The 72,089-nt window shown below is 36.6% G+C and overlaps 1 protein-coding gene across 1 annotated transcript; it reads left to right on the forward strand.

Moving 5' to 3' along the window:
* The first annotated feature begins 5,375 nt into the window (after nt 1-5,375).
* Nucleotides 5,376-52,201, forward strand: LOC117098186. The gene is made up of 3 exons (XM_033236591.1): nt 5,376-5,550; nt 14,138-14,534; nt 51,898-52,201. Exons 1-3 carry the CDS (start codon nt 5,376-5,378, stop codon nt 52,046-52,048), a joined length of 723 nt encoding a protein of 240 aa, XP_033092482.1. The 3' UTR covers nt 52,049-52,201.
* Nucleotides 52,202-72,089: the final 19,888 nt, after the last annotated feature.

The following is a 72,089-nucleotide window of genomic DNA, read 5'->3' on the forward strand; positions in this document are numbered from 1 at the left end:
CACGTTCCCCAAAGAAGTCGCAATATCTATAGAACCATAACTCTTTTAAAACAATCGCACAGCAATTTGAATTTCCTCCACAGCTGGATTTTTGGATTAAAGTATCTGCAATCAGGATATTCTAGTTTCTCTCAAGATAATGGGTCGTATTTGCTTCACATATATATAAAGAAACGATTGATTTTTGCACTTTTCACAAAATGAAGGAATGCTATTTCTTACATTTGAATTTGTGTCCACTTCTTGCTAAACTGAAATAATATATGGTTGTTAAATAGTTCTTTCTGCTCCGGGTGCCACTACACATGGTTCAAAAATTTCAAGGTTGTTAGAGCCGGGACACTCTTTGCTATTTACAAAATAAATTCTGAATTCTAACGGTGAGGAGGCAAAACTGATGAGCATTTTAAAAATTGAGTTCTATGTGGCAATACATTAAGTTACCAAGTACGACTCTGAACTGTAGATTTTTAAGGTACTGTTTGCATTTACAGTCTTTGCATATTTACGGTGGAAGAAATATAAATAAAAATATTAGCTTAGATCGTTCATTCTTTACATGTTTTTATTTAGATACTGCAGATAGAAAGATGAATAAGATATTCTTAAGAGTTGATGGGTGCAGAGTCATGTAAATAAAGAAGTATAGCTGAAAGATGTCTATAGAGTGGGAATGGTGGCTAATAGCAGCATTTTACTCATCAACTACAGAGGTTATGCTGAGTGTAGCCAGGTGACAGCTGATCATTTAACCTGGAACCAAAGGTTAAAGGTCATAATAAATTAATTGACGAAATGTTTTTAAGTGAAATATAAATTTTTAAATACGACTGAGTCCTTTTACAATTATCAACAGTTTTGGTTTTCACTGAACATTAAGTGCCTCTTTGGCACACTCTTTCTTAATTCTCCACTGACTTTTCCTGTCACCTGTTACGCATTACAGTTCCCCCAACTACCAACCTTTCTTATAAAATGAAACTCATCTTAATTTTAGCATGAATAAAACATAATAAGCAGAATGAATCAGACACCAGAAGCTCACATAATATATTCCAGGAACAAATTAAAGTGACATTTGTTTAATAAACTCCTTTTATATCCATGCACTGGCTTGTCTTCATTGAAAGTAAATATTCAAAGCCACTGTGATTGAACTAAATAGTCAGAGTAATGCTTTCGGACTCTCCCAATTTACTCTTGATTAATGACTGAGGTATTAGGTTTCATTTCTTCTCAATTCTAGTAAAAATTAACTTTTTAGTTTCTGCTAATGCCTTTTCATAAAATGTAAAATACTGATTACTAATGATTTTCTTCTGTGTTGTGTAATTTTTAAAAAATAAGATTTAATTTTCCCAGTAATAAGCACAGTTTTAAAACTTTTTTCCACATAAGCTTATCATTCAGAATTTCAGAACTTGCTATAATTACCACAAAAAAAGTCTCGATGTCACCTCCTCTGAAAACTATTTTAGGCAGAATAGATGGGCCAAACTGAGTCACAAACAGTAACTGTGTCTTGTAACTCTACGTACTGTTATCCAGAGTTTCTGTTGTGCCACAGTGGTGTCTAGAAGAGGAGAAATTTTCCTTCCTCTCTTGTTCCGTTTATTGGGAGGGCTCCATGTTGCAGATGAACTCCTAATGTTAAGTGAGTCAAATTCTTTGAATTCACTTGCTATGAATTCATATGATATTGCTATGTCATATTTTTTGCTATTTCCGCAGTACACACCCTGCCAGTAGGATGCATGGACTAGAAGGGATTGTGGTGTCAGTTGTTTTGCATATATCGAACTAAAATTTCTTCTCCATCCAGCTTTTGTGGCAGAGAATTCATTAACAAATTTATTCTTTTCCAATTCCTACAGTCGGTTCCCTAAGACACCTTATTGTCCTTTGCTCCTATTTGGACCTGGTCAAGTATCATAGCCTATGTCATCAGGTAAGTTATAATACCTGTAACCCATAGAGACATAACAGGTCGTGAGCCCAGTGACTATCTCCTCCCTGTGTAAATTTGTGGGCACAAACAGAAATGTGCTTTTACTGAATACATCATAATCCTGTGTGTTCTACAAATGTTTTTACTTATTCAGGAAATTATTGAAGTTTTTGTGGCCTAACACAGCAGTAATTTTCATAATTATGCTATGAATACTTAGGAAATACAGATCTATAAAGTATAGATTTTACTATAGAGCTGCTTGATCTTTCTTCCTGATGTTATTATTACAGGATCATTTCTACTTTATTTACAGGACTTTTTACTTTGTCAGAGGGTGATTTCAAGTCTCTCTATACGATCATGCTTATTTCACTTTGTATTTCTTGAATTTGTCCAAATTTTATGTATTTCTACAGTATCTTATTCGAGACGTAAAGATTTCTAAATATTATATATTTATTATAAGTTATATCTTTCAATATTAAGATGTCCTAACTAACTTTGATACTACAATTTTTTTTTTTTTTTTTTTTTTTTTGAGACGGAGTCTCGCTCTGTCACCCAGGCTAGAGTGCAGTGGCCGGATCTCAGCTCACTGCAAGCTCCGCCTACTTTCTTCTCCTGTTTCTTTCCCAGGTTGTATTTTTTTCTATCATCTTACTTTCTGTTTTAGGTACTCTTACTGGGTCTATAGTATATACTTTCTGTGTGTTGTGTGTGCTTTTGTGTTTTCATAACACACTTTAATGATCTGTTTTTCATGTTTTCCCCCAGTTTTTGGTTGTAATAGGTATTTTTTCAATTTCTGACATATGAAGGTTTTTTCCCCTATTTTTAATAGTTTCTATTTTATTTGACCCCATATTTATCATAGTTTTATTGCTATGTCATATTTTTTGCTATTTCCCAGTAATTTTAAAGGATTCTATGATTTTAAATATAATTTTAAATAGTTTTACACTTTTCAATCATATGTTTAAATGCACATTTCTCAATTTCATCATACAAATGGTCATTATTTGTAAAGTGAAGAAAGCTTATATATATACCTCTTCTTTGCCCCTTGATTGGGAGTAAATATACACTGAAGTCTTGACCACAGATTATTGAGCCTGTCAACTTATATCCTGTTTTATACCTCTAAGTATAATTTTTATTTTAAAAAAGGACTTAATTCTATTTACCAATACAATATTAACATCAATACTTTCATATTAACACAATTGTTGTGAGTTATTTATTTTGTTCTATCAAAATAAAGTCATCTTCTAGTGGACACTTTGAGGGAGAGGGATACATGGGTAATAGACTTCCTGATTTTTATGTTTATTAAAAAATGTTTTTCCAGGATCTGGGAATATATAAATGTCAACTGCACTTGGCATAGAATATTTTGTTCTCACATTAAGACTTTGTCAACATCTTTTCATTTGTCTTTTGACATCAAGTATTCTGAAATGAAGCCTAATAAACAATTACTCTGACAAATTTTAAGAAATTTATTAAGCATCGAAGTTTAAGAGAGAATCTTAAAAGCATCTAGGGAGAAGCATGAGGTCACTAACAAAGGTTTCCACGTCCAACTTTTGCTTTCTCATGTCTCCAGGTGAATAGTATTTGGTCATTATTTTTGGATTTATATGAGGTTATCTTATTTCTTTGTTTCTTCATAAAGTTGTTTCTTGATTTGGTGAATATTTAGTGCTGCCACTCAGGGGAAGATAATCTGTAAATAGGAAATACCACCACATTCTCAAGAATTGTATTTTCTCCTTTAATCATGGATTGCTAGTTACAAATACAATAAAATAATCAAAAAGAGATAACAACTTAATTAACCTAATTACAGACAAAATAGATCTGCCTGCATCAAGAGTCTTAAAAATAGTACTTCATTGGATTAAAATTCAGCTAATCTGAGCATTTTAGTTTTTTAGATGGGCCCATGGTCTAAAGATTTATCTACGTATTACATTTATTACCTAAATATTTAATAGCAACTCCGGAAATATAACAAGGTTTTCCCATTATCGCCCCAGATTTTTATCTATCACTTTATATTGTTCTCAAATATATTTGTGAGCTAATATGGCTGGTAGAAGGAAGCAGTCCCTCTGTTTCAATTATGACTTGAGGACAATTGCAACATGATTACATTGGCCTCCGTGATATATTGTCTTGTACATCCTTTCTGGATGAAGGACTTATTTTCCTAGCTGGTGGGAGAACTGTGGCAGAGAGCCCTTAGCTGTCAGCCTTCTATGGGAAATTTCTTGGTTGTAAGAGACCCGCCCCATTCCCATGGTCATGTTCCTTCCAGGGAAGCCTTTCCACAGTGACTGGCTGATGTGTGCGGTACAGAAGCCCACCCTCCATGTCCCAATCCAGACACCTCTGAAGAACTCTGTAAGTTTGGTGGAAGAATGTGTTGAGATTGCATCACAGCTCATCTTCCTCTGCCCAATACTGCTTCCTTTTAATCCCAAGGGTATTTCTTAATAAACTTTCAGCATATAAATTTGCATTTTAGGTTATTGGAAAACCCAAACCAACATGGGATAAGGAATAAAGAACAACCCCCTTTTGTACTAATATAGCTGGACATATTCTTATTATATAACCTGAATATATTTTCACTTTAAGAATAAGAGTACAAGAGTAAGGGAACATGCCTGCAGTTCCCCAAGGTTTATTTGACGTTATCTTATATGAGGTTCATTATGCAGTCAGTAAGCTGTTGTACTCGATCCTGTGCCAAGTGCTGGGAATTAAGGGATGAGGACAAAGGAGTAGAAACTTGGCCTATTGAGATATTATTCAAAAGGTTCCCCTCAATATAAATTAGTAATCATATAAAGAGATAATATATTGACATATTATAATAAATACCATGAAGAAAAATCAGACTGAGGATTTTTAAAAGAGGTTGAAGATGAAATGAAATAAGGTGGGATCAAGAAAGGCCACTTTGAGGAAATTAAGCTCAGGCCTGAATGAGGAGACAATGACAGGAGAATTGCAGGCAACCAAAAGAGCACATGACAAGGCCTTCTCACAGGAGAATGGTCAGTGTGTATGAGTAATAGAAGGCCATGGTGGCTGGAGCATAATAAAGGAGGGATGTATGACATGAGGTTATAGATACATTTGGAGTTAGGGGGTCAGAATATGGGGTGTGAGCTTTCTTGCACAAGTATTAGGAAGCTTCTGAAAGATTTATCTAGGGCAGTGACCTGCTGTAACTCCTTTCCTGTTTTCTTTTTCTTTTTCTTCTTTTGGTGATTATTCTCTTTGCTTTCTAGAGAACAGATGGTAGAAGGCAGGAAGTGGAAATATGCAGATACATTAGGGACCCATCAAAATATTGAATTTATGGGTTTGACTGTGGTTTGACCTAGAGTGGTTATGACACAGAACGCGTAGAATGGACGCATTGGAGGCATTTCTCCAATTTGAAATGGGTGAGCTACAGACTGGATGGAGAACGCGTAGAATGGACGCATTGGAGGCATTTCTCCAGTTTGAAATGGGTGAGCTACAGACTGGACAGAGAACGCGTAGAATGGACGCATTAGAGATATTTCTCCAGTTTGAAATGGGTGAGCTACAGACTGGATACAGGTAGGAAGATGGCAAAGGAAGGGGTGGCATCAAGTATACTTCGAGCTTGGTGTTGACAAACAGTGTACACGGAAGAGTCGTTTATGAGAAGGCTGCGGGAGAGCAAGGAGACTCTGAAATTATTTGGAAAGGTCAGAGACTGTGTTCTGAATCTTGTGGTAGAAACAGGAAGGATTCTATTGTATACAGTAACAGGAAGAAGAATCCAAATGCAACTTTTTTGACCAGCTTTCCAGAGTTCAGCCAAACAAGCCATACCCAGTTCAACCTCAGGTTAGAGATGAGCAAACTGAACTTCAGAACCCATAAACAACCTGTCAAAATCATCTGACTAGCCAGAAGAATATTTTGCCCATTATGTGATACTTTGTTTATTTAAATAGTTATAATTATTTTATATATTTTATTTTCTTGATTTTATTATCAGTCACAAATAACACTGTATTAAAGTTTATCTCTATTTTTTACTTTTCTTATTTTATCAGTTTTTCAAGTAAAAATCAATCAAAAAATTATATTGAAATGGAAGTACTGAATTTTATACTAAAGACAAGGCATCCAAATGAAAATGGGATTTTCCAGGTGAAAATTTCCAAATCATAAATAAGTAGGGACAAAACATTTTATTTATAAAGAAAGATACAAGATAATTCTAATTAATTGATGACTCAAAGGTTTCCAACTTTAAAAGTAAATATTATCTTTGAAGTAAAGTCCATTTAAATTATTTATGCAGCCGAAGTTTTAGTAATTGTATATGTATATCATGTAAACTTTTTTGAGGAAAATTGAATTGGAAATGTTAGAGTATTATATGGAGAAAAAAATTGTCTCCTTATGAAGGATTACTTTAGCCACTTTGACAGATGTCGGTAAAAGAACGTTAAATGCACATCAATTTGATTAGCAGATATGTGCTTAGAAATATCTTATCATTGAAAAGAGAATTGCATTATCACCTTTGCAGGGCCTCTTCTTTCCCTTCGTATTTGTGTAACTTTGTCATCTATAGAAAGATTATGGGAATTTCAAAAGTAGCTGATAGTTAAGAAACATCCCCATAACTTTGCTGAATCCATAATAAAACATTTCCCTTCCCTCTCAAAGCCTTTTAAAATTATGTACCATAATCAGTATAGCTAGAAGAGGGTACTTTCCATGTTCAAGTTCTCCTGTTTCTTGAGGTTGAGAATTCTTTTATAGTCTTCTGAGGATGAGACTGTACTGTGTTTTTAGCCTTACTATTTTCACCTATTCTTTCTGTTCCTTACGTTTGTATATTTACATTTTACATATTGAAATGTTATTTTTTCAAGTATTTTATATGCAAGTTTACAAAGTACAATGACTGTATGTACATTAAAATGACTTATTTGTACCATATGAAAGTTTAAATATAATTTTGCAATATCTAGTATTGATTGCTTAGTTTCTAATCATTGATACTTTACATGATTTTTCCCAGCATACCTCAAAATACTCTTCAAAATTCTACTAATTAATTTCTGTAACACTTCTGAGGTGTATTAATAAGCTAGAGATGTAAATAAGATTTGCAGAGAAAATTAGGTTCCTAAATTAGAAATTTTGTCCCACTATTGACTAGAAAGCTATTGAAATGATAAAAAACAGTAATACATGTCATAGAAGAGAAACAGTAAGCCTGCTGCAGCATGACTGCCTATGTGACCTCAGACAAGTTATGTGGGGTCCGCACTTCATTTTCTTCACTCTGGTAAGAAATATTTGACAAATCTCATTTTCAAAAGGCCTTTAGGCCTTTCCAATTTTTTTTTTTTTTTGAGGTGGAGTTTTGCTCTTGTTACCCAGGCTGGAGTGCAACCGGGTGGTCTTGGCTCATGCAACCTCCGACTCCCGGGTTCAATTGATTCTCCTGCCTCTGCCTCCTGAGTAGCTGGGATTACAGGCACACACCACAATGCCCAGCTAATTTTTTGTATTTTTAGTAGAGATGGGGTTTCACCGTGTTGGCCAGGCTGGTCTCAAACTCACGACCTCAGGTGATCTGCCCGCCTCAGCCTCCCAAACTGCTGAGATTACAGGCATGAGCCACCGCGGCCAATGAGGGCTTTCTACTTTTAAGATTTCAGGATGTATAACCTGGGAGGTAAATGGCAGTGTGTAGGTGTGTGTATATATATGTATATATAATATACATACATACATATATACATATATATACACACACACATATATGAGACAGAGAGAGGAGATAGAGAATTTCATGTGAAAATATAAACTGTTAACATAAAATTTTGCTTCTCTGAGGAATATTTAGCATTGTTCTCAATCTTCTCTGGAGAATTTAAGCGTTTTTCTCAGAAGTCACCAGACAGAGCGAGGGAGGGGCCATGTGACAGGAACCAGAGATGAAGAGAGAGCAATACAAAATGTGCTTTGGGAAAAATCGTACAAGGCTGGGGATACTTCTCTCCAACAAAAAGACCAAGGTCATAGCTATATCTCTTCAGAAGCCAATCTTTCTTTTAAAATGTCAATTTCCATCTAGTTCTTGCTTCACAGACATCCCATTCATTGCTGGATTTAAAATAAAGCCTTTCCATGTTCAATCTTTCTATAGAAAAAGAGAAATATGGGGGACAGTACAGTCTAAGAAGTGATTAAGAATATCTAGTGGACTTTCCTAGACTGTAAATCTTTACACTTCTCTTAGCCTAATGAGGTGATTTATTGTGCTATAATGCACAGTGAATTATACAGACGCTTCTTTTTGATCATACTGCAGAATGGAACTAAATACTAAATACTAAATAGCACTCCCATGATTCTTATAGATGTCATTCATATGGCATATTTATGCATTTTTATATAGCAATTCTTATTCTTAGCTCTTAAGCCATTATGGAATCTTTTTTGTCATTTTAATAATCATGTTCCACTTGAGTTATGCAAGATAGAATTTCTAAGTAGAAAGTCTTGTTTTATTGAATGCTTTTCAGTAAACATTTTGGAAAAGATCTCTGTTTCTTGATGCTACTTCTGCACACTTTCTCAACATGATATTACTTGGTGTTGCCCTTATTAACCTGTAGTACACCGTATTCTGAAAATATTAGGCTTAAAAATCAGTCACGTATAAATAAAGCTAATGAAATAGAAAGGAAACCACATTCAGGAAATGGAAGGTAGAAGCGAATGTATTAATCATAAGTTAGAAAGAGTTTGGTCTTTGGAATGAAGCAGCAAGAGTTTAAAAATCTTGTCTGTGATTCACTAGCTTTGTTACCTTGGAAAATTACTTACGATTTCTGAGTATCAGTTTAGTAGGTGATATCAACTGCAACTTGACAGAATTATACCAAGTATTAAATAAAGGACTTAGTATCTGGGAGAGCATATAAAATTACTAATAGTTACATTTTTGTTAATATCACCATTATTATTATCATCATATGTATAGTATTTTCTTTCACTGACAATGCACTCAGGACATAAGGAGAACTATAAAACGGTGCTTCTCCAACTTAAATGCATAGCATGAATCACCTGGAGTTTTGTCAAAACGCAAATTCTGACTCAGTAGTCCTGCAAACTAAGGAACTCTTGGTAATGTTGGTGCTGCTAGTTCACTGAAAGACCACACGTTTTGCAGCAGCTGTATAGAATGTCCTGTTTCTTTTTCCAATCACAAAACATGGCAAACTCTAAAATAAAGCAGAATAACAGATTTAAATATTAATACTCATGTCCTCACAATTTATAATTTCTCCCTCCCTAACAAAGGCATAATTCTGATTAAAAATTAGCAAAAAAAAAATTGAAATTAATCTTCCTATGTTTATTTCTTTAACAAATTATGGGTGATTACTACTGGGTTACTTGCTGTAGGAAATAGAAAAATTGCTTTGACATAGATCCTTAAGAATTTGTCCTGGCCGGGCGCGGTGGCTCAAGCCTGTAATCCCAGCACTTTGGAAGGCCGAGACGGGCGGATCACGAGGTCAGGAGATCGAGACCATCCTGGCTAACACGGTGAAACCCCGTCTCTACTAAAAATACAAAAAATTAGCCGGGCGAGGTGGCGGCGCCTGTGGTCCCAGCTCCTCGGGAGGCGGAGGCAGGAGAATGGCGGGAACCCGGGAGGCGGAGCTTGCAGGGAGCTGAGATCCGGCCACTGCACTCCAGCCTGGGCGGCAGAGCAAGACTCCGTCTCAAAAAAAAAAAAAAAAAAAAAATTTGTCCCACTACAAGCTTATTTTTGTTGGAAGCTGAAAGATTTATATAAATAACCATAACTAAAGAGACAAACTAAGAAGTGCAATAAAAGACCCAGGCAAAGTGCTGGAGTAGTTCAGGGTAGAGTAAAATTATCCTAAAATAATACCTGTATGTAACGTTACACTAGCTTCCCTAACCAGCACGTGACAAAACTGTCACAGCGAACTTTGGCCCTTTCTTATATCTTGGTTTTGGTTGCCACATCCTTCTATTTTGGGAAGTTCTCGGTTTCCTCGTGTAATAATAACAACACTTAAACAGTGCTTACTAGATAAAAGGAATGATATTGCTTGCTTTATTTAGTTAATTTAATTTGCACAATGAACTATGAAGTAATCAGCATTATTTCCTTCACTTCACATATGAGAAAACGGAGAATCAGCGACATTAAATCATCTCAAGTTTCCAAATTATCTAGTCACCAGGCTGTTTACCCTCTGTTTTTGTCTATGTGCTGCTATAACAAAATGCCACAGATTGGGTAATTTATAAATAACAGAAATGTGTTTCTCACAGTTCTGGGGCTGGGAAGTCCAAATCAAGGCAGCCGAGATTTGGTGGTTGGTCAGGGCTGCTGTCTGCTCCGAAGATGGTACCTTCTTGCTTTGCCTTCACTTGACAAGAGTGGGCAAAAACGGACAATGGAAGGACATGGAGAAGAGACTGAGGAGCCAGGCATTCCTCTAAAGCCTCTTTTATAAGGGCATGTATCTCATTCATGAGGGTGGATCCTTCTTCACTTAATCACGTAACCAAAAGCCCCATCTCTTAATACCATTATCCTGGGATTTTAGTTTCAACATACAACCTTTGGATGGACACATAGGTTCAAATCATAGCACCCTCCAAATTATAATGCCTCTCTCATGCCTGTTCTCCTTGAAGTGCCCTCTAGTTTTGTTCTCTTCATTTCAGCCATCACAGTTAACCCTTCAGTTCCATTTTTTAAATTAATCTCTACATTTTTAAGATAGTTCCATTTTTTTGTGTGTATATAGCAGACTCTCAAACATATTTGTCATATGAACTAAGTAGGTAAATATGTAAATGCCTGCTAAATTTTAGTGAATGATATAATGGCCTAAAGTTTTATCTACCCTTCAGCCAAATATATTTGCTTATAGTAGCAATCTCCTGCCATATACAAAGTCGTGACTCTAGGGTTGAACATTTTAGCCCGTGGGTAAGTGTAAAGCAGTGGTATGTTACAGTGACAGCTCGCAGTCACAGCATTGGGGCACGCTCCTCTATCTGCTTCAAACTGAATCAGCAAAATATATTTGATTTTGTGAGATTTAAATGTATGCCCCTGTTATTAAAATAAAAGTATGGGAAAACTTTAAGGAGCAGATTCAATAGAAACGTTTTCCTGAGTTATCTGCCTTCTTTATTATGTTATGTTTTAAGTCTATGGTCAATGTATAGAGCTATGATTTATGTGCTTTTTTCAATTCTGTTTAGAACAGACAGGTTGATTTCCTTCTTTTAGAATCTTCTTGAATTTTGTCTAATATTTTTGTTCCAGTTTATTAGTAGATTATACTCCCTTCCCTAACACTGCTTTATGATTACTTATACACAAACAATGTTATGACATTTACAAATTGAATTCATTTTAGGAGATGATTTTGGTCATGAACATGAGCAGGTTGTGAAGTGTTTCAGCCATCCCAGGGCATGGCTGTCGGTCCCTTGTCCAATGTTTCAAAAAAATCTTGAGTTTGTGATGATGCTGTGATGGTCCCTCAGATATTCTTACACACGTCTTTGCCCCTTGTTCCCTCTAACTTCCCTTTTAGGATAAAAAAGCAAACACTGCCAAGCTCAAATTGAATTACATTTAGATGCAAGTGTCACTATGTGACGGTTGCCAGTGAAAGTACCAAAGGAATTTTATCATGGTGAATTAAAGGCAAATAGATTTCAGAGAAACGAGCATGAGCATGAAAATGGCGCATGGTACACAGATCTCACTGGAAAGTCATTCAGTTCACAATATTTTCACTAGAAAAACCCATTAGCTTTAGCTAAAAATTGAAATTACTTTACAGGAAATCAGAATAAAATATGTGAAAACATTATATTCTGTGCAAGATTAACACCATGCATGGTGTTGAAAGGCTTGTGGTCTTGCTTTTGACGATGCTAAAAGGTCAGAAACCACAAAGATGCATGTGTGCTGTCATTTGCACAGTTACTAATTTTTCTCATTATTTCCATAATGAGATGCACTGTTTCAACAGAGAAACCCTCTTGAGAGTTGTTTTTAGTGTTTTCAGGCGGGCAGTGCTTTTGCTTTCATGTTTTGGCCTTGGCCAAGGAGTTCAGACAGACTTTTCATTTATTTTCGGTAAGAATGTATGCATTTATTGCTTTAAATAATAATAAATAGATTTTAAAATTACTGCACATTTCTGCACTGTAAACTCCATGAGGTCAAGGACTATATCAAGTTTGCATATAATCTTGCACAAGGTTTAGAAAAGGTGGCATGGACACCTATTTTTTGAATCAATAAATGAATACATAAAAGAAGTTAATAATGTGTTAAAATGAGTAAAATTCATAGACAAAACTACTCTTATTTAGGAGCTTATTCTTTAGTTGGAGAGATAAAATATATGCACGTAAAAGCTTACGGAAAGATAATAAGCGTTTTGAAGTACTTGGCATGTGAAAAAATTAGCATAAACCTTATATCCATGATATTATTATGCCAGGATCAATAAATATTTTAAGTAGGAAGAAAAATATAATTATATATCTTTGTGTTCAATAGGAATAGTAGTATTTATAAAGTAGAAGTTTGTTACACCTTATTCATAGTCTTTTAAAGTTGTTTATAAAGAAAATCTAATCTTAATTAGTTAATTAATGGTTGATATTAATTTAGGTGCTTTAAAATTGCTCACTTGTGAATAAATTCCCCTTTCATTTGATCCCTGAATTGCCTTGTACATATGGAGAAATAAAGCTTGCCTAGAATAATTTCTTGAGTGGAGAATGAATGATCTGTATAGATTTGCTGACAATAAATATATCTGTGCTTATTTTATTCTCTCATCTTCATGAAGAAAAATATAAAAGTCATATTCTAGTATTTTATACCATGGAAAAAAATTCTTATTGTTTTCCTAAGGAAAAATACACCATGACACAAAAGTAAAGTTAATTAAATTACTTACTTTATTAATTAACTGTCTATTATTTCTATGGGTTGAAGTAAATTTGACATTCAATGCTATTTAATTCTAAAAGCTTGAATGAGTAATGATTTTTTCATGTAAGATTTGTTGAAATAAATTATCATTGATTTTTAAATTTAATATTAATTAGCTATTGCATATTCTTAATGGGAAACAAGTGTTTACAAGGCCTTGATTGCAAAAAGACCATGCCCATTGTAGACTTCTTAGAATACATCATATCTGCCCTCTTTTTTAGAGTGGGGAATTCAACTCATATGTGGCTGGACATTGATTCTCAACATTATGAACGTTATTTGCCTGTCTTAACTCATACTGGTTGATGTTCTTTTATAAGTAATCTGCATGTTTAGCATGCACTTGAACTATTGTTACATAGGGTGCTTGATTATTTACAAGTCTCACTAGGATTCTAGGTATTCATTAGTCTCTTGATGTGTATTTGCTGATAGTCCTATTATCTTTGTTGGTTCAATTACACAGTACCATCCAAGATGCTACAACACATTATACACAGGGTATGGGTTGTGAGGGCTACAGTTTTCAGTTAGTATTCAGGCTCAGAAACTTAGAATCTCTGCGAGCTTGAACAAGTTACTTAGTCTTGTTTTAAGACCTTCTTGTTTTAAAAGTTAGTCTCAAATTCTTAAAATATACAGTAGGGATGCTAGTAGTGCTCACAGAATTGTAGTAAAGATTAGCTGGGAAAACAAGAGACTATTAAACAGAGCCTGGTATTCAGTAAGTATCAGTTGCCTTCGATTAGGAATCTGTGTTGTCATGATTAGAAGATTGCTGGTTTATGTTACAGATCTGTAAGTATAGTCAAAATACGTCAAAATAACAACCAGACAGAATCATATACCATTCCTTGAACATTTCATCCCTAGAATCTAGCCAAATTAGCATCTCCATACAGACAATACTGTTAACACAGATATGTGCTCAAACCCCGCATTTACTTTTCTGCGCTTGTAAATTACTGGAGCTATTTAGGAAGAAGTCTGGGGTGATGGCTTAGTCAAGCTGAGTAGCCAATTATGTCTGTGATCTAGGAGGTGTTAGGTGCTAGAGGGGTACAGATGGTTGCCTCCTCCAGCTCGTGTCTCCAGTGGCCGCACAAGGCATATCCCTAGCTCTGCTCCGGGGAAGTCCAGTTTCTGGCGTGGGGCTGGTGCGCACCCCTGGCCGGGAGGAGCCCGGAGCCCGCTGGTTTGCACCGCGCACAGCTCGCGCGCCCGGAGGAGGAGGCGGAAGGAGCCCTGCGCCACCGCCGGGAGGAGCGAGCGCAGCAGCTGCAGGCAGAGGAGGAAGAGGGAAGACAAGGAAGGACGGCTCCCAGACAGAGTGGGAGAAATCCGGGAGCAGCCGGAGCAGCAGGTCCTGGGGGAGCGGTTCCGCGGCGCTGCGCTCGTTATTCGCACGGACGCTGCGGAGTTCCCAGGGCTGCTGCCCAGTGCCCCTGGGTGGAGGCTGCCGTCTCAACCTGACTCCGGGTGAGTTCAGCACAGCGGTGAACCGAGGGGTCTCGAACCGGAGACGTGGAACTGGCGAGGCTGCTCAGCTCCCCCAGGCGCTGCTGCCTTTACGCGTCCCACATTCACGGAAGGTTTTGGCGGTGGCTGCACAGGCTGGGAGTGGGCGGATGGGCGGTGGGTGGCTGCGATCCGCACAGCCAGCGTGGGGGCATTCGGATGGCATTAGCTTAAGTGAATGGGGTTTTAGGAAACGTCCCCAAAGGCACGCATTATATATGTGTTTCTATGCAAGCTTTTAAGACAGAAATTTGGTTTCCCGGATGCCCATTTTGGCCTTCTGTCCTTCCTTTTGCTTGCCTCATGCCCAATTTTCCAAGCCAAGGAAAGGATTGGAAAGGCGTGGACGGAGAAGGTCTGGGCACAGAATGGTACAGGCCAACCTTGGTCTCTAAGTTAGGGGGTGGGGTTGGGACTCTTCCTTTCAACCTAATTTACCAGGGGACAACCCTCAGAGTAACTTGCGGTTCCTTTGCTCTGTACCCTCCATAAGCTTATTAAAGGGAACTTCAGGCTCTCTAGACAGCCTGTGAAATGTGATGGCAATTTAGCTTAAAAGCCATGTTGGTTCACTTCATCTCCTCTTTATCCTTTGTCGCAAAATTGATACCTTTTTGGATTTCTTTAACATAAAGTTTAAGTGGCCGACTGACAGGAAATATTTCTTTTGAAAATTCTATGAGAAAAGTGATGAGTCAACATTGAGAGAAAGGCAACTTTATTTTCTTGGGAAGAACTTTGGGGAAAGGGATTGATAGAGAAATTCTGGGCATGAAATTATGGACATTTCCCACAGAACTTCTTTCGTTTATTTATTTTTTTACATTTGCTTCATTTTTTTTTTTTATCGTGTGTGTGTGTGTGTGTGTGTGTATCAGAGAGACAAAATTCCTTGGAGGTATTATGACTTTATTAGGTTTAGAAGTTTCTTTCTTACTAATAGCACTAATTTGTGATCATCATGATTATAAGAATTAACTAAGTGTTTTGCTTTTCTGTGTTTTGGGTCTTTTTTAAAAAAAAAAAATTCAATACTTACTTTGCGGGCCTTACTGAATACCTGTCAATAAAATCGGTGGGTATACGGTTAGTCACATGACCTACTGTGGATTTAATAGCAGGTAAGTATACAAACGATAAGTTTAGGAAATAAATGTCAGAATCCAAATTTAGGTGTGAAATTGAAATATCTTTTTTTTTTTTTTTTTTTTTTTGAGGCAGAGTCTCGCTCTGTCGCCCGGACTGGAGTGCAGTGGCCGGATCTCAGCTCACTGCAAGCTCCATCTCCCAGGTTTACGCCATTCTCCTGCCTCAGCCTCCCGAGTAGCTGGGACTACAGGCGCCCACCACCGTGCCCGGCTAGTTTTTGTATTTTTAGTAGAGACGGGGTTTCACCGTGTTCGCCAGGATGGTCTCGATTTCCTGACCTCGTGATCCGCCTGTCTCGGCCTCCTAAAGTGCTGGGATTACAGGCTTGAGCCACCGCGCCCGGCCTTCTTCTTTCTTTAATAACAGTTTGAATTCAATAAATAAAACTTGCGTATTTAATGTAAGGTTCTTTCACATATATTATTTCTCCAATTTTAATAGAAATTTAAAGAGAAAAGCGATATTAATTCCACTTTGTAGATGAAGAGACTGTGTCACAGAAGTGTTACTTTACCTCGATTTCTGTAACTATTATGTCATACACTTAGAAGTTCCATATTATGGAACATATAAAATATATGAATGTTATAAAGAATTCAGACCTAATGCTGTTTAACTTCAAGGTTAGTTCTTTACCCAAACAACTGCACATTGCACCACAATTGCACTACACTGAGACTACTGAAATAATTATATATGAACATGCTACATGAAAAAATACTGAAAACATTTATTCTTTTTTATTTTATTTCTTATTTTTCTGGTTTCTCTGATATAAAATATACTATAATTTTATGGAGTTATTTTCTGTATTTAGATGCTCCTAATTTCCAAATAATTCCTAAACTCCTAAAAACTGTCCTGTGTCCTTCTTAATAAAAGTGGATTGACAGGGAGACTCAATTTTTTACTAAGAATATTCTTGGGGTAATTTATGTCTTATAATCAAGATAAAGGTGGGCCACATTTAGTTGTATTTTTAAACCACTTAGAGTGAACTTGAAATGCAGACATAACTTGCTTTCAGGCTAAACTGCCAGGCTTCACAGTGAATAGTCTTTAAGATTCCATGGAAACATTGGCAGATACATCTAATGTATATCTGATGTAGGATTTATGAGAAAAGGAGAGGTAGAAGCTGAATGCTCTTACATTTCATATGTGACCACATTCATAACACTTTATTGATAAGTCCTTTGGTGTCTGACATGGGCTGATACAAACAGGCTTCTTCAAGGGTTGAGGGAGAAAACAAAATCCCTGTAATACAGGCTTTCTCCTCCTTTTCTTTCTTTCTTTCTTTTTTTTTTTGAGACGGAGTCTCGCTCTGTAGCCCAGGCTGGAGTGCAGTGGCCAGATCTCAGCTCACTGCAAGCTCTACCTCCCGGGTTCAGGCCATTCTCCTGCCTCAGCCTCCCAAGTAGCTGGGACTACAGGCGCCGCCACCTCGCTGGCTAGTTTTTTGTGTTTTTTTAGTAGAGACGGGGTTTCACCAGGTTAGCCAGGATGGTCTCGATCTCTTGACCTCGTGATCTGCCCTTCTTGGCCTCCCAAAGTGCTGGGATTACAGGCGTGAGCCACTGCGCCCAGCCCCTCCTTTTCTTTCTTAAGCGGTAATAGTTGATCCTACATAAGCTCTTAAAAAAATGAATTCCAAAGAGAGTTTGTGAGTTTTTTGGAGGGAGGGTGCTTTTGTGTGTCTATGCATGCTCAACACAGGTTAGGGGTATAAGGAGAAGTTAAGCAAGAATATTAAATGCTAGCTAGGAAACTTTTTGGAATCTCAAATACTTGGAAACAATTTTTTACATTATATACATAAAATTCATAGTTACATTGGGGAACTAAGTATATTGTACACAACTCTGCATCTGATTACAGGATTCCTTGTACATTTATAGCTCAGGTATTCTGGAAGGAGTCAAGATCATTAGTTTTATGGCTCTTGCCCATGTGACCTGTTCCTTTCCCATCCTGACATTAAAAGGATGACTTAAATTTTCTGGAGCGTCAAAATTCTCTTTTCCCTCGGATCCTAAAAAATAATTCAGTGTATGTGTGATACTCACTGTCATTTCAACATTTCCAAGGAAAAGAATCCTCTCAAGAATGCTAAACAATGCCCTATATTTCTTCCATTGTAATTCTTTCAGATAGAGGGTTAGCTGAGTTAGGAAGAAGGGAGAGAGGAAGATAAGAAGAGAGATGACATTTTATCCCTCAGGAAAGAACAAGACCAATTGTATTCCTAATTTAGAAATATCATCCTACAAACATTCCTGAGCGAGAGGGCTTTGCACATACATTAAAGCAGAATACCTAGTCAACTTCTAGTTGTGCCATGTAGTGAGCTGGAAATAAGATGAGCAAGCCGAGATCATTTTTGTGAGACCATATGAAATAGGTAACAGAGTTACCCCAACTGGGGGCAAGAGAACTTGGAAGTTTCTTCCATAAATTTGCATTGTTAGTACAGGGTTGTTCCAGTGATCAGAGTCATTAAAGCCCTAGAGTTTCTGTATAACTGTGTATACAGGCTGAGACAGCTCCGATGGCCCAGAAAAGCCTTTGGACAGAATCACTGGACATTGTCCGACCACATGTACGAGAATAGTGAGTGCTGAGGAGTTGTGGGTAGCTCGGTTGACAACTCTTGCTGAAGGAGTGTCATAAACATTCATTGCTGAAAGTGAATTTTTTATTCATGTATGTGATGCCTGTTAGGTCATGCTTTCTTGGATACAAATTTGTTGAATATATGAATTAATTTTTGAACATCCTTTCTTAAAAGTACCATGTTCATGTAGTTGCTCATTTTAATATGAGTAGTTCAGATGGGACATAATATATTAGAGAGATGATTGAACATCCTAAGATCTAGTGTACGTACCTTTGTTCATTATGAGATTCATCCCCTGTCTCCCTTTGCAGTGACATTAATGGCATAAGGGAGTATTAGATGAAATTGAATGCAGAAAAACATGGAGATATATGAATGGTAGATACAGCTGACAACCACCATTTTCACTGAAGTTGTTTCAAAGCAAATAAATTTGGGATAAATTCATTTTATTTGCTCCTGAAGGGTAATTAAGAATAGGTAGGAAATGTGAAGGGGCTATAGCATTGACATTAAGAGAAGTTTTTGATTCTTAAAATAAGATATATTACACAAGATTGAACAAACAGAAGATGCTGAACAAATATTCTGTCATAAGTAAGTGAAGGATTATTCTGACTTGTTGAACTATATTTTTAAATGTAAATTTCAACATTTAAATATTATTAAAACCTTAAATAATATTTAAATATTATAAAAGTTATAGAAAAGTATATTTTCAATGCAAATATACACTTATAAGCTATATTGTAGATATGGGAGTAAACAATCCATTTATTTTTTACTGAGTGAAAATTTAGTTTTTTACAATTCTAACTGGAGCTAACAGTTCAGTGTGATATATATTTTGAGTTTCAAAATTTGCGACCAAATAGGATAAATGTGTTGAACTGTACTTTTCTTGAAGAACTGTGATAAGAATGAGCAGTGAAAAAATTATAGCATACTTATCAGGGATCAAATACTTGCTTAGGGTTTAATAAGAAAAATCTCAGCTAATGCTAGAAATTGTGTACATGATCTATCACAGACCCATGATTAAAATGGTCTCTTGTTAGCTATATGAGCTTGAAAACAAATGGTATAGCTTCTCTTTACTTCAACTGCTTCTTTTGTAAAATGGGGAGACTAGGAGAATGTAACTCAAAATTCTTTGTTAAGGATTTGCTTCTTAGAGCAGTGCAAGATCCAATTAGGATTAGATTGTTACTTTTATTATTGATATTTGCCCTAGTTCTGCCTTTTATTGACTGTGTGAAATTGGTGAAGATTCCTTTCTGAAGCCTTGTTTCTTATCTACAAGCTGGGAACAGAATGCCTGCTATGAAGAGTGGTTGTTAGTACATTAAAAAGGCTAGATATTTATTTATACATAAATTTATTTATATATACTCAGCACATGGTAGAAATTTGATAGTATTTTTTCTTGCCCTCCCATATATTACTGTGGAGATATCCCACATATTATGTCCAAGATTTTATTTTCCCCTCAAATGCAATGTCAGTCTTGCACAAAACATTCCCATCTCCTACTTCTCTTCTAATGTTCTGCAACCATTAAAGTATAGAAAACAAGAATGAGTATTTTTATAACTTTTGCTGTACTTAAGCATGTGGAGAGAAGAGTGCTAGATCACAGGACAAATTTTGGTAAGAAAAGGGAAATATTTACACTACAAACAACTTACTTCTCCCCACACTTAACAGTTTTATGCTGTCATTCTGTCAGCACCAAGTGAGATTTTCCTATTTAAATAGTTTTCTATTTGTGGTATGATAATTCATGTATGGACTTCATGTAATTAACATAAATATAATGGAGGGTTGAGAAATGGTTTATTTTTACCAAGAGGAAAAATATGTACACAATTTTTTAAAATATTGCTTTGAAAATCTTTAAAATTAACTTTGAATCAGTTGGCGGAAGGTAGCATCACAAACTCACTGCTAGTGGTATTCTTAAGTAGTGTTTGAATTTTCTAGATATTGTCCCAAGACTGGCTTAAAAGAATTTAATTTTAGATGTGAACTTTCTGCTTAACGTGGAAGATTTTTCCATGAAAATATTAGCTCTATCAGATACACGGGTGCTTAGGAATTATGCATGGAATTATGGGAAGGGTAGCTGCATGGAATTATGGGAAGGGTGGAATAGAAAAAAAGTTTCATCTCTAAGTTACACATAATGGTGTAAGCATATTGATTGGATGATAGTGATAATTACAGCAATAACATGATTGAAGGGGTAAGCGAGTAACATGTAACACAGTTACTAATGTCAATCCTGTGACTGAGGTTACCACTTCATTTCTCTTTTCTGGAACCCCTTAGATTTGTTACTATTGCAGTTTATTTCCTTTGCTTATTGTAGTGGTGTGTTAGTTGTATTGCTGCTGCGCTAACAAATTACCGCACGTTTAATCACTTAAAACAACGCATATTTACTGTCTTACAGTTTCAAAGGTCAGAAGTCCAAAATCACTGTAATTAGGCTAAGCCAATGTGTCTGTGGTGTTGGTTCCTTCTCCAGGTGTTGAGGGGAGAATCCATTCTCTTGCCTTTTTCTGCTTCTAGTGGCACCTGTCTTCATTGTCTTTTGACCCATTCCTCCATTTTCAAGGTGCATTGCTTTTATTTCTGTTTCTGTTTCCGCATTGCCTCTTCCTTTAACTTTGAGTCCTTCTCTCTACTTCATCTAAGGACTCCTGTGATAACTTCGGACTCACATGGATGATCTGGGATAATCACCTTGTCTCAAGATCCTTAACTTAATCATATCTAGAAGTCCCTTTGGCTGTGTAAGGCAGTACATTCTCAGGGCCTGGAGATTAGGCCAAGAACGTCTTTTGGGACTAGTATGCAATCTATCACAAGTGGTAATAATATTTTTGTGCCTTGAGACCCTGAAATTAATGTGCTTGCTTACACTTGGAAACACAATGTATCTGTGGGGGTAACAATTTATTTTTGAACCATTAGAAGGTATTGATGGGGAAGATTTCATCTGACAACAGACACTGATAAATTAAATACCCTTAGATTTGTCAAATCTAACTTTAGTAAAATATGAGTAAATATAAGTAAATATAAGTAAAATATAAGTAAAATATAGTGCTTATTTGTGAAGCTTAGTTCTTGTTTACAAAACCTCATCCATGTAAGAAAGCACAGAAAGGTTGGTCTTTTTTTAACCTTTGCAGAACATAAATTTTCAAAGGGATGTTAGACAGTAGTTCTATAGTAATTGATGCAGTTCACAAACATTCATTGTGAATATTTTATCTCATGAGTTATATCTATGATACTAATCATAAACTTCTAGAAGAAATTTAGCAATGGTCATGTCAGCCTTTCAAATCTTTCTGGAACCTAGAAGAGGACCATTGCATAAGATAGATTCATTTTCCCCTTTATTCCATTGTTGCCAGAGAGAACTTTAAATGCCCTGTTCAAATTAATTTAATGCAAATGAATTATTGCTGCCTCACAAGTAGTTTGTCCTTCACTTTTCTTAAAATTATATTGTAAATGGATGTGACATGCTTTACTGGTTGTTGTGCAGGGAGCATTGTCCTTCCTAAAAACTCCCTCATTTGTCAAAATGAAGCCATTAAGAGTAAAGTAAATTATATTATCTGATCATAGTATTACAATTGACCTTAAAACCATAAATTGTATAATCAGTGCAAATTGTTGAATAGTGTTTGCAGTTGTAGAACTTTCAAAGGAAACCCTGATTGAGATACAAAGCTGCTATAATCATTTTAAACATCTTTGTTTTTCTTTTACTTTGGAACAGTAGTACAGTAAGTACAGAAACCTTCATTCAAATATTCTAAGTTTTTAAGTCTTTTTCATTACTTTTAATATTGTAACATTTAACAATGTCAAAGAAAGTATAAATTTTCTGACGATCAAGCTAAAAATAAAGAGAGGTTGATGTAAATGAACATCAAATTAACAAGATTGATTATGAAAAGTAATTTCTGAAAAGGGCCAAAAATTCCTTTGCACATAAATGCAAACGAATTTAGTGAAATAAGATGAAACTGGAATAAAGAACTCTACTGATGCTTCAGTAACTCTTAATGAGAATGAGTAATGTACATGCATATTTTTAGCTCCCACTTTCAGAGAGACAGTAGTTGTACAGTAAATGGTCCTTTCCTGCTATTAAGGAAGCCTCTCCTCCTCCAGCCATGCTATTCCTCAGAGCAAGCACTTCAACTGAGTCTTCAGCCATCATAAGTAAGAAGGATGGTACGATAGGCTGCATGTACATATGGCCCTCATTAGCGGGCCAACTGTTCCTTTTACCCACCCACGTCACTGGGGACATATGGCATTACTTTGACTGTGGAGACAAGTGTGTGTGGACATATCTCGGTATGAGTATGAGACTGTTGATTGTCTTTCTCTGTCGCTCATGCAGCCAGCTGTCTCCTCGTGGGAATCGTATTATCCATAACACTAGATCTGAGGATGATAAATGATGTTGCTGTTATTATTAACTGAATTTGCCTCTCCAGTTTGATCACAAAACCAGTGAATGTTTGCTTATGGAACATGTAAAGCTTATAGAAGGTAGAAAGCTTACACAAAGAAAGATGGCTTTTCTAAGCGTAAGAGTCAGGTCTTTTTCAATCAAAAACTAACTCATTCAAAAATTCAAGAATTATGTAAAACTAGAAAAGCAGAGGGTTCAGAAATGCTATTGAGATCATTTATTATAAAATAGCCAATAATGAAATGTAATAATGAGTCTGTTGTTGTTAGTTGTGACTATGTGGAGAAAATAACGAGAAAATATAAGATAGGCTGGAATGAAGAGAGTCATCTGATCTCAGCATAATTCATTTTATACAGTTCACAGTATTGTAACTTTTTAAAAGAATATTAATTTTTTCAATACTGTGAATTCTGAATTTGCAATATGAGACTTTTCAATACTTGCAACGAGTGTGTATTTTTCAGTGGTGGTTCCAGAACTCCTTATCGGGCTTTCAAGCTGCATTCTGATAAGACGAGACGAGAGGACTTATGTTGAGGTGATGTTGGCACAGGACTTGATTTAGGTAACATACATCACTGATGCAGAGAGAAGAGTGGGTGGTGTTGCTGAAGATTATAGGGGAGATAATAACACGAAAGGCACCTTTTGCTACCTTTGCTGGCCTATTTGTATATTCAGGTGTGTAGCGTATTTCTTGTATAATTACGTAGTAATTTCACACACTACATTAAGAAAATATGAACAATTTTTACTAAAATCATGTTTTCTAAATATTAAGTAAATAAAACCAAGATTTGGATAGGTAACATTTATAAAAATGGTATTGTTAGATAGATATAGATGATATTTTTTCATCTGTATCTGTAGAGATGATAAATTTTCAAAACGCTTTTGAATATCATTTGTACTACAAAGTCTCATTTCAGTTTCAGTGCCATGGCACATTGATAAATCACCACTAAAACAGTACATGAAATATTTGGCAACATAGGTATCAAGATATCTGGTAATGGGGATTGATGCACAGAATACAGCCTCATTATTGTTATGCACTGGCCTTGAGAACTTTAGTTTTCATCTTCTTTCACCTTGATAGAGAACAAACTAACAGCTTTTTACTTTCACCTTGCTGGAGAACAAACTAACAACTTCAAATCATCTGATCCATCAAAAAATTTATTTTCTTGAAACTCACTGATTTATTTATTTATTGTTTTGGGGGAGCACTATTATTTGCCATAGTAAAATATCAAATGATCAATGTGTTATACCAACATGGCAGCTCAGATGGTAGGCCACAGAATGAAAACAAACGGGTTGACTACCAAGAGTTATACTATATTGCTTTTATTGACAGAAAAAGTGTACAGATAATTTTATTCAGAGATTTTATGTGAATTATTTTCATAAGTGTACACATATATTTATAACTGAACTTTCTTTGTCAAGTGTGTGCCCACACACATATTCATACAAAATCAATCTTAGAGATCTTACTCAAAGATTGAATTTCTTAAAGTGATTGTTTCAAATATGTATAATTTATGGCAAGAAAAATCACAAAATGGCAATAAAAGGAGGCATAAAACTGAAAATAATGGCTAAAAAAACCTGTAAATGAATAATTGATTTTGATTTAAATTCTCTTTAGTTCTTAGCTGATGAAATGAATATAAATGAAAGTATTATGCAAAACACTTCTATTTGTTGTATATGCATGTACACATATATGTGTTACAAATACAAAACTGATGGCATATTAACATATATTCACACTCATAATGTGCATATATGTACATCATGCAAATGAGTGCACTTTTATATATATATGCACACACACATATTTTATACTTTCATTTTTTTAACTTTTACTTTAAGTTCTGGGATACATGTGCTGAACATGCAGGTTTTTTACATAGGTATACATGTGCCATGATAGTTGCTGCACCTATCAACCCATCATCTAGGTTTTAAACTCTGCATGCATTAGCTATTTGTCCTAATGCTCTCCCTCCCCTTTCCTCCCACCCGCCAACATGCCCCAGTGTGTGATGTTCCTCTCCCTGTGTCCACATGTTCTCATTGTTCAGCTCCCACTTATGAGTGAGAACATGCAGTGTTTGGTTTTCTGCTCCTGTGTTAGTTTGTTGAGGATGATGGTTTCCAGCTTCATCCATGTCTCTGCAAAGGACATGAACTCATCCTTTTTTATGGCTGTGTAGTATTCCATAGTGAATATGTGCCACATTTTCTTCATCCAATCTATCATTGATGGGCATTATGTTGGTTCCAAGTCTTTGCTATTGTAAATAGCACCACAATAAACATATGTGTGCGTGTGTCTTTATAGTAGAATGATTTATAATCCTTTGGTTATATACCCAGTAATGGGATTGCTGGGTTAAATGGTATTTCTGGTTCTATATCCTTGAGGAATCACCACATTGTCTTCCACAATGGTTGAACTATTTTACACTCCCACCAACAGTGTAAAAGTGTTCCTATTTCTCTGCATCTTCTCCAGCATCTGTTGTTTCCAGACTTATTAATGATCACCATTCTAACTGGTATGAGATGGTATATCATTGTGGTTTTGATTTGCATTTCTCTAATGACCAATGATATAATGAACTTTTTTTCATATATTTATTGGCCGCATACACGTCTTCTTCTGAGAAGTGTCAGTTCATATCCTTTGCCTACTTTTTGATGGGGTTGTTTTTTTCTTGTAAATTTGTTTGAGTTCCTTCTAGATTCTGGATATTAGACCTTTGTCAGATGGATAGACTGAAAAATTTTTCTCATATTTTGTAGGTTGCCTATTCACTCTGGTGATAGTTTATTTTACTGAGCAGAAGCTCTTTAGTTTAATTAGATTCCATCTATCAATTTTGGCTATTGTTTCAAGTGCTGTTGGTGTTTTAGTCATAAAGTTTTTGCCCACACCTATGTCCTGAATCATATTGCCTAGGTTTTTTTCTAGGGTTTTTATAGTTTTAGGTTTTACATTTATGTTTTTAATCCATCTTGAGTTAATTATTTTGTAAGGTGTAAGGAAGGGGTTCAGTTTCTCTTTTCTACATATGGCTTGCCAGTTTTCCCAGCACCATTTATTAAATAGGGAATTCTTTCCCCATTGCTTGCTCTTGTCAGGTTTGTTGAAGATCAGATGGTTGTAAATGTGTGGTGTTATTTCTGAGGTCTCCGTTCTGTTTCTGTCTACATATCTGTTCTGGTCTGTATATCTGTTTTTGTATTAGCACCATGCTGTTTTGGTTACTGTAGCTTTGTAGTATAGTTTGAAATCAGGCAGCATGATGCCTCCAGCTTTGTTCTTTTTGCTTAGGTTAGTCTTGGCTCCTCAGGCTCCTTTTTGCTTCCATATGAAATTTAACATAGTTTTTTTCTAGTTCTGTGAAGAAAGTCAATGGTAGCTCGATGGGAATAGCATTGAATCTATAAATTACTTTGGACAATATGACCATTTTCACAATATTGAGTCTTCCTATCCATGAGGATGGAATGTTTCTCTATATGTTTGTCTCCTGTCATTTCCTTGAGCACTGGTTTGTAGTTCTCCTTAAAGAGGTCCTTCATGTCCCTTGTACATTGTATTCCTAGGTATTTTGTTTTCTTTATAGCAATTGTGAATGGGAGTTCACTCATGATTTGACTCTCTGCTTGTCTATTATTGGTGTATAGGAATGATTGTGATTTTTGCACATTAATTTTATATCCTGAGACTTTGCTGAAGTTGCTTATCAGGTTAAGGAATTTTTGGACTGAGGTGGCGGCGTTTTGTAAATATACAATCATGTCATCTGCAAACAGAGACAATTTGATTTCCTCTCTTCCTATTTGAATATCTTTTATTTCTTTCTCTTGCTTGATTGCCCTGGTCAGAACTTCCAATACTATGTTAAATAAGAGTGGGGAGAGAGGGCATCCTTCTCTTGTGCCAATTTTCAAAGGGAATGCTTCCAGCTTTTGGCCATTTAGCATGATATTAGCTATGCATTTGTCATAAATAGCTCTTATTATTTTGAGATGTGTTCCATCAATACCTAGTTTATTGAGAGTTTTTAGTATGAGAGGTGTTGAATTTTGTCAAAGGCCTTTTCTGCATCTATTGAGATAATCATGTGGTTTTTGTCATTGGTTCTGTTTAAGTGATGGATTATGTTTATTGATTTACCTATGTTGAACCAGCCTTGCATGCCAGGCATGAAGCCAACTTAATCGTAGTGGATAAGCTTTTTGATGTGCTGCTGGATTCACTTGCCAATATTTTATTCAGGATTTTCACGTTGATGTTCATCAGTGATATTGGCCTGAAATTTTCTTTTTTTATTGTGCCTCTGCCAGGTTTTAGAATCAGAATGATGCTGGCCTCATAAAATGAGTTAGGGAGGAGTCCCTCTTTTTCTATTGTTTGGAATCGTTTCAGAAGGAATGGTACCAGCTCCTTTTTGTACCTCTGGTAGAACTCGGCTGTGAATACATCTAGTCCTGGTCTTTTTTTGGTTGGTAGGCTAGTAATTACTGCCTCAATTTCAGAAATTGTTATTGGTCTATTCAGGGATTTGACTTCTTCCAGATTTAGTCTTGGGAGGGTGTATATGTCCAGGAATTTATCCATTTCTTCTAGATTTTCTAGTTTATTTGTGTAGAGGTGTTTACACTATTCTCTGATTTGTTTTTCTGTGGGATCAGTGGTGATATCCCCTTTATTGTTTTTTAATGTGTCTGTTTGATTTTTTTCTCTTTTCTTCCTTATTAGTCTGTCTACTGGTCTATCTATTTTGTTAGTCTTTTCAAAAAAAACCCACTCCTGGATTCATTGATTTTTTTGAAGGTTTTTTCGTGTTTCTCTCCCATTCAGTTCTGCTGTGATCTTAGTTACTTTTTGTCTTATGTTAGGTTTTGAATTTGTTTGCCTTTGCTTCTTTTGATTGTGATGTTAGGGTGTCTATTTTAGATCTTTCCCACTTTCTGATGTGGGCATTTAATCCTATAAATTTCCCTCTAAACACTGTTTTACCTGTGTCCCAGAGATTCTGGTATGTTGTGTCTTTGTTCTCATTGGTTTCAACAAAGTTATTTATTTCTGCCTTAATTTTGCTATTTACCCAGTAGTCATTCAGAAGCAGTTTGTTCAGTTTCCATGTAGTTGTGCAGTTTTGAGTGAGTTTCTTAATTCTGAGTTCTAATTTGATTACACTGTGGTTTGAGAGATTGTTTGTTATTATTTTCATTCTTTTGCCTTTGCTGAGGAGTGTTTTACTTCCAATTATATGGTTGATTTTAAAATAAGTGCTATGTGGTGCTGAGAATAATGTATATTCTGTTGATTTGGGGTGGAGAGTTCTGTAGATATCTATGAGGTCTGCTTGGACCAGGGCTGAGTTCAAGTCCTGAATATACTTGTTAATTTCCTGTCTTGTTGATCTGTCTAATATTGATAGTGGGTTGTTGAAGTTTCCCACTATTATTGTGTGGGAGTCTAAGTCTCCTTGTAGGTCTCTAAGAACTCATTTCATGAATCCTGGTGCTCCTGTATTTGGTGCATATATATTTAGGATAGTTAGCTCTTCTTGTTGCATTGATCCCTTTACTACTATGTAATGCCCTTCTTTGTCTTTTTTTAATCTTTGTTGGTTTAAAGTCTGTTTTATTAGAGACTAGGATTGCAACCCTTGCCTTTTTGTTGTTATTGTTGTTTTTGTTTGTTTTCCATTTGCTTGGTAGATCTTCCTCCATCCCTTTATTTTGAGCCTGTGTATCCTTGGAAGTGAGATGGATCTCCTGAATACAGAACACTTAGGGGTATTGACTCTTTATCCAATTTGCCAGTCTGTGTCTTTTAATTGGGACATTTAGCCCATTTACGTTTATGGTTAATATTGTTGTGTGTGAATTTGATCCTGTCATCATGATGCTGGTGGTTATTTTGCACGTTAGTTGAAGCAGTTTCTTCCTAGTTTCATTGGTTTTTATATTTTGGTGTGTTTTTGCAGTGGCTGGTACTGGTTTTTCCTTTCCATATTTAGTGTTGCCTTTAGGAGCTCTTGTAAGGCAGGCTTGGTGGTGACTAAATCTCTCAGCATCTGCTTGTCTGTAAAGGATTTTATTTCTCATTCACTTATGAGGCTTAGTCTGGCTGGTTATGAAATTCCATACATACATCATGAAAATGAGTGCATATGATATACATACATACATATACACACACACACTGCATACTTTCATTTTTACGTCCATTACTTTTCTGATTTCATCAGCAGCCAACTAAAGATAATAGAAAAAAATTGGTAATTTGATCTTTCATGTTCTGCATCTTCCAACTTCACACTTATAGTTTTCTATTTTTGTTATTGTGATCAGAATGAAAACATATACTATGGAATCAGAATCAGGTCAGAATCAGCAAATATACTCTAATGTTTGTACATGCTTTCAATGCAGTTTGTCTCTGCAAAGGGTGTGTATGTTTCTATGGACATGTGCATGTGCACAAGTGTGTAAACAAGTGTTTTATTCATGACGGAGAAAGGCTGGTCAAAATTATTCTGAGTGAGGTAGCCACCACTGCAACAGATAATGAGGTACCTAGCAATAAAATCATTAAACGTGTTTCCAAGCATCTACTCAGTATCTGGCACAATGTTAAGTAGTAGAAATATAATTGTAAGCAAAATTCAGCTTCTACCCTCGGTGGTATATGTGTAGAACAAATTGGTGAAGCTGGAGTACATTTCAGAACCAAAAGCAGTTTCTGTATAGTTCCCAGTTCATCAAGACCATGTTAGATACTACTCATACACTTAAGTCACAAGGAAGAATTGCTTGTGAAGCAGACCTGACTGTCATGCTTGAATTCACATAATTTCATAATTAAATAATTTCATGTTACATAATCTCAATAAACCTAAAATCCGATATATGATAAAGATAGTCTTTCAAATCAGCAGATAAGTGATAAACGGTTCGTAAAATGGTGTTCAGATAATTGGCTATATGTATTTTATAGTTGCGCAAAGGTATAATATGTCATTCATAGATACTAATTCCAGAGTAGATGTCAAATACACTTTTTCAAAATATAAAGAAAAAAATGCCATAGACAAATATTACTTGCAACATTATGGTTAAAATTAAATATCCAAACATAGCCCTAACCAATGACAGAAAATTTTAAAAAAAATATTTACAGATTGGGATTTGTTAAAATATAAACTTTTCTATTTCAGAGGATACCATGAATAAGTGTAAAAAGCAAATGTCAAATTAGCAGCAAGTAGTATTTGCAATTTACTTGACATATTTAAAATATGAGTGGTTCCAGCAAATCATAAATAAATGATTAGTAGTCCAACAAAAAAAGACAAAGTACATTGACAGGAAACTGTATGAAACTCATGAACACTAAATGTATTAGATTCTCTATTGTTAAACAAAATGCAAAAACAATAGAGAGCATTGTCTATATGGAGTCAATATTTTAACAAAATTATATTATTAATTTTACCCATGTTATAAGTAAATACATATATCCAAAAACCCTTATTTTCTCTGAAAGTTGTCACTTATGAGTCTATTTTTAAAATGTTTAAAGAATAGTAATTCATTAACTTTAATAAACAGGTATTCATAGTGACAGAAAACAGACATTTCCATAATTTTTCTTCTGTTTCTAATACAGTAGATAATAGGAAAATAATGGCAAATGCATGTTCATATCTGGATAGTATGTATTCCATTAGTTCTTTTAAACTTTTGCATTCTCAAAACTATATTGATACCTCAAAGCATACCCTTTGCTGTTGAAAGCAGCCTTTTAAGTGTAAAGACACACACATCACTTTCCCTAAATCTTATATAAGACAAGGGCCTAAATGCCTATCAGAAAATATATTTCAAGAAAGCTTTTTTTTAGTAGTTCCTGTGGCCTTATAGAGGAAGGTTTTTTTTTTTTTTTTTTAAACATACACACAGTTTTTGATGCATGTTTTTATTGGAAAGAACTTTTATTTCCTTAAATGTTTTGTTGTCTAAGTGTGATAAGTATCCTGCAGTGGAATTCAGTGGAACAGATGCTTATTGTGATATATGAGAGGAACTTCCCTAAGCATGCATGGGCATGAAATGCATCTGGCTTCTGTACATAAAAGTCAGTTATGTTTCCAAATGTGTTTCTGCATTTACACAGACATTTAGGGGCAGACACCCTACTATTCCCTCAAAAGGCAGCTCTGCTTAGTTATGAAGTTCAAGTTAGACTAGAAGTTGGAAAGTACTAAATTCCACATTGCAGACAGAGCCTGGGCAGGTGATGTCACCACTGCATACTAAGGTGGCAAGTCCTCAGAGAAGTCACTTATCATCTTACGATGGAGAAAAATAACTGTGTCCAGAACATAAGAGGATATTGTAGAGTACAATGAAGTGTGCAAACCTGTGCAATACATACCAGATGAAATCCAGTTCAGAGGAGGAAATAAGGGTAGGCTCAGGAAAACAAATAAATGAAGATATGCTTTAAGAAATAGGACTTAATATAAACAGTCATGAGAATAAAAACGATTGCTAAGCACATAGGAAACACAAACAGGCTTTTAGGAAGGAGTCTGGCACATGTGTGCACTGGTAGGAGGTATAATGTGCGGAAATCTGGCCTTTTGTGGCATAGCAACTAAAGTTCCTTTTCTATTGTCCAGATTACCTTAAATATTCCTTTATAAAGTAATATTTTTAAAAGGCCATCTACTGTGCGCAATGTGTTAGCATTGAGGACATGAAATTTATCTGGAATATATTAAAACTTTAATCAATAGAATAGGACCAAAGCTTTTAACATAGTTTTTTAAGATAAATCATTATAATGTATTATTTCCTTGCCATAGATAATGCATGATAGATAACTTTACCTTTTGGTCCGTTACTTAGTGTGTAGGTAGGATAATGACCCCCAGTAGGATCACTTTTTGAATATGTTGTTAGGCAGCATGGGAGCATTACGGTTGCAGGTGGATTTAAGATTGCTAATCACTTGATCTTAAAATGGAGAGATTATCCTGAATTACCTAGGTGGGCCCACTGTAGTCACAAAGAACCTTAAAACAGGAAGGCCGAAAGACCAGAGTGAGTAGAAGAGCTTGGGGAAACTGAAGCAGAAGTTGAAGTGGTGTGCTTTGTAGATGAAGGATGAGGCCAAGAGCTCAGGCATACATGTGACCTCTCAAATCTGGTGAAGGGAGGAAAATGAATTCTTTCCTGCAAGAGCTCAGGCATACATGTGACCTCTCAAATCTGGTGAAGGGAGGAAAATGAATTCTTTCCTGGAATCTGCAGACAAAATATAGACTTGATGATAACTTGATTTTAGCACACTAAGACCCATTTTGGACTTCTGACCCCCAGAAGTATAAAGAAAAAAAATGTGTTGTTTTAAGCCTCTGAGTTTGTGTTAATTCATTATAATAGCAGTAAGAAACTAACACAGTAAGATGGCTTTTATTTTTCTCTATTTGATGTATAGAATTAAATTGGATATTCTACGAAGTATTGGGAATTTATTTTCTTAAGATAGTTCTTCATATTAGAATAATGAGAATCACTGAGTAATTAAGTATTCTATTTTATGAAGGATGATTATATAAACAATATGAAGGTTAAAAAACGGGAGGGGTCGGCTGGGCACAATGGCTCATTCATGTAATCCCAGCACTTTGGGAGGCCAGGCAGATGGACTGCTTGAGCCCAGGAATTTCAGATCAGCCTGCAACGTGGTGAAACCCCATCTCTACAAAAAATACAAAAAGTAGCCAGACATGGTGGCTAGCGCTTGTAGTCCTAGCTGCTCAGGAGGCTGCGGTGGAAGACCTGAGCCCGGGAGGTGGAGGCTGCAGTGAACCGTGATTATGCCACTCCAGTCGGGGTGACAGAGTGAGACCCTATCTCCATTAAATAAATAAATAATTAATTAATTTAAAAAGGGGAGGGTGTCTTTTAAAGGCTACTAAAGTCATCTAAGTGTCCTCTGATTATATGAGGCTGGGATGGTGCATGGAAGGTTGTGTCGAATAACCTGATACTCTTTCTGAAACTACAGAAGCATTAATAATTTTAGCCTGAGAGTGCTATAATCTGGGATATTTTGGTCCAGCACTCCCAGGGAGGGTTGAAGTTTTGAGAGTAGCTTGAGTTATTTGAATTGAACACCAGAATATGAGGCAAATGGATACTCAATTATAATTCAATTTCTACTCTTTATTTTAGGTATATATTTGCCAGCCACTTATGTGTGGGACATTATGTTAAGTAATACACCCATAGTGTAGTGGCAGAAGCAGATGAAAAGTACTACAATAGTCATATAGATGAGGTACTGGAAAGGAGCAGAGTTGAAAAATTGGGGATAGTTGACAGTTTTCCAGAGTCATAGGATTAAAACCAAATAGGATTATAAAAGATTCAATTCACTCAAGATGTCTAACTTGGTAATAGGTCAGAAAACTAAATTTGTCATATTTTCTTAAAACTAAACAAAAATGTTCCTTTTGATAAAAAACTGTAGTGCACCTTCGGATGCGATTTTTCTTTATATTCTGTAAACTGCTCACAGTAAAACAAAAAAAAATCTGACAAATATGATGGTCCTTAAATCTTGTAGGAGTATGAAGTTCATCCAAAGAATAGAGGTTTTGCTAGGAAGGCCCTAAGCAAAGAATCAAATTTCCTTTTGCAAGAAATAAAATTCTTAAAAGTTCCCTGCACCTTGCAATTAATAGCACAACGTTATTTATTTAAATTTTAACTTTTAAGTTCAGGGGTACAAGTGCAGCTTTGTCACATAGGTAAGCTTGTGTCATGGGGGTTTGTTGTACAGATTATTTCATCACACAGGTATTAAGCCTAATATCTATTAGTTGTTTTTCCGATCCTTATAACAAATATTACCCCCATAAAGTTTTATGGTTACTTTTTTCTTATCTTCTGATTAATGCCTTTAGATTCACAAATTGAAATTATTTTTCAGTAGTTTAATTCCCTCTAGAAGGTTTAAAAAATGTTTCCTAATTTCCTAAATCTTCTTTCTTTGTTAGTCTTCTAAAAAACTGTATTAAATAGAATTCATGTGCTCAGATACACTTTCACTAAAAGCATATCTTCAACATTTGACCTGTTTAAAAGTTCTTAAGGTGTTAAGGAACATTATGTATCAGAGTTTATGGCATTTGATTAATCTGAATAAATCTTGGCAGCAAATTGAATTCAGCAAAAGTAACAGTGATAAATCAAAGATCAATATTTGAAATGTCTCCATCAAACATTTTAAAACAATTTTTAAGTTCACTAATTTGAGTCATTACATTTGGCCCTAATATAGTAGATTTTTAAATGAAGTTCAGTCGAACTTGGCAGATATCATATACCAACTTTTAATAGTCATAACAATTCCTGTACCTCATTTGGAAAAAAATTATTTCCAGAGCATCAGTGCTTTGACCAGGAAGGCATTTATTATTCTGTAACACTTTTCTTGAGAAATTAGCATGATTTATCATTTGAGTACACTCTCTCAGATAGGTTTCTAATATTTGGGTGTGAATAAAACTTCAGGGCATTGAAAGTAGCTGGAAGATAGAAAATAGGGCGATTATCCTCTCCTGTCATTCTGTACCAAGGTCCTCTTTAATTATTGGTCTGAACAGCTATCACTTTATGGTGAAAACAAACTGCTTGGATATAGCGTTAAAGGTTGAAATAATGAATTATACATAAATCTATTTAGTTCAGTTATGTTCTGTTGAATTGGAAAAAATCCAATTTTAAAATTTCTCTGCATTTCTTGAAGTTGGGAATAAAATCTGGGATGGGGTCTCCTGAAATAATGAGGTCTAGAATAATTTCTGTTGTTAAATTTACTTTTGAGCAGGATAAGTCTACTAAAGTCAATATGAATGGAACCTTCAATGTACCACTTAAGATAATTAATCTTTGAGAGGTTAAGTAACTATTACAAGGCAATTTACCTAATTAGCAACGAAGCCAACCAATGTTTACATTTCTTAACTTTCAGATTATTGCTTACATAGTCGCATAAACTGTATCTTCCACATAGTCACAGGCAATCACAAGCTAACGCGAGCAGGTAGCACAAAATATATATTCCACACAGAATGCAGAACAAAAAAAAGACACTTTTATAATCCTTTTCCCTTTTCCAAACTCACATTTAAAAAGTTTCTTGTGGAATTTCCCAAATGCCAGCATGGCCGCAAATAATAGAGATTGACTACTGAGACCTCTGAGAAACACTTAGAATTATGCTAAACAAGGAACATTCTATACTGATTTAATAAATTATCCTCTTTCTACTTATAGTTTCTCCTAAAATAAAAGGTAACATGTTTGTCATGTTAGGAGTCAGTATAGAAAAACTGTGATAACTGAAGAACAGACACACAGGTATATGTGTGTCTGTGTGTTGCTGTGTATTACAGCCTTTCTTTAATGGTTTTCTCTCTCTCTCTCTTTTGTGTGTGTGTGTGTTTTTTTTTGGGAGGGAGTCTGGCTCTGTGGCCCAGGCTGGAGTGAGCGGCGCCATCTTGGCTCCCTGCAAGCTCCGCCCCCCCGGGTTCCCGCCATTCTCCTGCCTCGCCTCCCGAGTAGCTGGGACCACAGGCGCCGCCACCTCGCCCGGCTAGTTTTTGTATTTTTAGTAGAGACGGGTTTCACCGTGTTAGCCAGGATGGTCTCCATCTCCTGACCTCGTGATCCGCCCGCCTCGGCCTCCCAAAGCGCTGGGATTACAGGCGTGAGCCACCGCGCCCAGCTTCTTTTTTTTTTTTTTTTTGAGACGGAGTCTCGCTCTGTCGCCCAGGCTGGAGTGAGCGGCGCCATCTTGGCTCCCTGCAAGCTCCGCCCCCCGGGTTCCCGCCATTCTCCTGCCTCCGCCTCCCGAGGAGCTGGGACTACAGGCGCCCGCCACCGCGCCCGGCTAATTTTTTGTATTTTTAATAGAGACGGGGTTTCACCGTGTTAGCCAGGATGGTCTCGATCTCCTGACCTTGTGATCCGCCCGTCTCGGCCTCCCAAAGTGCTGGGATTACAGGCGTGAGCCACCGTGCCCGGCCCCAGCTTCTTTATAAGTTAGCTCTGGCCTGGGCAAATCAGCATTTCAAAGGTACAAACTGTTTTTGCAAAAAGCAGGTATATACCTATCTATAGTGCAGACATTATGTCTGCTTATTTCTCTGTAAATAGATCTCTCCTTTTAACAACCACTTCACCTTCACAAAATTTAATTCGAGTCAGTGAACTCTTACCCAGATGCTAGGCTTTGGCCAGGCCGCCGAGAACTAAGGATCACACACGTGTGGTTTCCATTTCCTCTGACAGAGTGTATGAGTCCTGGTTACTGCCTGAGTTCTTGCCAGGGTGTATAGTGACGACTCAGCCAAGTCAGTCCCCAGAGTTGGACTCTTTTCTTTTTTCTTATACACAGGGAACTTCTTTTCCAAGAAGACTTGTTCCAATTGCTCACAATCTCCATAGCTGATGATTATAGAATGATCTAGGTACTTTCAATGTACCTTCAAAAATGAGATCTGGAGCTGGATAAGACGTGTGTGTGTATATGTGTGTGTGTGTGTGTGTGTGTGTGTGTGTTTTGGTAGACTTAAACTGTTCATTGAATAAGAAGCCTAGTTGACAGTATAAGGAGAGATTTAGAAGAACAGAATTATTTGGTTTAAGGAATTCTGAAGAAAGGTGCTATGCCATTAAAATTTTTCTCTACTTTTGTGTTAAATCTTAATTTTTTGCAGTATTTACTAAGCTGCAGGAAACTGTCAAAATTGACTGTTGCTAAGTTCCATATTGCTCTGTAATTATCTTAAAACAAAGCTTGGTTGATACCAAAGTACAATTTTTCCTCTAGCTTTTACACATTGAGACAGGTTTTTTTCTTTTTCTTTTTTTTTTTTTTTTTTTTTTTGAGGCGGAGTCTCGCTCTGTCGCCCGGACTGGAGTGCAGTGGCCGGATCTCAGCTCACTGCAAGCTCCGCCTCCCGGGTTCCCGCCATTCTCCTGCCTCAGCCTCCCGAGGAGCTGGGACCACAGGCGCCGCCACCTCGCCCGGCTAGTTTTTGTATTTTTAGTAGAGACGGGGCTTCACCGTGTTAGCCAGGATGGTCTCCATCTCCTGACCTCGTGATCCGCCCGTCTCGGCCTCCCAAAGTGCTGGGATTACAGGCTTGAGCCACCGCGCCCGGCTTGTATTTTTAGTAGAGACGGGGCTTCACCGTGTTAGCCAGGATGGTCTCCATCTCCTGACCTCGTGATCCGCCCGTCTCGGCCTCCCAAAGTGCTGGGATTACAGGCTTGAGCCACCGCGCACGGCCGACAGGTTTTTTTCTCACCCTCCACATACCTATGGCTGGAAGACGAGGTGGTTGTTCTTGGTTCCCATTACAACTTCCAGACTGTCAATTTCTCCCATTCTTGCAAATTATACTGTTCCTTTGAAACTCAAACCCCTTGGAAATATCGGCCATGCCCCTTTGATATTGCCATTACCAACAAACCTCCTTACCTCCTTCCTGGGCACTCTTATCTTTTTCTTTTCTTTTTTTTCTTTCTTTCTTTTTTTTTTTTGAGATGGCGTCTTGCTCTGTTGCCCAGGCTCGAGTGTAATGGTGTGATCTCAGCTCATTGCAACTTCCTCCTCCCGGTTTCAGAGGATTCTCCTACCTTAGTCTCCTGAGTAACTGGGATTACAGGTGCACGTCACCACACCCAGCTATTTTTTGTACTTTTAGTAGAGATAGGGTTTCACCATGTTGGCCAGGCTGGTCTTGACCTTCTAACCTCAGGTGATCCACCCGCCTCAGCCTCCCAAAGTGCTGGGATTACAGGCATGAGCCACCGCACCTGGCCTCTTGACATTTATTTAAGGCTTTAGATCTTTTGCTCACTATCATCTTCAGGCAAGTTCAGCCATCATTTTAGTGGCTCAATATTCACATGAAAAGACTGTTAAAAACCTCTGCTCCCCATTTTTTGACATCTTTATTTCCATTACTTTTTTCTTTGCCCCAGTTTATTGTCGTCAAATCTGAAACATTTTCTATAAGGGTATGTACCACCGGGATCTAGATGCAAATATTCTGCCTCCTGGACATCACTCCTTGCTAGCTCATTGGCTCAGATATCTTCATTCCTACAGTCCTTCATTTTCATTGAGACTCTTCTTAGGCCACAGCTATAGCTGCTCCCTCACAATCCATCAGTACTCTCTTGCCTTCAGTTTCCATGTTCAAAGGCCATAGTTCATCTTTAGCACTCCCTTGCCCCTACCCTGAGCTTCATCTTCCCACTATTAATAGAACAATTTATTTGTTTCTATTTCTCTTCCCAACTTTTAAATATTGATGTTTGTAAGGGTTCCATCCTAATTGCTCTTCTTTTCTCTCTACACACATACTCTCTCTAAGCTCTAAACACTGCTAAAGAGCTAATCATTTCCAGTTTTAGAGTTTGGCCCAGACCTTTGTTCTGGGAGTTGATGATTTACATGACAGTAGCACTCGAATAGCTCAGATGTAACATGTCCTGGTTTCCCGTATGTCAGTAAGTGGCACTGCCAGCCATGCTAGAAGCTTATAAGTCCTTTTTGGTCCTTCCTCAATGTTCTGACAATATCCAATTCAACATTCATTTAAAAAATATTTTGGTTCCAAATTATCTGTAATTTCCTCCACTTATTTTGATTTTCAATGTCCCCAGTCTAGCCAGATCCACATATTTTCTTACCTACTCTATTTTCCAAGGCTCATCCTTAGTCAACCTACTTTAATTCTTAATCTCCTACACTCTGTTAGCTACATAGAAACCAAAGTCATTTCTTAACATGTCTTTCAGTTTCCAACTCTCCATACTTTTCTGGTGTACTTGGACTAAGACCTATGTTCCTCATCATTACTAATAAATACCTGTACAGTTTCACATATCCTTCTCTTTCAACCACATCTCACATTAGTCTTTCTTCCTTTTGTACTTCATCCAGATTCCTACTTTTCAGTTTTTCATTTCATCCAATTCATAGGTTTCTTCTAAATGCCAAGATCTTGCTCATATATTAGGGCCCTTGAACATAGTGAGTTTTTTCCCTAAAAGACGAACCTTTCTGTATTGTATGAAAAGCTAGATCTTTTTATTCTCAGGTTTTAGCTTAAATAGTACCACTTGAAAGAAGTCGTTAAAATCTGTATAATCCAAATTAATATTTATTTTTTTCTTTTTCTTTTGAGACAGGGTCTTGCTCTGTCACCCAGGCTGGAGTGCAGTGGCACAATCTTGGCTCACTGCAACCTCTGCCTCCTGGGTTCAAGCAGTTCTCCTTCCTCAGCCTCCTGAGGAGCTGGGACTACAAGCACGCGCTACCACACCTGGCTAACTTCTTAACTTTTAGTAGAGATGGGGTTTTGCCATGTTGATCAGCCTGGTCTCAAACTCTTGGCCTCAAATGATTCATCCACCTTGGCCTCCCAGAGTGCTGGGATTATAGGCAGGAGCCGACATGCCCGGCCCAAATTAAAATTTCTATATATGAAAATTATATATATAAATCTTATATAATCCAAATTAAGATTATATCTGTTTAATGTTCCCCCCAACACCCTTGTTGTGTCTTCAGTCCCTTGCTTGACTTTGCATGTGAACACATTTTGTAATAATCTCCTCTCTTTGTTTAATTGGGTTTCTGTACCTGTCTTCGTCTTCAGAATTAAAACCCTAGGAGTACAGGACTATGGCTTTCTTATTCACCCCTGCAGCTTAGAAACTAATATAGCATCTGATATATATTTGTTAAGGGAATTGGTTAAATATAGACCACTAAGTCCAGTGAAGTCCACAGTCTATTCACTTCATGTAATTTCCAAGAAACAGAACTTTCTCAACCTCTGTTAATAAATGAGATATGGGATCTGGTCTGCTGGAGATAGCTTAACTTTAAGTTCACTTGAGAGAGTATCAGTGTAAGTAGGAATGGTTTTATTCACTTAAATAATTTCATGGTGTTTAGGAGGAGAAATCACCCTGCTTCTTGAGGGCTCTGTGGCTCCTATGAGCTCTCAAATGATTGGAAGAGTACTACCAAACCTGAGTTTTCAGGTCTCTTCGTTATATTCATTTAAACTTAGATATTGGGAACCCACTCCCGATGGTTAACGTGGGTTCTTTCCTATTTCCTGTGCGTCTCTGCTGGTTTGAGAAATAAAGGGAAAGAGTACAAGAGAGAGAAATTTAAAGCTGGGTGTCTGGGGGAGACATCACACCTTGGCAGGTTCTGTGATGCTCCCCGAGCCGTAAAACCAGCAGGTTTTTATTAGCGATTTTCAAAAGGGGAGGGAGTGCAGGATTAGGGTGTGGGTCACAGAGATCACATACTTCACAAGGTAATAAAATATCATGAAGCAAGTGGAGGCAGGGAGAGATTATAGGACCACAGGATGGGGCGAAATTACAATTGCTAATGAAGTTTCGGGCATGTATTGTCATTGCTAACATCTCATCAGGAGACAAGGTTTGAGAGCCGACAACCTGTCTGACCAAAACTTATTAGGCGGGAATTTCCTCGTCCTAATAAGCCTGGGAGCGCTACAGGAGACCCAGGCTTATTTCATCCCTTCGCTTAGACCATAAAAGGCGGCTGCCTTAAGGGGGCATTCATAGACCTACCGTCAGGGCACATTCTTTCTCAGGGATGTGCCTTGCTGAGAAAAAGAATTCAGAGATATTTCTCCTATTTGCATTTGAAAGAAGAGAAATATGACTCTGTTCCACCTGGCTCACCCGTGCAGTCAGGCTCCAAGTCTTATCTCCCTTGTTCCCGGAAGATTGCTGTTGTCCTGTTCTTTTTTCAAGGTGCCCAGGTTTCATATTGTTCAAACACACATGCTCTACAAACAATTTGTGCAGTTAACACAATCATCACAGGGTCCTGAGGTGGCATACATCCTCCTCAGTTTACAAAGAAGATGATGGGATTAAGAGATGAAAGTAAAGACAGGCATAGGAAATCACAAGGGTATTGATTGGGGAAGTGATAAGTGTCCATGAAATCTTAACAATTTATGTTCAGAGATTGCAGTAAAGACAGGCGAAAGAAATTATAAAAGTATTAATTTGGGGACTAATAAATGTCCATGAAAGATTCACAATTTATGTTCTTCTGCCACAGCTTCAGTCGGTCCCTCCATTTGGGGTCCCTGACTTCCCACAACATCTCTCCCGTTCTTTTTATATAAATGTGCCATGGCGATGAAGGCTTGTTCATTCTCTCGATTTTGACGCAGGATTCTTTGACTGGTCCAGCACACTAAAAACGAGCTGATTCAACAGGGAAACACGATTCCAAAATTTACTGCAGTGGAGCCCCCAGTAGACTTGATCCAAGTCATGGGGTTCAATCCATAAAGATTTTCTGCCACCTGATCTAACGCCTCAGCTCCAGGCACAATGGATAAGTGAGCTTGAGAGGCTTCAAAAATTGGTTTATTTAATTTTGTTATGTTCAATGATAAATTATCTTCCCTACCCAGAAGGTGTCCTTTGACCGTTTCCCATGAATGGTCAGTCTTGTTATAGGAATACGGGGTGATACAGAAATCAGAGGTGTTCCAGTCGCACTACATTGCATGCGATGCTCGAGCCAAATAACAGACTGTCGTAAATCATCAATTTGATTAGCCAATTTTTGACCAATGCCTTGTTGAGAATTCCACATTTGGGTGGAATTGGCTTGCCAATCATTAACAAAATGAGCTGTTTGAACAGATTGATGTAACACCATTCTGGTAGTAGTGGCAGTGCAGTGACTGTAATTAGGCCCATGATCACAGCGATTAACGTGAAAACAAATCTCTTAGATCTTTTTTGAATTCGCTGTAGCACTTCATTAATTAAATGTATTGAGGGGGACGATTCCCGGGGTCTGGGCAAAGTTACTGGAATCCAGATTCCTTCTCGAGCTCGAACTAACATTACATTTTCCCGGAGTCAAAATGGGAGTTAATACAAGTATATAAATGACAATTAATACATTGGACGGTTTGGTTGTTCATCCAAATTTTTATATTTCCCACTAACAAGCATGTAAGGAGGCTTAACACAGCTCTGTATGGGAACAGTCAGGTTGGAGGTAAGTAAAGCAGAATGTCTGGATCTACATTGATACTGAGGACAGGGGATGGTAGCAGGGACAATAGACAGAAAAGTTTCCCCTTCCCGTACTCACAGTCCAGACATGGCAACAGCCAATTTCCAAAGTTCTGGGAATATCATAGGAGGCCTTGGCGGGGTGATGCCTTTATCTTCCCATTTTAAGGGAAAGAATGAGCTGAACCTCCTATGCAAAGTAGAATGATGATTCTCCTTCTCCCGATAAGAAATAAAATAAGTAGCCTCCAGGCATCTCCTCCGCCAGAGGAGCAGTTGTTTTTTAAATAGCCCTTTGGTGCCCAGTCTGTTACTAAACCATATGAGTCATTTTTAAATATTAATGCATGTGAGTTAACACAATCTTCCCAAATTAAAGTTTTAGATGGGCCCTCAAAATGTTTAGGGCATGGTTTTCCTGCAGGTTTATATTGAAAGTATGGGGCATCTCCCACTACTCCCCCTGTCATTTGTCTTAAAGGAGAGAGGCTGGAGGCCAAATGTACCAGTTCCTCTGTAGCTGATCTCTCTGGAAGATAAGCAGCCCAGACTTGAGTTTCTAGACGGATACAACCAGGTGCATGTCCGAGGCACAGAGAGGGTTTTTATAACCCGTGATAACATTAAATGCAGTGCATTCTTCTCCTGGTCGAGCAGGGCAATGGTCATCTGTAGCTCCAGGCTTCCACACACTATCGTTAGTGTAGATTTCCGCAGGAGCGTCCATCCAGGTGAGAGGTCGAGTAAGTGGAGGGAAAGGCACAGAAGCCCAATAAGAATAATTATGTGTAGCAGGTAAATCAGTGTGAGAGGAAACTGGTGAGACAGAAAGTATAAAGAGGAGAATCATTAAATAAAACCCATTGTAAGTGAGATTGAGTGCTGAAGGAGGAAGAGAAAAACAGAGGGATGTTATTTTCCGGCTAGTAGAAATGGTGAGATTTTTAGGTTTGTAAGGAGAAAAAGAAAGGTAATTAGAAGTGGGATTAGTTAGATGGGTCTCCATTGTCATCAGAGAGGATTGAATCAGACCCATGTGCCAGCTTCTAGTGAGATAGAAAACCCCTAAGGGAAAAATTCTAAACATACATGCATGTGACCACCCCCCGGGCTCACACAAACAACTTATCTAGAAAACCCCTAGCCGTTTGAGGTTGCAACATACATGCATGTGACCACCCCCCGGGCTCACACAAACAACTTATCTAGAAAACCCCTAGCCGTTTGAGGTTGCAACATACATGCATGTGACCACCCCCCGGGCTTACACAAACAACTTATCTGGAAAACCCCCAGCCGTTTGAGGTTGCGAAAAAGGCGGGAACAACCAGAAACTGCCGAATGTTCAACTTTAAATGTTAACCAATAATAAGCTTGTAACTACTGTTTCTCTGTGACTTGTTTGTACCTCGCTATAAAAGAAACCCTAAAACAGCAGCCGGGGCCTCTCTCTTTACCTGCCATTGTATAAAGCGGAGAGGTCTGGGTTCGAACTCGTAATAAAGCGACCCCGGCTATTTGGCTTTGACTCTGGACTCTGGTGGTCACTTACTGGGGTCTCGCGACTTCGGGCACAACACTAAGGAGTTGGCATAGATCTCACCACGTCTAAGGGCAGACATCTTTTCTCTGTGGTTTTCTTTTGATGATGATCTGGTGAAACACAAGCGTATCCTCTTTCCCACATTAAGTAGAATCAGAGATAATATTTAAAGGTTTGGGGAAACCCTGTAAGGCAGTAATCACAGCAATTAGCTCTGTCTTTTGAGTAGAAGTATAAGAGGTAGAAAGAAGCTTGTCTGTAGGACCTACATAGCCAGCATTGCCATTGCTGGAGCCATCAGTGAGCACTGTAACAGCCTCAGGAATGGGCTGATCTTTGGTTAATCGAGGGACCACCCAAGACGACATTTTTATAAAATCAAACAATTTGTTTTTTGGATAATGATTGTCAATAACACCAATAAAATCAACCAAGTGAATTTGCCACAGTACTGAATGTTGAAAGGCAGCATGAACTTTGAGCTGATTTAAAGGAATTACAACAAGCTGCAGGCTTCTGATTATTGATAGATGGTACAGTAAAAGCAAATTTTTCATAATCTGATTTATGTAAAGCAATATGAAAAAAACAGTCTTTAAGATAAAAAACTGTGAGAGGCCAATTTTTAGGTATTAAAGCGGGGGCAGGCATGCCAGGTTGGACGGCTCCCATAGGGTTAATTTTACCGTTAATGGCCCTTATATTGGTTACCATCCGCCACTTGCCTGATTTCTTGTTTACTAGAAACACGGCAGAATTCCGGGGGAAAGAGAGGGTTCCACATTTTTAAGTTGTAACTGTTCAGAAACCAATTGAGTTAAAGCCTCCAGTTTTTCTTTAGAAAGCGGCCACTGCCGAACCCAGACAGGTGTGTCAGATTTCCATTGTAAAGGGATAGGATCAGGAGGCATGGCAGCGGCCGCCACTAAAAAGGATAACCCAAACCTGCCCTGTTTTCTTTTATAGTAACTGGAAGGGGTTTAGTAATCACTTCATGCTCTGGACCGAGACCAAGCCCGGAAACAAACCCCATGTTTTCCATCATACGCTGACTGGGAGCACCATAAGAGTTATGTGGAATAAAAAGTTCAGCCTCAGGATCTACTAGGCCCTCAAAACTTTTTTCCTTGACTGTATACGGTGCAGGTGGGCCATTTGTTTAGAAATTACATTAATCCAAGAAGCGGCCTTTTCACCTCCAGAGCCCATCCCAGGGCCACGTGTATTATTAGCTCGTTTGTTTAAAATGATTTTAGGTAGTAAAAGCAATTGAGCTTGTTTAACAATAGTAAAAGAAACAGGAGCTTGGCCTGGGGCACATAAGTGTTAGAGAAACTATCGGAACCTGTGAGCTGAGCCTGAGTAACTAGAATGCCATTAGTCCGTTTCAGCTGAGCCTGCAAACGAGCCTCTTCTGACCATCAGGTACGAAATTGTAAATGCTGAGATGGGGTCAGAACAGCTTTTGCCAAAAGGCCCCAGTCTGAATGAAGCAAAGTGACCTCAGTACAGAAAGTTTGTAATAACATTTTAACAGAAGGAGAAGTAGGGCCATACTAAGTAGAAGCATCCTTAAATTCTTTTTAAAAAGTAAGATTGAGTGGCGCATACCGACGCAGACTGGTTGAGAGTGTGAGAAAGGAGAATTGAAGGAGTAGAGGAAGCACAAGTTCACTGGTGATTTCTGGCGTTTGTGTGTGGAGAAGGGTACAGAGAAGCAGGCTGAGTGGATGGCAACGTGACCAGTTGAGGAACCAAAACGACAGGAGGGTGAGGGGCTGAAGTGGAAGGAGGAGGGCCTGCAGAATTACAGGTAAATTTTAGTTTGGTCCCGGAGCCATGAGGTGACACCCAGAGGCAAATGCTGCAAAGCTTTGAAGAGGGAAAAATTAACGTATCTATGGTCCTGGGCTGTGTGAGTCACAGCAGCAGGAGTTTCAAGTACAGGCTCTTCTCTTCGTGAAAAACAGTAAGATAAGTAGGGGGTAACATTAAGTCACATTTACCAGAGTTAGACATTGAATTTTCAGTATCGTTAGGTGGGGGAGGAGCAGCTGAATGGAGAGGCTGACCAGATAACGAAGGCCTTGCGGGATGGAAAAGTTGAGGAGGTATTAGGACGGCACGCACCAAGGCCCAAGCATCCCAAACAGCAACAGGAACAGAATTCCCTGTTGAGACCACTTCCCTGAATGTTGCAACAAGATCCCATACTTTTACATATACAGTTCCTTTCTCAGGAAATGAAGGACAGTATTTTTCCACCACCCTGAATAGAGTGACCATGCTCTACAAACAATTTGTGCAGTTAACGCAATCATCACAGGGTCCTGAGGCAACATACATCCTCTTCAGTTTACAAAGAAGATGACGGGATTAAGAGATTAAAGACAGGCATAGGAAGTCACAAGGGTATTGATTGGGGAAGTGATAAGTGTCCATGAAATCGTTACAATTTATGTTCAGAGATTGCAGTAAAGACAGGCATAAGAAATTATAAAAGTATTAATTTGGGGACTAATAAATGTCCATGAAATCTTCACAATTTATGTTCTTCTGTCACGGCTTCAGCTGGTCCCTCCGTTCAGGGTCCCTGACTTCCCGCAACACTTAGACATAGATGATTTGTCATTAAGTTGTTTTTCACTGAAAAGTCAGTCTCAACATAGAGCCTTGTTTCGTTCAGATCAGAAAAACTGGGTTACTCTGAAATGTTTATCTATAATTTTTAAGTAAGTACAATTTTATAAACCAGTTACTCCTAACTTGAGAGGCCTGGAGGATTTACTACAATGTGTATTTCAGGGCCACATCTGCAGAAGTTTTGATACAACATTTCCTTACTAATACCCCGACAGTACGTTTTAGAGGCATCCTGTGTCTTTCAGAAGCAGAACGTTTATGCACTACACTTTGGGGGAGAGATGTGCATGTTATTTTACCATTTAAAGATGTCTGGTTCTTGTGGGGCAAATTGGCAAATGATTTATCTGAACTAACAGCATTGTGGAATTTTACTACTTTAGAGTTTTCAGGAGTCTTAGAGCTGTTTTCATTTGTCTCGTACATAGAGACTGAACCTTGAAGATATTAATTAATTTGTCACAGAAATTAAATGGGGTCAAAATTTACATTTCCAACCCATGTCCGAGCTCTTCATTCTAAAGCATGATGGCCTAGAGTCATATTTTAGCCTCTAAGTTTTATCTTATTAAAACATAAAATAAATAATTGTAAATGCATACATGTATTATATCTATATATACAATTTATATACATTACAATATTAATTTGAATTACACAGGACTTTGGACATCACTATTAAAGCCCAGGTACAGTTCAGACTGAGATAAGCCCTACCTGTGAGAATTTACTAAGGTCAAAAAGACTCCTTTTAATAGTGACTCAGTGGCACCTAGTCTAAGGACAAAGGCTCCAGTATATATCTTAATCTAAGTTATTACTGAATATAAGTCATGTGATGGCTTCTAATGAAAATTTTCCATTGAAGAAAATCAATGTTAATAACTGGAACTCGAGAGCTGTAACGGGCTCTGCTGTGTTTTTCTGGCTTAGATTGTGTGCTGTAATATGCTAAGAACAGGAATTGATGACCTGTGAGCTATGGTCATTTCCTGATCTCGTTTGATTCTTTGGTCTTTAGTTTTAAAAGGGTGATCAGAGAGGTTGCTTTATAATGGAGAAGTTCAACAAAAGGACCATCAACCTGCAGGCTCACTGGCACAGCCCAAGTTTCACTGGACAAGCATTTCAGTAAAGAGGACTATTGCCAACAGCAATACTTGCAAGGAAGCTTTGTTCCAGAGAGGATTTTTTTTTTTTTTTTTGAAGAAGCTGCTAGAAAAACTGACACTAGAAGCTAACTAGAGTCACTCTTTCTAGATAACAATGAAATAGCAAGTCTGAAGGCATTACTTACTTAGATATAGAAATGGACTTTATTTAAGAACCAACTTTATACATACATAATATACCTAGGCTTGTTGGTCAAGTTGGCTGGCTGGGGAAGAATAAAACTATCTAGAAGATCCACATGAGGAGTGGAACCATTCCGGGAGGGCAGACAGATTTCTGATGCTGGCCACAGATCGAACCTAGAGATGCTCTGTGATTGCAGTGGTTCTAATACCCGGAAGCTTCGATTTGCTCTTATAATGTGTTCTAAAGCCACTGAATTCAGGACTGTGCTTCCTAGTTGGTACCTGTAGATGTAATGCATCTCAAACTGTGGTGGTATTTCTCTAGGCTCTGTCGGACAGAACAACTATCCGGAGATAGGCTGTGGAGCCTCTGGACTCCACAACACATTTCACAGCGCTGTTTACTCCAAAACGCTTGCCTAATTAAACTAATGTAGCTGTTGGGTAAGACAAGAAGTAATACGTGAACATTCTTAAAGTCTGTTCTCTTTTGCCTTGTGACCTTAAACATTTGAAAGAGCAAGATGAACACTATTGAATGGAAGTGTGTTTCCATAGTCATAACCAATCTGGAAGCCTAAGTTTTACCTCTCTGTTTGCTGCATATCCAATCTATTTTATGGGCAGAAGAGCACAATGGGCTCAACTATCCAGGCTTTAGGAGTTATTTTAATCTTTAAAGAGCAATAGATACAAGTGAAAGTACATACATAAAGTAGGTATTTAGTATTTAATTTTTATTCTCATATGCATGAAAAGGGTGTTCCAAAACAAGATTAGAGAAGTCCATGGCATGTCTTTATGGTTAATGTTACTTTATTTTTTGGTTCATCTGCCATGCTTCTTATAAGTTTCTTGTTTTTTCTTTCATGGAAAAATTGTTTTAAATGAATTGATTTTACTTTTCATCAGCACAATTGTTGACTAATACCAAAGTTAGGAGGTTATGGTTTTTATATTTATAGAATGGCAGGGACAGCATTTAGATAATACATCATAGTAACTTGGCATTTATGAAATATCAGTTTTCCATAAACATCAACTCAGAGAGGAAGGTTACATTTTTTTAAATTATAATAATATTTTGAAAAATATCTGTCCTTTAAAATGCTGCTAAAATATATATTGGAACTGGTGTTTTATATGCCAATCCTTCCTGAAGAGTGTTTTGAGATTTTTTTCAAATACTGCCTCAGTTCTATATAAAATAGTAAAAATTATGCCTTTAAAATGACTACTGAATGTAGGTAAGAAGTTTAGGAAATTTTACATAAAAATAAATTTGCAGAAGTAATTTACTGAAGGATTATTTACAATTTGATGGGTGGATCTGGATATTTTGATACTAAGTAAAAATAGTTCCACTATAATTATAAGGGAACAAAGCTCTGCAAGTAGTAGTTAAAAGAGTATGTATAGGCTGAGCACGGTGACTCATGCCTATAATGTTAGCATTTTGGGAGGCTGAGGCGGGCGGATCACCTCAGGTCAGGAGTTCAAAACCAGCATGGCCACCATGGTGAAACACTGTCTACTAAAAATACAAAAATTTGCCAGGCATAGTGGTACATGCCTGTAATCTCAGTTACTTGGGAGGCTGAGGCAGGAGAATTGCTTGAACCCAGGAAGCGGAAGTTGCAGTGAGCAGAGATCGTGCCACTGCACTCTAGACTGGGTGACAGAGAAAGACTCTGTCTCAAAACAAAGCAAAATAAAAAGAATGTGTGTACACACACTACATGCACATCCACATATATCACTAATGTTGGTTTTTGGCAACAACTTCCCATCTTACACACTGTCCACTAATCAGTTAATCAGCCATCACTGTTGTTCTTTGGTAACATTCGTCATTTTTTCTTCAATGTAAAATTATTAATAATTCAAATGTGTGCTGGTGTGGCGGTTGAGATTTGCCCTGGATACCCCAATTCATTCACAAAACATTCCAAGTTTTGAGTTAAGTGGTACTCTATCAGTAATTTAAACCTCAAAAGAGATTCATTATGTATACAAAATTAATGTGTAATTAAATTTATGGGTAAAATTAATTGAAGAAATCAGAAACACAAGGTGGCTCACACCTATAATCTCATTGCTTTCGGAAGTCTAGGTGGGAGGATCCCTTGACCTTAGGAGTTTGAGACCAGTCAAGCAACATAGTGGGATCCCATCTCTATAAAAAAATTAGCCAGGGGTGGTGGTGTGTGCCTGTAGTCCTAGCTACTTGAGAGGCCGAGGCAAAAGTATCGCTTGAGCCTAAGAGTTGGAGTCTGCAGTGAGCTATGATCACACCACTGCACTCCAGCCAGAGAGACAGAGGGAGACTTTAAACATAAATAAATAAATAAATAAATAAAATAAATAAATAATCACAAAACACTCAAAATTCCAAATCTAGATACATAAACCACAGGAATACTTATATAAACACATGTTATACATACATATAGGTATGATAAAATACACTTCTGTGTTCAACTTGGGAAAGGTTGATGATTTTAGAAACAAGCTAATAATTCTATTGCCTTATGCTCTAATGATTTTCAATTTGAAGATGTTTATTTGGGACCAAATACATGAGGCTCCATACACAAGACATCTTTTTTTCTCTCTTCTCAGCATCATTTTTTGGCTGATTATTGGACTACAATTGGGAGATCTGGAACTAAATTCCTGCTTAGTGTTTACTTGGTCAGAGCATAGGCTTTGAAATCACCCTGTTTTGCCTCAGTCTCCACAACAGTACCTACTAACCTCACAACTAGGGGATGGTGTAGCATTTCTCTAAGCCTTGTTTTTCTTAGCTGTGAAGTGGTAAATTTTGAAAGTGCTTTGTTCATAGGATTTCTGTGAAAACTATATTGGGTAAAGAATGTAAGGCATTTAGCATAGTAAAATAACTTGGATTACAGTAACTTTTCATGGAGTGTTTATTAGTACTTAACCTGTCATTGTCATCAAAATTCTGTTTTTACATATGAACTCAGAAATGTCATTGTAACCTTCTCAACTCATTTGGTCATTTAAAATGGGGAGGTTGAGTTAGGTGTTTCTTAAATTTCTCTTTAGCTCTGATACTATAAGTCTGAAATTAAGTAATGCAAAGTTGGTAATTAAATCCTCCCCGTTTCTGATGTACGAGAAAGGGAGAAAGAAAACTTGTGGCTGACTGGATTCCCTTGCAAGTTTATTGGAATTGTGATTATGTAGCATTTTGAATAAAGGGTTCATTCTGGAAATCATTAAGTTTACTTTTCTTAACTCCGTATTTTGTCAACTGTGGAAAAATTGGGATTTAGGAGTAACCTCTGATTTAAAATTCCACCTGCTAACCATTTAAATTGTAGTCTTGTAATTTCCTAACTTTGGTCTTGAAGGTGTTTATCATTCTTATGCATTATTATACTGTGTTATATATTTATGCAACATAAAATGTATAGTTTTAACTATTGTACATGTTTACATATGGAAGGTATAGTTTTGGACTTATCATTATTTAATTTCCTAGTTTTGCTTCACTATTTATTTTTGACACTTATCCATATTAGTACATGCAACTCAAGTTTATTCTTTTGAGCTATTGTGTATCGTTCAGATGTATGAATAAATAAATGCTTTGGTGGACATTATATATTTTCATGTATCAATATGAAAAGCAGTTTCAAAATGAACATTCAAATATACATTGTCATATATATGTATAATCTTTGCATATATGAAAATTCCTGTGGGTTATGTATCTGAAATAAAAATTACAAGTGTTTTGTAACTTCTGTAATTAATTTTACTCTCAATTTTAGGTAAACAAGATTAGTTTTTGCACATGATAAATCTCTTTATTCAGTTAAAATTACTGACATAATTAGAATACCACTTAACACTTGAGATTATTTTCAAGGGTATTTATGCTAAACTTACATAAATGTGTTGAAAAGTCCTTTTGTATATATGTAGAGACTACATGGTATATTACATTCATTAATTTGCCTAAGTTATACTTAAGTAGTGTCCATACACAATTTTTTTGCTTGGCTGAACTCCAATGTGTATATTGGGAGTACTTTTTAACATTCATGGGTTACATGGCCTGTTTTGGAAAATGATATTAAAAATGTAATTCAGATGAATGCTTAGAATAAGGGTTAAAGATGAATGAGCTTTCATATTAATCATCAATATGACAATCCTAAAGGGAAGCAAATGTACCTCCTTGTAAGCAAGATAATTCAGAAATGCACAATGCATATTAGATACGGGATTTGAGCTGTAGTATATTTCTCTAAGAATGTAATTTACTGTACTTTCACATCCACCCGCTCAATATGCAGAGTTGAAGATGCAATGGCCAGAAGACATGAAAGTGTCACGAGAAGGATGTGGACGTGGGCTCCGGGGCTGTTGATGGTGACTGTGGTCTTTTGGGGTCATCAGGGGAATGGACAAGGCCAAGGTAAGTGCAAGGATGTTCTCATTCTTTGAGAGTTGGATGCGGATTTCACTTTATGATGAAATTATGTGAGTCTTTGGTTTGACGTTTAAGCAATTTGCTATAATCTTCCTGCAGGTTTTTGTTACAAGGTATTGTAATACCTCTGTACCAGTTAAACTGAACTAGAATTAGGTGTGAGTAAATGCATCCAATTTGAAGCCACCGTTCTGAAACTGGCTTTTCTCGGTTGTAATTGATGCTATATATATGTGTGTGATATATTATGAGGCTATATGTGTGTGTGTGTGTGTGTGTGTGTGTGTGTTGGGTGGGTGGGTATGAGTATGAGTTTGTGTGTGTGGTATTTTACAAGAACACTTAGCATATAAAGTTTTTGTGATTTTGAAGACAAGTTTTCGATGTTTGTTTCTTTTCTTTAGGGTTTTTATGTTTTGCATTTTAAAATGTCAAGGACCTTTTCTTAAAGGATGTGATGTTCTTTAGAAATTAAATGAAAAACGTGATGTTTCTCATTCTTCTGCTAAGTGTATTTAGGGGAAATTCATGATAGAGTGGAACTGCAAGGTTGTGGCATCCTGAAATGTCTGTTGGAGAGTAGAAAAGGGCCATAGATTTTGAAATAAGGCTTTCAATAGTGATTTGATCAATAGCTGCATGGAGTGGTTTGTGCCAAATCTAGTATTTGTTCATGTATTTTGTGATAACTATTGTATTATTTTTGGAGGTGTGTTGCCTGCTCAGATACAAATTTCAATTCCATATTTTATGTGATAAAATGTCCTGACACCCTTGAAATTTTCTTTTCCTTTTGGGGCAAGTATATTTGGCATTTTTTCCTGCATTTTCAAGGCTTGAAATGAAATCTCTGAGCAGGAAGTTCACAGAGTTTATTTCAGGGGATAGGTATATTACTCCAGATAAAATCGAAAGTGTGCAGTGGTATTGTATAATTGTGATGAAGTTGAGCTTTGCTAGTTCAAAGTATCTAAGAAAGTTTAACACTTTTTAAAAGATCCTTCAAAAAGAGCAGTTTTCTTGCCATATATAATATTGTTCAATACATTTTTGAAATTATTTTTCAAAACCACAAATGTGTGTGCCTTTGTATATGAATAGTTGTATATACATGTAAGCAGAAAATACATTTTGTTAATTAAGATCAGCTTTGATTTTAATTTTTCTTTCATGCCATTCAGAATTTATATTAGCATCCAATAGAATTCTCATTTTTCTTTTTTGTGATAAAACTAATGTAAAATATATTTAATACACATAGTAGTTTCTTCACCAAATGTCTAAAAGAAGAATATGTAGAAAGTAGCTACGTTGGATTTCTGTGGTTAAAAGAGTTGTTTATTTCTCTGGCAATATGTAGAGTTACTAAAATGCAGCATGACAGCTGTTCTCTGTAATAGTGATCCAACATGACACGTCGTATTACACAGGGCTGCTAAAACCTTCCTCTGACCATCATTTCCAGTCATTGGCTTGTTTTAGATGAGGAATAGGTTATTAGATATTTAAAATATTTGAGAAAAATAGGTTTCTTCTCTCTTATTTACCTGAACCCTTTTATTTCCTCAATATTGATTGATCAAATATTCTATCCTTCATTGAGGACCATCATTTATTTAAAAAATGGCCTGAAATCAATTCCAAGCCTAGCTGTAGTGAAGCTTCTAGTGGTAAATGCAAGTTAAGTAATTTGTTTTCTTTCTAAAAGGATAAATTAAAATAGACTATGATTCAAAGAACAAAACAACTTAATAGAAAACATAATGGAATGCTTTGATGTTATGATTCAGGGAACTTTGCTTCCCTTGTGGTAGCTAGATTGAGTGAAGGAGACTGCTCAGGTGTAATGAGCAAATCTTATAATTGCAAGTATAACCCAAGCTGCATATCGTCATTTAGATCAATAAGCCTCATTAAATATTAAATATTACCTTTTAACTTTTATGCAATTAAGCAGAATTTAAAAATAAAAGTTTTAAAAATTAAAGTTTTTATTACTAAGTGTTTTTAAATACAAATCTCATAGTTCCTTATTATTGTCAAGAAAAGAATACATTAAAATTTATAAATAAGGTTTTCTCTCTATGAAGTTTAAAATCTTGTATTAAATATTGGTTATTGGAACTCACAATGTCCAGGATTGTGATTAAGTATCAATGAAGTGTGACTCTTGCAGCAAACATGCATGCAAATGTTATAAGATTATTTTCACATGATTTCACATAATTTCTTAAGCATAATGGTATAAGTAAATTGTATTTTCTACACAAGCTCTTCATGTTTATGAATAGACTGTGTTCTAAATGTTTAAGTCACTGGGAAATCCCAATGTTCCTTCTTAGAGAAACCATGTGAGAAATTGTAGCTAAGTTAAAAAAAATGGCAGACAAAAATCGATTTAACAAGGAATGTAGATTAATATCATAGTGTTATCTCAACTGTGTGCAACCACTGCTTATACACAATGATATAAGAAATGCAGTCTGAAGTCTGAATTCTAAATAAGAATGTAGGGCCATTATCCCTCTGGGACCCTTAGGGTCAAAATAAGAGAAAAGGAATGAATGGTAGGTTGGAAGTAAGTTAATGATCCTTGTCAATTTTTTGTATCTGTCAAGAAAAGCATCTGCTTGAGGACATCCATTTTCCTACTTCTGAGTTACAGAATAATAGGTACTTATCCTGAATGTAACATTCCCTGATGTGGACTCTGTGTCTACGCTGCTTAGGTGGTTTGAGCATGAGAAAGTGCTTAATATCTGAAAATGAAGCCAATCCTTAAAGAAAGATATATATGAATTTTAAAAGGAAACATACCTACGATGGAAATAAATAACATCAATATCTAGCTGTATTTTGTCTTTTTGGTAACTATTACAATATATACCTTTTCAAACAACTAAGTTCAGCACTGACTTTGGGAGAATCTAGATGAAACTGAACTGACATATAATAAGTATGGGTGTAATTAATAGCACAGTGGGCAAAACCATGGGAGTGTTTCCTGAGAAAGAGGGACTATAGGGAGGCACCAGAAAACCCAATCCATTTACAGGATTCTTGGGATTGCCAGCAGCAGTTATTATATTCAGAACCTAGAACTTATTTCTGACTCAGCAACCCATAATTCTGGCTGAAGCGCAGTGGTGCAGTCATAGCTCATTGCAGCCCCAAACTTCCAGGTTCATACGGTCCTCTCCTCTCAGCCTCCTGGTGGCTATGGCCACAGGTGTGCGCTACCATGACCAGCTAGTTTACTTTATATTTTATATTTTATTTTTATTTCATTTCATTTGTAAAAACTGGGTCTTGCTATGTTGCCCAGGCTGGTCACGGACTCCTATCCTCAAGCAATCCTCTAACCTAGGCCTTCCAAAATACTGAGATTACAGGCATGAGCCATTGCGTCTGGCCCAAAAATATTTCTGTCTTAATGGCTTTAACAAAGAAGTGCTATTTTGGGGATATATACAATGGTGTGCTGTTTTGGAATGACACAAAAATACTTATAAGAAGAATGGAATGAATATGTCAGTATGTTTTCAAAAGCAAGTTAGCCCAAGTTTTTAAACAAGCATAATTTTAGAGTTTTTGTAACTAACATAGGGTTTAGATGTGGCAAAAATTTTAAACATTATCATGAATACACAGAAAATTTTAATCAATGTGGTTTCCATGATGAATTTACATGCTTAAATTCCTAATTTCAATCTGCTGCTAGATATGAGAAAGTTTGAAATTTTGAAGAAGCAAGTGACACTTACAAATGTAGCAAGCTTAAATCTTGAGGACAATTTAACTTCCATCTTTATGACCAGATTTTGGGTCAGCGATTGGCCCAAAATCTTATTGGGAATGCTTTAAGCATTCAAAAAATAAAATCTGAGAATATCTGGCAATTCCAATTTTCAGTTTTATTGATCTTCACCATGAAATAATATTTAAGTTAAGGGGCAAAATTTTGGAAAAGCAGATCACTTTGTTGTCCTATTTAGCAAGTTCTCAATATGCCATCTTGGAGTCATTACAAGTAATTATACTAAGATAATATCTTGTGTTTTGTATTTCATTGTTACACATCCAGTTTTTCTCTGGAGATATCAGAGAAAACCTATTCAAGAAGGGAAGGTTAGATAAACAGCCTTCTCTCTCTCTGTCTTTGCCTCCATTTGGTCCCTTACAATCATTTCCCAGTGCATTTCAAAGTTACTTTTATTGTTCCCTTCATTTTCTCTTTCATTCCAGAAATTTAAGTGATTGTGTAATTCTTCTGATAGCTGAAGGTAGTATGCGACTTTGAATTAAAGGTTTATGGCTACAGCTTTTCAATTAGAAAATCTCAGATCATGTGATCTATGAGTTTTAATATCTTAGGATCACTACCAGTAAGGAATAATCACTTTGAAAAACCTTAATGCTACCTAGAGTTTGTGTTTTGTGAGGTTGCTTGGTAAACTATTTTCATTTGATAATTGAATATTGCGTCAAGAGAGGTGAGCTCAGACATTTGGCAATGAATATTGAGCATTCCAAGAGACATGACCTGAAAATATTATCAAGCTAAGTAGGAGTGAAATTGAACTCTGCTGTATAATAGAAGTCAGTGTTTTTTACATTCTTTGTGATATGCAAACATTTTTATATTGTGATAGATAATCATTTCCGTGGAAAAATTTAACTGAGTTTAATTTATCCTATGGCAGAATTATGTTACATAGGTCATTTTAGTTTTTGATTTAAACGTCTTAAAATTATAAATGCAAATATTCAACACATAAAACTCACTTGAATATACACTCCCAAACATTTGAAATCCTAACAGTCATTTCTAACAGCTTTTTCCTACAAAAGAAGCCAGCTATTCTTAGAGCTTACATGCATTCCCACAGCTTGAGAGGTTCACGTAAACAGAATTACAGCAGTTTAAGAATACCAGTGGATTTACTTTAAAGACAATAACACTTTTGAATTACTTGTCTTCAAAATTTGATTTCTTAAGAAAATTATCTGTGTCGATTAATCATGCATTTCAGATAATTTCCAGACATCTGAATGTTGTTTTCTTAAAAGTAGTCAGCAAGCCTTTTAATGCAGTCTGCATGGGAGATAGCAAGAGACGTGTATACTGTATGTCTGCTAGTAGAGATTTGTTTTTGAGTGCTTCCTTAAAAAAATTTTTTTCTGCAGAAAGTGATTTCTTTTTTATAGTTTAGATTAGATGATTTTAAATGTTTTTATGTTTTAACCTGTCTTTCTGATCATCAGGGTCATTGCCATAGAAAAAATGCAAGTTATAGCATATTTCATTTTTATAAGGAAAGAAGTGGATAATTTAGACTTTTTTGTTTTACTAAATTGAATTACATCACTCAATATTTGGATGGCATTAATTCACAATAGTAACAAAAAAGTCTTACTATTCATCATAATAAAGTATTATTTCTTTCACATTTGTTTAACTTAATTTGTTCTTTAAGGTACATCTCCTAATGAAGGTTTCCTCATCCTCTGAAGCTGAATTTATCTAGGAAAAAATATTTTAAACACCATCCCAAGTGATATAACTATTTGTATTGAGCTTTGATGTTCTAGTTGAACATATTTGAAGACTGTATAAACCCTCAATTTAGAATTAAGATTTCATTTGGAGATTTTGGTTGCATTTGAAATTTGTTGTGGAATTGACAGTGAAGAACAGGTAAATTTACTAGATACCATTGTCTGTGTCACAGTTTAGTCTTATCTCTCTGCCTTTATGTCAAGAGGAATAGAAATAATTGGTATAAACAGGGAAAAAGAAGTAAAGTGGTAGGATCAGGTGTGAGAAATATATAAGCTAAGATATTCTTTTTTTTTTTTTTTTGAGACAGAGTATTGCTCTGTTGCCCAGGCTGGAGTGCAGTGGCACAGTCTTGGCTCACTGCAACCTCCACCTCCCGGGCTCAATGATTCTCCTGCCTCAGCCTCTCAAGTAGTCAGGATTACAGGTATCCATCACCACACCCGGCTAATTTTTGGATTCTTAGTAGAGACTAGGTTTTACCATGTTGGCCAGGCTAGTCTCAAACTCCTGACTTCAGGGGATCAGCCTCCCAAAGGGCTGGGATTTCACGTGTGAGCCACCATGCCCAGCCTAAGCTAAGATATTCTACAAGATAATAATAGTAAAATATAATGTAAATTGTTTGAAATTACTCTGTATATGAAATTTTTTCTAGGACTTTCCTGCCAAAAAAGTAGGAATAGAATGGCAGAAGGAAGGAGGTTCCTTCTGCAAGCAGGCACACATCCTGTTTCACTGCGCCCTGTATCTGTCTCGTAGCCATCTCCTAGTGTGAAGCGCTGGAACTGCTTTAAGAATAACTTAATTCCTTGATGTACAACCTGAAGTACGAGGGCCTGAACCTTGGAAACCAAGAGATTCCAAACAGCCTTATGTGTGAGACTGGGTGCCACAGATGTTGGCAGAAATTACTGCTTATTCTTAATTCTTATTGTTCCTTTCTAACACTTCAACTTATGATGCCAGTATCGACCTCAGCCTAAAGGCAAGCTCTAGAATCACTTGTGTTACTTATTGCACTTCCTTTAAAAAACTCATGAATTACACATGAATTTCAAAGTTGCCAACTGAGATTCCAAGAGACTTAAAAAAAAAAACAAAAAACCTGGCACCTTTCCATTATAAACGCTGTACACAGTGTTCACACTGTTTGTCTTTAAGGGACATGCCTCATCCATCGCAACTTTTCTTCTGTAAACCATCATATCTTGCCTAAAAGTGTTTTCTCAAAAGTTAGGAAGCACTAAGATTTACAGATTGTCATATCACACCTTAATCTACTTATCAACTTTAGCATTATCAAAGCATGAACTGTTTTGGGTTTTCATAGTTAATTATGTTTGTCATAATAATTGGGATGCAATTGTTTTTCTCATGATTATTTTGTACTTGTTTTTCTTATGGTAACTTCCGATGCTTGTTTGTAAGACCTTCCTCTCTTTTCTCCATCTGGTTATCTTCTTACTTTCTGTCCTTTAACTCAGATATCACCTACACTGTGTGTCTTTCTGGATTGCTTCTTATTTAACTGTTGCTTCTCTTAGTTTACATACTTCCTCCTATACCACACTATTGATACTTCTCAAATTGCACTATAATGCTGGTTTGTGTCTTTATTTATTTATAAACTCTTCGATAATTCAGACTATACATTTCTATATTCAAAAAATACTTATGAAGTGTTTACTTTGGGTCAGGAATTATTGAGTGAAGGAGATTGACGAAAACTCTGCCATCATGAAGCTCACATTCTAACACAGGGAGACAGATAACAGATAATGAGCCGCATAAATATGCAAAGTATCGTAAGTTAGATGTTGAAAAGTAATCCTGGATGGGGATCAGATAATTTTGATAGGGTAATTTTTAATTGGATAGTCAAGAAAGGCCACACAAAGAAGATGGCAATTGGAAGAACAAGATAGTGAGAGCTGCTGTGTCTGGAGCAAAGCACACAATTTGGAGTAGTAGAAGATTCCAGAAGTAACAGAATAGAGGAGAAGAAGTGGGAATTGTGTAGAGTCTTACTTGCTGTTGTGATGACCTTGGCCGTGGTTTGAAGTGAAGTGGAAAGTTGATAGAGACCTTAGTTTTCTTTTTAATAATTCATTATGAATTTTGAATGGTCACTATTAAAGACTCAATAATTTTGCTTTATTACTCTTGCAATTGACTACAAACTGGTGTATTAAAGAAATGTTAAATTCTAGTTTAAATTGATTGAAGTAGGTTTTTATCTTTTTGTATTTCTCATGACTGAATATCTCATTTTTAATTAATTTGAAAGCATTCTAGAATAGTGAGCCAATGCAATTCAGCATAATGCATAACTTATTCTTCACCAGATTTAGGTATTTAACTGAAGATGCTAATTAGGTCATTTGTTCTGTTGGATGATGTTGATAAAGCTACTTTCAAATGACTGTCACATTAACTGGTGTTTCTGGAATCCAAATTTAGGCAGTGGTAATGTGTTAATATCTCTAAATGGATACCTTTTATCTCTACGGTCAAGGATACTTGAAAGTGGAAAAACATACTGGCTTCAAGTGTTGGAACTAGGACTTACCAGAAATATTTTGGTTTGTTTTGTTTCCTGGCAGAATTGTCTTTTTGGAAAGACCGTGTTTCCTTCTACCAGGAAAAAAATTGATCCTATGCTGCTTTACGTTAATGCTTTGCTTTTGTCAAAATAGTATTTTCTTAGGAAAATTAACCTATCATAATATAATGAAAAGAGAAATACCGAAGACACAAAATGATGTACGTGTTAATATTGAGTAGAGAGCATCAAGGGACATGAGAATAGAGGGAAGCAAAGAGAGAGAGAAGAGAAATATATAGTATAACAAAAATTAGTAAAAAGGATTAGCATATACATGTAGTCAATAAGTCAATAAATGGCTATTTATAGAAAGCCTACCAGGCACTAGGGAATATAGCAGTGAAGAAGGCAAAGACACAATTGGCTATACTGTAGTGCGAAGGGAAACAGGAAGAAGACATACAAATACCTACACAAAGCAATGGTGTGAAGGGCTGCAAGGTGCACTACTATGAAGAAGATCACAGGTGATAATGTGGCTGAGTGAAACTGGCAAGTAGGAAGGCACTGATCTTGCTCTAGGTATTTCAGAGTTTTTCTCTCTGAGGAGATATATTCATTTGAGAGTTGAGTGAAGACTGAACAGTCTTCTACTATTTATAGTAGATAGGGAGGTACTTTGAAGATCTGGGGTGCTCTGAGCAGAAAGAAGGGCAGATACAAAGATTCTGTAATTTAAAAGAGAGCTTGATAGTTTCTTGCAAAGAAAAGAAGGCCAGTTTGGCTGGAATGTCCATGAAGGAAGAGTGTGGAGAGATATTACATGAGTGCTCTCAGGGACCAGATTTAGATCTTATATCAGAGTGTGAGTATAAATTAACCACATTGAAAAGTGTGTGATGGATATGTGATATGATGAACTTAGCTCTTAAGAGGGTGTACTTTTGTGGAAGAGTATAGTAGTGAAGGAAGGGGGTTCATTTAGCTGACTATTGCACCTGTCCAATTGAAGGATGATGGTGGTTGGGATTATGATTGTAGCAATAAAGTTGGAGAAAATCAGTTGAGATTGGAAATTGATTTGAAGACAATTGAATTTACTGAGCAAGAATTATACCAAGGCATTTGGATTTAGGGACATGGGGGATTATGGTCCCTTTTAGTGATATGGCAAAGTCTTGATGACATGAGGCAGTTTGCAAGTAACAGAGGTGTGGGTAGGTGCATATGTGTGATTGATTTCACATTTTTTTAATCTTAAATTGAGACGCTAGTTAGAATCCAATTGGAGATATCAAGTAGGCACTGACGAGCTGACTTGGCTGGAGATGTGAGTTAGATAATCATAGCCTATAGATCATGCCTAAGGTCATGAATCTAGGTGAGGCGTTGGCAAACGATCATAGCCCATGAGCCAGATCTGTTCTGCTGCCTGTTTTTGTATGGCTTATGAGTTATAAATATGTGTTACATTTATAAGTCTAAAATGTAAAATATAGGGAAATTTTTCAGCAAGGAAAGTTCCATACATTTGCCTCTTGGCAACACAAAGCCTGCAATATTTACTGTCTGGCTCTTTGTCAAAAATTTTGCTGACTCCTGATCTAGATGAAACCCTATGGGGAGAGAGTGTTGATAGAAAAGAGAAGCATCATATTGGAAATTAAAATTATGTCAACTGAAGTGTATAGGGTAGAGAATTTAAGCCTGAGTATAACAGTAAGGATTAAAATAACAATATATTCATTATCAGCATGATCAATAAAACCTTTGTGGGCAAAAAGGAACTATCTTCTTCAGACCATTCACTCACTCATACAAAGATCTTAGGCAGGAAATATAACTTGTTTGAGGATCTGAGATAAGGCTAATGTAGTTTGGACAAAGAAAGCCAATGAGAGGATGACATTATGTCTGGCCAAAGATTTAGGGAAGAGCCAAATACTTCAGGCTTTTTAAAGTGATCTTTAGATAAAGAGGAAGTCATCAAGGCATTCTGAAGTTGGAAGATACAATCACATCTGATGGGAAAAAATCAGTCTGGCTGTATGTGCATCTTGGATGTAAGGAAGCCAACATGGATGTGAAGTTAACATTGTCCACTGCAAATAACAAAATGAAGGCCCCAGGTAGTCTTGGGAAGGGCAGATTTGGTACAAAATCTTTATTGGAATGGGCTTAAGCATTAAGGGGAATAAGGATCTAGCTGTTGTGTTTAGTGGAATTTCATCAGTCTTTTTGTTGTGTATGATATATAGATGGTCAAAATAAGGAACTTCTACATTTTTGGTTTTTGTTTTATTTTAATTGAGATTTGAATTAAAAATAAGAAACTTTTATTTTCAAAATTGGAGACTGTGTTTAAAAAGTATAGAGTAGGGCTAGAAAAAAACATAAAACTCTCCTAAGGAGGAGAATGCTCATCATGACTCTAATAATAATAAAATACTTCTCTGATAAATTTGTTTTTTTTCTGCTTCATTGTTTAGGTATGTGTGGGAAGTTGTACCCTAGCCACACGCCAGTTCACCTGGTGAACTTGTTTTTCAACGTGGCCCAAATATTTGCTTCTACCTTTAGCCTTCTGTGGTTTCTCATATGGACTATTGGCTCTTCCTACTTGAGCCTTCTGGTGGTACCATGTGAGTGACATGCTACTCTATGGCAATAGGCACCACACTGTAGGGGGAATTGTCACACCTGTCAATCACTGTGAGCGACATGCTACTCCATGACAACAGGCACCACGCTGTAGGGGAATTGTCACACCTGTCAGTCACTGTGAGCGACATGCTACTCCATGACAACAGGCACCACACTGTAGGGGAATTGTCACACCTGTCAGTCACTGTGAGCGACATGCTACTCCATGACAACGGGCACCACGCTGTAGGGGAATTGTCACACCTGTCAGTCACTGTGAGTGACATGCTACTCCATGACAACGGGCACCACACTGTAGGGGAATTGTCACACCTGTCAGTCACTGTGAGCGACATGCTACTCCATGACAACGGGCACCACGCTGTAGGGGAATTGTCATACCTGTCAGTCACTGTGAGCGACATGCTACTCCATGACAACGGGCACCACGCTGTAGGGGAATTGTCATACCTGTCAGTCACTGTGAGCGACATGCTACTCCATGACAACGGGCACCACGCTGTAGGGGAATTGTCATACCTGTCAATCACTGTGAGCGACATGCTACTCCATGACAACGGGCACCACGCTGTAGGGGAATTGTCATACCTGTCAGTCACTGTGAGTGACATGCTACTCCATGACAACAGGCACCACGCTGTAGGGGAGTTGTCATACCTGTCAATCACTATCTCTAGAATGTGGCCTTTCATGAGTTCTGAGGTTTCATACTGTTTCTCTGAGCTTAACAATATTTATACTGAAAAAATAAACACGTTCTTCTATCTTTAACATTTTATATCTTATAATTTGAATATCCCTTTTTCATTATACTACTTAGCTGCTAAGTTATGTTATAAAAACAAGTTTTAATTATCTGCAAACACCTTCAAATCTAATCCAGTGAAGACTAATGTCTGGTTAACATCTTCTAGGACATTTATTTCCATACAGTATTTATAGCGCATTTTTGTTATTGAAATGATTACTGTTTAGTTTGAAATAGTGCACCCTGAGGATTGGAATGATAAATGTGTAACTCTAAAACAAAGATAATATTCTTAGATTTTTGTATTTAAAATACTGGTTATCAAAAGAAAAAACCAGATGTTATTTGTTTATGTTTCTGCTTGAGGTACTGAATCCATTTCAAGTCATATTTCTCAGTATTGATATACTTAATTTTGCTGAAATAATAACACTATCTTTAGCTACTTTTTTTCTCAATATGTCTACTTGTCGCTCACCATTTCTGCCTCCTCTCACATCTCATTCTTTATTTCTTTTTCTTTGGTCTACTTTTACTTTGGGGATTCTTTCAATGTAGTTTTCTTGTTTCCTGATAATTACCATTCTTCTGGGATATACACAGATATACTTTTCCATTTCATTTGTGAACTTATCTTAGAGGCATTTTGTGTGTGCCTTTTACCCATAGCTTCTCAGAAGTCCTTTTGGAGGTTACTGATTTAACATGTCACCCACCGTAAAGTTTGCTTGGCACGGTGGCAGCTGCCTTTGTCTTTACATGGATTGAAATGTTTTCTCAACATGGACTGGTAGGATTTTTTTTCCTTAAACATTAAGTTGGCTTGTAAACAAAAGCAAACCAAAAACTCAAAACTAATGTTCAGTATTGGTGCCCCTGGAAATAGCTGCCTTCTCACTAAGGTAGATTTTGTCATCCAACTTTGTGTGTTGTTGAACACACATGGTACTGTATGAACAGTCACTCCCTAGACTAGAAAACATTGCTGTGACCAGTTACCAGAAAAATAAATTCAGATTGCTCTTTACATTCCACAGATGACCCTTCTGAAAGCTATTTGAATTCATTATAAGTTATAGTTCTGTTAGTATTACTTTAATTCATTTGTAACCTGAACTTTATGTGCAATGCATTTTTTCTCATGTTTAATCATTTTTGTATGCTAAATTATTTGCAAACAAATGGCTTGTCCTTGAGAAAGAATTTAAGACTGAAAGTACATTAAGTGTCATCTGGGAATCTGTGTCAGTGGTTTTATCACTACATATGCGTGTGTGTGTGTGGTTTGTGAGTGTGCATATCACCTACTTTCATCACATTTACTTGACAAAATTGATATGCAATCTCTAAATCATTGTGTCTCTAACTTCAGTGTTATCCCACAAATACAAATTTTTATCCTAAAATTGGTAGTACCCTTTGTAAAACTAGAAGCTCTCATTTGTGCAAAGGAGGAAAAGTAAAACAAGAAACAAATTCAATAAAAAAATTAAAGGTCAGATTTCTTTTATAGCTGCTGAGTTCCTTTCTTTCCTTTCCATCCTCCCCACATTCCCAAGTCTCAACAAAGTTAAAAAATTAAAACATACATAATGAGATCATATGTTCACCTTGTTAAGGAACTGAAGTATTACATATACAAGATTATACCTTAATAAGGAGAGGGAGAAATATGAAGATGTAAATAGAATATGAAAATGTATTATAATGCGGTTCTATTCTAAAGTGTTTTCTATGTAGGCTAAGAGTATGTTGCCAGGAAATTTTTTTTTTAAGGTATGCATTTTTTTTTATTATACTTTAAGTTCTAGGGTACATGTGCATAACGTGCAGGTTTGCTACATATGTATACTTGTGCCATGTTCGTGTGCTGCACCCATCAACTCGTCAGCACCCATCAACTCGTCATTTATATCAGGTATAACTCCCAATGCAATCCCTCCCCCGCCCCTCCTCCCTGTGATAGGCCCTGGTGTGTGATGTTCCCCTTCCTAAGTCCAAGTGATCTCATTGTTCAGTTCCCACCTACGAGTGAGAACATGCCGTGTTTGGTTTTCTGTTCTTGCAATAGTTTGCTGAGAATGATGGTTTCCAGCTGCATCCACGTCCCTACAAAGGACTGAAACTCATCCTTTTTTATGGCTGCATAGTATTCCATGGTGTATATGTGCCACATTTTCTTAATCCAGTCTGTCACTGATGGACATTTGGGTTGATTCCAAGTCTTTGCTATTGTGAATAGTGCCGCAATAAACACACGTGTGCATGTGTCTTTATAGCAGCATGATTTGTAATCCTTTGGGTATATACCCAGTAATGGGATGGCTGGGTCATATGGTACTTCTCGTTCTAGATCCTTGAGGAATCGCCATACTGTTTTCCATAATGGTTGAACTAGTTTACAATCCCACCAACAGTGTAAAAGTGTTCCTATTGCTCCACATTCTCTCCAGCACCTGTTGTTTCCTGACTTTTTAATGATTGCCATTCTAACTGGTGTGAGATGGTATCTCATTGTGGTTTTGATTTGCATTTCTCTGATGGCGAGTGATGATGAGCATTTTTTCATGTGTCTGTTGGCTGTATGAATGTCTTCTTCTGAGAAATGTCTGTTCATATCCTTTACCCACTTTTTGATGGAGTTTTCGTTTTTTCTTGTAAATTTGTTTGAGTTCTTTGTAGTTTCTGGATATTAGCCCTTTGTCAGATGAGTAGATTGCAAAAATCTTCTCCCATTCTGTAGGTTGCCTGTTCACTCTGATGGTAGTTTCTTTTGCTGTGCAGAAGCTCTTTAGTTTAATTAGATCCCATTTGTCAATTTTGGCTTTTGTTGCCGTTGCTTTTGGTGTTTTAGACATGAAGTCCTTGCCCATGCCTATGTCCTGAATGGTATTACCTAGGTTTTCTTCTAGGGTTTTTATGGTATTAGGTCTAACATTTAAGTCTCTAATCCATCTTGAATTAATTTTCGTATAAGGAGTAAGGAAAGGATCCAGTTTCAGCTTTCTACTTATGGCTAGCCAATTTTCCCAGCACCATTTATTAAATAGGGAATCCTTTCCCCATTTCTTGTTTTTGTCAGGTTTGTCAAAGATCAGATGGCTGTAGATGTGTGGTATTATTTCTGAGGACTCTGTTCTATTCCATTGGTCTATATCTCTGTTTTGGTACCAGTACCATGCTGTTTAAGAAACCCACTCCATTGTATAGAAGAGAATGTGTGTGGATCTCTTAATTCTGAAATGTTTAGAACTGAATGCAGCAGGTCTTTGAATAATGATGTTTCATTCAATGTCATTTCATTATAATGTTGATGAGAAAAAGCAAATTGATTCCAGTTGGAGTTCGCTCTCTGTGCAGAGCTTATGTATTCTCTGCATGTCTGTATGGATGTTCTCTGGATGCTCAAGTTTCCTCTCACTTCCCAAGGCTGTACATGTGAGGTTCATTGACATGCCTATGTGGTCCCAGTCTGCGTAACTGTGGGTATGTGTGACTGCACCTGCACTGCGATGGCATCCTGCCCAGGGCTGGTTCCCACATTGCGTCCTGAGCTGACAGGATAGGCTGTGGTCAACTGCAACCCTAAAGTGAAATAAGTAGGCAAATAATGATTTTACTAGTTTTTATTAATCTTAAATGTATGACTAGCTCAAATTTATATCAGTATTTAATATTAGGAGTGTTTTGATCTTTATCTACAAGTTCGTTGATGTTTTTGTTACCAAAAGCCAGAGAAGCTTAACTCTTTTTTGTATCAACCTATGGTAAAATGGGTTTCGCTTACTATAGTTTTGCACCAATTAACCATCTCCAATTTATCCCCCTGTAGGCGTGTATCAAAACAGCAAATGTGGCCATAAATATATATGCCTATTACCAGTTTTCAAGAACCTATCGATGATGTTAAGTGAAGACTTATCGTAGTCCTTTTCTGGCATAACAAAAATGTGTGCGTGTTGTTAGAGATTGAAAAACTTTCTGTAAATAACTAGACAGTAAATATTTTAGGCTTTGCTGGCCATATGTAGTCACTGTCTCTCCTTCATCTACTCATTCTTCTTCTCCCCCTCCTTTTCCTTCTTTAAATGCTTTAAAAATGCCAAAACAATTTTTAGCTCCCAGCCATATGAAACAAGCCATGGAGTAAATTTGACTTGTAGACCCGTAATATGCGAACTCCTTTACATCATCAGAATGCTATACATATACATATATATATATATATATATATATATATATATGGAATGCTATTTATGAGAAATTAATGGTGCTGCCAGCAGAGAGAAATTAGCCTAAGTTAAGTTTGGGCTTTGGAATTCAGGGGAATGCCATGCACAAAAATGCTCTGCTTTTAAAACAAGTTATTAACGATCCATTTCTGATATCGGAAATATATGAAAACTACCAATTGAAGGGGCATTATTCACTACTTTAGTGCTGCTACTCAAGTGTGGTAGAAAAAGAATCCAGAACATTTCCCTTTCCATTTGAACATTCATGCAATAAAAATTTCCAATTTTTTTTGAACAATTTTTTTCTGATAGCTCTCTTGTGTACTTTATAAGTACATTTTGCTGCTTATTCTCAGTAACTGTACTGAAGCAATCTCTGTTTTCCTTTATCAATCAAAATAAAATAAGAAATTTAGCTTAATACTAATATTAAGCTGAAGTGCAAGATTATGAAAAAGAGACAAAAGAAGCAGGATAAATTGACCTTTTGATAACTGCAAAGGACAGCAGATCAAACAAAGACTGGACTTTAATGTGTTACATTTTCCGAATCTGTCACAGTAAGTCCATTGGGTCCAGAAACAGGTTTTAACCCTAAATTGAAATGACTCAGAATGCTGTTATCACATTGAGTTTGGTGGAAAAAGTGAAGTTAATGTTTTTCTCAATATTTTTTTAAAATCAAACTATGATTGATTTAATTATAAAATGGACTGATTCTAAAGAACTCATTCTGACTTTGGAGGTGAAAATTCTGACTTTGGAGGTGAAAATGCTTTTACTCCAATCATTAAAATCAATTTCCCTAGATATCTGATTTTATTCTGCTTTATAACATAAAGAATGAAACTATATTTATTAATGAAATGTAATCTAGCAAAGTGGCATAAGCATAATTATCAGTCAGTTACTAAAATTGTTTTTTTTTCCATTGCATGAAAACCATGCCTTGTTTTAATTTTTATTAATTGACTTTTTAAAAGCAATTTTAGGTTTGCAGAAAGAAGTGAATAAGCATTCACATGTCATCCTCAGCTTCTACCCTAATTTCCCCAATTTTTAACATCTTGCAATGGTGTGGTACATTTGTTAGAGCTGATGAGTTAACATTGGTACATTATTATTGACTAAAGTGTATAGTTTACATTAGAGTTTACTCCTGTCTGATGAATTCTATAGGTTTTGTCAAATGTGTAATGACAAAGAATCCTCACTACATTGTCATACAGAATAATGGATTCACTGTCCTAAAATTCTTCCTTGCTCCACCTATTCATCGCTTCCTCTCTCTCCTCCAGATCCCTGATAACCACTTATCTTTTTACTGTCTCCATAGTTTTGTTTTTCCCAGAAGGTTATGTAGTTAGAATCATCCAGTATGTAGACTTTTCAGACTGGCTTCTTTCACTTGGCAATATGCATTTGAAGGTTCCTGTGTGTCTTCTGTGGCTTGACAGAATAATATTCCATTGCCTGGATATACCACCATTTATTTTTCCATTCACTTCCTGAAGGACATTTTGATTTTAGTGATCATGAATAAGGCTGCTATAACATTCATGGAAAGAAGGTTTTTGTGTGGATGTAAGTTTTCAACTCCTTTAAGTAAATGCCAGGGAATGTAATTGCTGGGTTATGTTGTAAGGGTATGTTTAGTTTTGTAAGAAACTGCCAAACTGATGCCCAAAGTAGCTGTACTACTCTGCATTCTCACCAGCAACGAATAAAAGTTCCTGTTTCTCTTCACACTTGCCAGCATTTGGTATTATCAGACTTTTGGATATTTTCACTTTTAATAGTCATGTAATAACATCTCACTGTTGCTGTAACTTTCTGTTCCCTAATGATATATGACTAGTAACTTTTCAATATTCATATTTGACAGTTATATTTAGATCTTTGGCCTATTTTTCAAATGAGTTGTTTTCTTTCTTATTCTCAAGTTCTTTGTGTACTTTAAAAACCACTAATTTATCTGATATGTGTTTTGAAAAGATTTTCTCCCAACCTGTGGCTTTTCTTTTCATTCTAAGCACAGTTTGTTAACAAAAGTCTTTAATTTTAATGATGCTCAATTTCTCAATTTTCTCTTTGTCTAAGCCAATAAATCAGAAAGCTTTTTATCATTTCATATGACTTGATATTCAGGCAAGGTCTATATAAGCCCCTTTCAAACAGTCATAAAGTTTAGAAGCTCTCACCTCACAAACAATAACAACAACAACACAGAAACACAAATGACAGCTTTTGATGTTGTCTCGGTAATTTTCAATTCAAGAACAGATTACTGAGCTTTACAAGCAATACATATAGATGTCAATTTCACAATAAAATACCTTATGATATTTGTCAAATCACCTTAGTTTTGGTCTACTTATTGCTATTAGACTAAAATGTAATTTGTCAGACGTGAGAAATCTTTTTGTAGTACTTTTTATGGAACCAAGTATTTATTTTAGCTTTTTTTATTTCTTCCCTTGCTGTTTCTCCAGTATGGTCATTCCAGTTGTCTATATAGATGTATTAATACCAGGTACATAATAAATACAATTATCTCCCACGTGTAGCCCAACCCCCTTCCCTGTTCATGCAGTCAACATAAAGGAAGCGGGTCAAAAGAAAAGCATGTACCCTGTGACATGCTAGGTTGTAAGGAAAGGTACAAAATTAATTTACCATGTCTGAGTTTTCTTCTTCTCTGTATTTGTTCCATGTAATGCATGTATGTTTTTTATTCCTCAGGCCTCTCCAGTCCTACCACTCTCAAGGATACTTGATACAGCTATAAGGCTATGTCTTTATCAGGTCCCTTTGGGTTACTCCAGGCCAGGAGTGGGAAATAGAGGAAGTGAAGGTCTGTGTCTTTATTATGTATCACACAGAGCAGAAACCTAAAGAAGCCTGTGCAGTGAATGGCTCTCCTCTTTCTCCAAAAACCACCTACCCCTTCAACTCCCACTGCTTAAAGGAAAATCTTGTATTAGTCTCCCCATTTTCTCCTCAAACTTGCTTTAGCAAAGCAGTTCCTAAACCTCTGTTAATGTATGTCCCCACCCCTAAATCACAATACTGTCTTATGTCACATCACAGAAAAGAAGTTCAAAACAAAACAAAATGAAACAAAGCCACAGTGTTATAAGAAAAATAGGTAAATTTTACAAAAGTTGTGTACTGTATCTCTGCTTTGAATTTCATCATTTGCCAAGGAGAGTAAAACTCTTGGAAAACTATAAAACAGGAACTTACTTAATATGTTTTACCCAAGATTTTTCAAACATTTTGGAAGGATGATTATTAACATCTTGCAGAGGTAATGTTCCCTGAAAAATTTAGCATAGGACCAATCAGGTATTATATGCAATAATGCAGATATATGAAAAATTAATATAATGAAATGAGTTTTCAAAAGGTATTGATCATAGATCCACATTCTTTTTTTGGTTCAGGTGAGGCAATTAGAATGTCAAAAAATTAAAGAAGCATAAAACAACCATCTAGTGAGAGGGACGAATGCTACTGGGTGGAAAGTTATTAGAAGATAAATTAGTATATTGACCTTTTTGCCCTCTATGTAGATTTTGTTTTGTTTTGTTTTATTTGTTTGTTTTTTGCTAGTACCAATAGAAACAAATTCATTTTATGGTTTGTGTCACTGGAAATGTATAATTTAGTGGTAGCTATATAGCAAACTTCAATATGTATAACAAGAGATTAGATGTAGGTTTAACATCATTATTTAATTTTTTTGCTTGAATACCAGTCAGGAATTTCCACTTAAGCTCTTGTTTTCAAGACAAGTGTTTAATCAAATTCCAGAACTCATTTTGCAATAGGGCTTTGCATAGAATATAAATTTCTTTGCAAGAAAAATCATTTGTACATTTGGGTTTGAGAGCAGTTTAATGTCGATACAACTTCTTTCCAGGCTTTCATTTCCTACTTTTTGTGTGGGAATAATCTCATGACGTGATTGTGAAAGTCTTAAAAGATGATGTTTGCAAAGATACTCTGTGCACTCAAAGTATGCTCTATAAACTTCATTGCTGTTCACATTTTGGGTTTATGAGGCTTCCATTTGCTGGCAATTCAAATGTGACTCCGAGTTAGATGCCATGGTGTGGGAGATGATGTTTATAGGAGTTTAAAGCACAGATAGACAACTAGATTGTCCTACCTACCCAGACTGTGCTTCTCACGTTCACTGTGCCCTTTCTTAACCTTTGGAAATGCTTTTATTTATCTATAAAATGGGCTATCACTTCATACAGTTGTTTTATGAAAAGTTAATGCACAGAAAAAG

Source organism: Trachypithecus francoisi, unplaced genomic scaffold (genome assembly GCF_009764315.1).
Source record: "Trachypithecus francoisi isolate TF-2019V2 unplaced genomic scaffold, Tfra_2.0 Contig00107, whole genome shotgun sequence".
Lineage (NCBI taxonomy): Eukaryota > Metazoa > Chordata > Mammalia > Primates > Cercopithecidae > Trachypithecus > Trachypithecus francoisi.

Excerpts from the sequence above, each read along its gene's own strand:
- LOC117098186 (XM_033236591.1), top strand. The coding sequence starts at position 5,376 with ATGGACGCATTGGAGGCATTTCTCCAATTTGAAATGGGTGAGCTACAG. Across the intron at positions 5,551-14,137 it reads ATTTCTCCAGTTTGAAATGG|CTCGTGTCTCCAGTGGCCGC; the intron begins GTGAGCTACAGA and ends TGCCTCCTCCAG. Across the intron at positions 14,535-51,897 it reads CCGTCTCAACCTGACTCCGG|AGTTGAAGATGCAATGGCCA; the intron begins GTGAGTTCAGCA and ends CTCAATATGCAG.